Raw genomic sequence first — 72,089 nt, 5'->3', positions numbered from 1 at the left:
TCCCTGATCCCCTATCTTGACACTAAGGTCCCAACCAGGTCCCACCTGTGCTCCTAAAACTCATGGGCCTCGCTCACGGGTCTCACCAGACCATATTACTGAGCAACCTTGCTCTCAGGTCTCACCTATACTGCTATTCTCATATGGGCATCGCCCACGGGTCTCACCCAACTATATCCTGGAGCGGTCTCTCCCAAGGTCTCACCTCTCAAGGGCTATACAGACAAACTCCCTATCATTCTCATCCACTACCCATTCCGCCAACAAAGCTACTACGGAATGCTACAGCTTGCCCGTAGTCTTACATCACCTTCTATCACTGTCTTCTTGTGAATGCTACGACTGCCCCGTAGTCTGACAACACTTCCCACCACTGACTGGTGGTGAATGCTACGGCTGCCCCGTAGTCTGACAACACTTCCCACCACTGACTGCTTGTGAATGCTACGGCTGCCATGTAGTCTTACAACACTTTCCACTACTGACTGCTAGTGAATGCTAAGGCTGCCACGTAGTCTTACAACACTTTCCACTACTGACTGCTACTGAATGTTACGGCTACCCCGTAGTCTTACAACACTTTCCACTACTGACTGCTAGTGAATGCTACGGCTGCCCCGTAGTCTTACAACACTTTCGACCACTGACTGCTAATGTGAAAGCACCCCATGCTATCAGTTCTCAAGATATTCCTTCTGACTCACTCGAGCCCTACAGGCGATCCCCCATCCTGAATTTCCAACCACATACTAACCATCACCAGTACACGCATTGGCTGAGGGGGGGGGGGAGTTTCTCAAGCTCCCAACCCTGGACTTCTCAATCCATCAATGATGTACCACTTCTTTTTCCTTCTCGGAGGTCGCGCACTCATTCTTGATCTGCGTGCTCTTACCTTTGCCCGCTCGGAGGATTCTCCCCCACTTCGCTCCTACTTAACCCTTGCTGCTCAATGCTCGAAAAGAAATCCACATCCTCGCTACCATTCCTTAAACAACCTGCTGAGGAACCCCAAGCTTACCATAGCTAGGGATCTAACCAATCCATTTCTAAAAGCATACGGCTTTGAATTAGTGAGACATACCAAGTCCCTCCCAGGCATGCTACAGTTACTGCATCCTAAGCAACCTTCCCCAATAGAGCACATCCCTTAACTACCATTCAAATATCCAAGGTATGCAGATGGAATATAACTCGATCACGATCGAACTGCACAAAATAAAATACTCATACCGATAATGATGCAGAACCATAACAATATAATCATGCACAAATAAAAGAATTGAAAACGGAAATTGCATACCTGCAACGTCCGATGCTGCTCGCGCCTCCAAGGTAGTCATCTGAAAAGCCCTGCCTCCTACCGCAGGTGCCTCTGCATGGCCCTGATGGCCGTCTGTGATCCTCAAAGTTGCAGGGGCAGGTGCCATCACCCGTCCTGCTGAAAACAAACTGGGGCACTAGGCCTTCTTGTGGCCCCGCTGATTGCAGTGAAAACATATCAAGTCTGATCCCTGTGTCGTGGTAGTAGTAAAATCCTTGCTAAAATGACCAGTACGACCGCACTTGAAACAGCCAGACTCACCGCCGCTACCACTCCTGCACGCGCCCCCGTGCGCCCTGCCATACTTCCCGCATCGGCTGCGGTCCTGATAATCCCTCAATCTTGAATCCGATCCCTTGAGCCTTTTGTCCGAACTCGCGGCTACCTGAACCTCATCCGACTTCCTCTTCCGGATCTGCTCCAAATCAATTTCCCTCTCCCTGGCCCGAGAAATCATATCTTCCAGCGTCTTACAGCCGGACCTGCTCACGAACTCCCTGATGTCAGCCCTCAACATCTTGTGATATCGGGCCTTCTTCATCTCCTCATCTGCGACATACTGCGGTACAAGAAGAGTCCTCTCCCTGAACTTGGTGGTGATCTCCGCCACAGTCTTAGTGGTCTGCGTCTAATCCTGAAACTCCCGTACCAACTGCTGCACCCCAATAATTCGCGAAAACTCTGCCCTGAACCTGGCCGAGAAATCGCTCCAAGTCATCGCGTCCAACGCGGCATCATCCCCCAGAGCATGACCAATCTCTTCCCACCAATCCCTCGCTCTGTCCTTCAGAAGACAGGAAGCGAGTCTGACCTTGTCCTCCTCAGGACACCGGCTTGTATGGAGCGCGTTGGTAACATCAGCCAACCATCTGCTGCTATCGATGGGGTCCCTAGCCCCATGATAATCTGGTGCCCCGCCAGTCCTAAACTCTTGAAATGTCAAGGTACGCGCTCCCATCAAAGCCATTATCTCGGTACGGAAGGCTCCCAGCCTCTCATCCAAAATCACCAATATACCCTCCTTGACCGTGCCAAAGATCACAGGAGTCTGATCTAGAATACTGCGTGTAACCTCAGCGGATCTCAACTCCCTCATTCGCTCCTCGAGCTGCTCGGCCCCTGAACTCGAGCCTGGTCCTTCTCTAGCGCCTGATCCGCCCGCTGGTCTCTCTCACAACGTCACCATGCTGAAAAAAAAAATAATACATCCTCAATCAAAATACTGATTGCTGCTGCGAGACCCAAACACACCCTAACAGGTCTCTGGTCTTGTCTCAGCCTTTCCCGAATCGAGTACGAATCCTCTGCTTTCAGTAGTACGGGCCCATACTACCTTCCACATATATCCGTACTTTCCTCAGAAATTGCTTCGACTCCACCAGGTCCCTTATCCACTACTACTGCTCCCAGCACTATCTCATCCTAGGCATACCCTAGGGAAACCTCTGACTCAACTCAACCAGTCCTCAGCTGTTGAAGGTGTCCTTGTGATGCCAATTAGCCATTACCTGGATACCATCACATGTGAGGAGGCTCAGATAATCCTTCGAGTAAAAGACTCATCCCTACAATGGTTGGATTCAAACAAGAGCTGCGCAATAGGACCAAATCCATCACTCTAAGATTATTCAACCCTGATCACATGTGACGTGTCGTATCCACCTAATGGCTAACTCCCATCACTCAGAATCCGACAATGCACAAAGCAAGCAGCATTCAGACAAGGGAAAATCTAACCATAACATACTCAAGCAATCATATCCACATAGAAAGAATCTGAACTAGCATGCAACACAAACTCATAGACTCACACAAACTCATAAACTCAGGCATAACCTAAACAGGCTATCCTACTACTGTCTAATCAACACTATCATGTAGCTCAAAAGCACATATAACAGGCACATAAGGCATCATCCCTGGATCCTTAGTCCTAATCTAGCATGCTGTTCTATTAACTGATAATCATAACATAAACTTGTATGGGTATTTTGGGGTACCCTTGTCACTTATCAAAATTCTTTTCTTTTCGAATTCTTTTCGCTTTTCGAAAAACTGTTTCATTTCTAAAACTCTTTTTACAAAACTTGTCTTTTCATTTTGAAAACTTTTATCCCAATCCCTTAGTTTGAGTTCAGACACACCCGAGGGTATGTCTGAATCCCTCAACCCAAGGCTCTGATACCAACTTGTAATGTCCCAAAATTCAAGACTAAAAATTTTCTTTTAATAAAACATTACTTAAAGCAAAATCATCAATCCAAACATAATCAGAGTATTAACTTCCAATACACATGTTCGTTATCAGAGTAAAACATTCTCAGGCTGTCTAATCTATGGTGTGTGCCATGCGATCACCCCGAGCTCTTCACTCCGCTACCATATGTACCTGAAACCAAAGCTAAAAATCATAAGCACGAAGCTTAGTGAGTTCCCCACCCTACCACATACCATGGATAACCACATACTGCACATATTGGGCCACGCCCGCTATCCTAGGCCTCGCCCCTACCTCGGGCCTCGCCCGATACAACGGCCCCGCCGCTCCAGGCCCCGCCTGGTTTCGAGCCCCGCTTGGATACAGATCTGTTTCACTTAGGCCTCGCCTGTCATAGGGCCTCGCCCACCAACAATTAATAACACATAAACATATCACAACACATAAGCTAAACACATACGAACTGATCATGTCCTAAGGCCTCGCCTATCCTGGGCCTCGCCCCTGACCTGTTACTGATGAGTCATGGAACCCCGTCCATGCTCCTACTGATTGTGAGATAGGGGCCCAGCCCACACTCACTCCTTTCCTAACTCGGTCATCGCCCCTGATCTGCTGCTAATGAGATGTGGAACACCATCCACAATCTGCTACTGGTGAGTTACGGGACCTTGCCCACACTCACCTCCCTACCAGGCATATACAAGCATCACACAGACAACAAGTTTAAACTATCACATAAAACATTCCTTGGGCACCCGCCCACTACCACTGGACCTCGTCCTGAATATCATACTAGCATATTGTGCCTAGGGCTAACCCCCGAGTTCTCTACTCATAACTACATGGGTCGGCATTGTGGCTGTAGACCCTTTCACACAAAAGGGAAACTCACCTGCACTGGCTGAACTTGCTGATGATGCCACTAGCTGCTGCCCGGCAACTCTCTGAACTCCTACTCCGCTCGCTCCTCAAGCTACCAATATCAATGAAACACTGAGTCTAACCGACTCTTGAAAGACAATCAAGTCAACTCTAATCAAAGAAGGTCCTGGTCAAGATCAACCTTCCAGGTCAACCCTACTCGCCGAGTTACCCTACCGACTCACTGATTTCATATGTTCAGAGTCCTTCCATTCACGACTCGACTCGCTGAGTCAGTCCATGATTCGCCGAGTCTACTAATTCCTGAGTCCTGACCTGTCCAACTCAACGAGTCTCCACACGACTCACCGATTCGAGTCTCAACTCAAAGGGTTTGGGGTTTTCGCGACCTGACTTGCCGAGTCCAAGGACAGACTCACCGAGTGCAAGACAACCTTCAACAGACTCGCCGAGTTCTTCTTCCAACTCGCCGAGTTCATGCCCAAATTCATCCGGCTCGACGAGCTGTTCATCCCACTCGTCGAGTTCCTCCAAATCTTCATGCTACTCGCCGAGTCCACTCAAAGGACTCGTTGAGTCCATTCAGATCTTCATACATGCAGAGGAATTTTGAGTCATGCATGGACTCCAAACTGTATATCTACCCTTCCCAAGCCTATTCCTCACGTAAAGTTGTAAACTTTACATGTAGAGAAGGAGATCTATGCAAAGTACACCATAAACTAGGGTTTAAGGAAAAGACGCTCCATAATCAACTCAAGGACAGATACTTTATGCTTCTCAAGGCCATAATATGCTTAGATCCGAAGTAGGAACTTCAGATCTGGCTTCTAACTCAAATGGATAGCTTCTCATGGCTAAAAAGCCCCCAAAACTCACAACCATAATAGATCTAAAGGAGGGAAACGAATTAATACCTTCAATAACTCAGAAAGTTTCCCCAATCTTCAGATCTAAGGCCAATCCTTGAAGCTTCAATGATTCCCCTTCTTCTTCTTCCTTCAAATCACTCAAAAATGGCTTGGAAGCTTGAATGAGAAATAATAGGGCTTAGGGTTCGATGTTCTGGGTGAAAGAGGCTGTAAAGGAACCCTAGGGGAGAGAATGAGACGTTTAAATAGGCTCTAAGTCCCGAATTTAGGGTTTTCCTTGCACAGACCAGACTCGCCGAGTCTCCTTGGCTGACTCGCCGAGTCGGTCACTTACTCCTCGACCCGGATCCCGCTCGGACTCGCTGAGTCGTCCCTTAAAATTAGGGTTTTCTTTCCTTTCTTGGCCTTCTAGACTTTGGGTGTTACATATAATCAAACGGTTTGACTTTTACGTTTGATTTTGGCTTTTAGTTGTGCTTTTTAATTGATTTTTAGGTCTACGAGGGAGTTGAAATCATGAAAGAGAGTCGTAAGGATATGTTAAGACAAAATTTCAACATTTTCAATTATATCCCTGGAGAAACCCTCGAAACTAAGTTGCAACGATTTACTACACTTACTACTGAGATGAATATAGCTGGGATCTTCTTGTCCAAATATGAGATAAACAAAAAGCTGTTGAATTCACTTCTGAAATTGTGGGATATGAACTTGGCTATCATCAAGAAGACAAAAGATCTCAATCATCTTAGTCTTGTTGATGTAATTGAAGAACTTGATGCTTTGAAGTGTAGAAAAATAATGAGTTCTAAAAACATTCCAGTCACCGAAGTTACATATACTCTAATTTGCGAAACTACGATCAAATTTCTTCAGGAATAAATTGATTTATTAAAAAGAAAAGTTGAGGACCTGAGATATGAAGGATATCAACTCAGGAAATGACAAAATAAGTGTGAAAACTACGACTATATTAAGAGACAACTACGACTAATTTGCGAAACCAAAGACTTTAGGAAGCTTCACGAAGAGTATAGCAATAAGTGTGAAAACTACGACTATACTAAGAGACAACTTGTTGCTTTAACTGAAGAACATGACACTTTGAAAGTTAAGTGTGGAAAAACAGACATTACTTTCAAAATTTATACTGCGTCAAGTCAGACAGTCGAGCCATTATTTGAAACCCAATTAAAATTAAAAGATAATCAAAACAAGGGTCTAGGGTATGATAGTGTTCCTTCACCTTTCAATCATAACTACACATCCATCCCTATGACACAAAAAGAAATTGACAAGGAGGCACATCTTCAATATGGAAAACCATCTACATTTGTTTCGGGAGGTATTCGGGTTGAAGATTCTAATGTTTCTACTTCATGTGCAGGTAAAGTAGAAGAAGATGAGAACAAGAGGAACACTACTGAATAAACCAATGACTCCTTGAACTTAGAATTTGTTGCTTCGAATTCTATTACTCCTAACAAACTTGCCATTGAGAAATACATGCCTCCAATTCCAGCGCAACAGAGTGCCTATTGCAAGTGTGCATCTGGGAACAATAAGAGACGAGGCAATGATACGCCACCAGGGGCAGGAAGAAACAACTTCACAGTGAAGACAAAGACATGTTTTCACTGTGGAACACATAGACACATTGCCCGAAACTGTCCAAATCGCACATACGTTCCCTACTGCGCACAAGGATGGCAAAACGCGCCAAGTGGGAGATACTTCAAAAGAAATCTTTCCAGTTCACGTTCAGACAATGGTGACTGGAACGTGCAGAAGGCCAAGAATCAAACCCACAAGGAAAAGAATCTGAATCCCAATGGCAAGAAGGAAATGCCTACCAAGAAGCCAAATCCAAGAGATGCTCTAGTGAAACAAAGACCAGCTAAGTCAAAGTCATCTCGAAGATCGGCTTCAAGTTCCAAATCAAGTGCTGAGGCGCCCATCGGATCGAAAAAGTAATGGGTTAAACGAACTACCAATGGGTACCAAAGGCTCAATCTCCTAAATCTCCTAATGATTCTAATATTTCTACATCTTCTGTTTGTGATAAACAGGACATATCATGGGAGAAAGTATTGTGTATGGATGACAAAGGTCGACCCAGTTTCAAAATGGACTGGGTTCCAAAGACCAACTAATCCCAATCTGTGTTAGAGCAACTATGGAGGCATATCAACAAACATCGGTTTGTTGGTAGTGGTTGCTCCTGGCATATGATAGGGGACATTTCTCAAATATACAACACTCATAGATTTATTCGAGATTTTGTGTCCTTTGCGGGAAAGGAAAGAAGGGAAGAAAGGAAGGGATCACATGGGGTTAGTGCTTAATGATGTAAAGAATTTTCGGATCCGTTCTGAGACCTTCTGCATGCAAGTTTAATCGGTGAATTATGATTTGCATTTTCTTCTCTATACTCCTGAGTTTTTTTTCTTAAGTTTATTCGTTAAGACTAATTTTTGTTTTAGGATAGTTTAAATTTGCGCATTTACTTTCGTTTCTCTCCTATGCACAAATTTAGGCGGAGAAATAAAAAAAATTAGAAAATTTTAATTTAAAAAAAAATCCAAAAACATTAGAAAATCAGAAAATCAAAAATATGGTGTTAATGGAATGTGCTTGCAGGAGATGTTTTGGGAAGTGATATAATCATGTGATAACAGGCAATCTGAATCTATGCACGGGACTGAATCTGAATTGTCTAGGCTCTGTGTTCGATGCGTTGGTAGGCACGAAAGATTTAAAATGGACTTGACTAGGCATAGATGAACAGTAGGGAGTGTACGGAAAAGAGAGAAACTTGAGAGAATTTTTGTGTGTGTGAATCTTTTGTATCCGGATCTTCATTCTAATCAATTCATACATAGATTCATACTATTCTTCTTCTCTTTCTCTTCTATTTGATCTGACATCATTCGTTTGATTGGGATTCCACACCATCAAACGGATCTGATTGATACACAGGCAAATTAGGGACTTACAATTGGTATCAGAGCTTGGTTGTATCAGTCAATTTTGTCAGATTCGGAGAATTATTTGATCTTATTTTCGAAAAATTATTGCATTTTTGGATAGATCTCTGAAAAATAAGGGGGGGTTTGTTCTTCGTGTTTATCATAAAAAATGGTTTTTAATCGAGTTTTGGAGCTTCAAAGTCGAAAAATCGTTGTTTTTTGTCGTAATCAGCGAGGAGTTTGCGGCTGGCGGCTAGGGTCCTGAAGAGCTTGCGGCCAGTGTTGGTGGTCCGAGGAGTTCGCGGTCAGAGGTTACGGTCCGAGGCCTCGCACGTTTACGGCCCGAGCTTACGGCTCGGAGTTTACTGCTCAGCATCGTTTCCGGTTCAGCAGCCTCGCACTCAGCAGCTCGCTTCCTCGCTTCGAACCCACGACCTCCAGCTCGTATCCCTTTATCGCCTTATCCAACTCAACTAGCTGAATCTTTGTTCCTTTCCTTCCAAATTTAAACTATAACCCATCTTTCTCACAACAAGTTTTCCTATTTTGACACTTTAAACCCATCTCCCCCTTGGTTTATAGCTTTCTTTTCTTAATTGACCCAACAAACTCCTCCTAAAAAGTAGCCGGCTTTTCTTGTCAATCTTCAATGGGAGCTTTGGCTTCAGTTTTAATCTTCGAATTCCTCACAACTTCAAGATGTACTTGATGAATCTTCAATTAATGACTTCATCTTGAGCACTTGAACTTTTCTTCAAGATTTGACTCTAAATGCACATTGGGTGAGGAGGCTTGATGTACGTATTCTTGAAAGATAGCGCTTTCAGCTTGAGAATTTTCAGAGAGAACATCAGAGAGAACAAATCTTCTGGATCACTTCAGCAAGTTTAAGATAGCAGCAGACTAATTGAGGAGGCTTTAGTGCAATCTGTCACATAGTCTTCAAGTGCAGCTTCACCTTGCTTCTGGAGTTGACAAATTAAATGTTGAAAGAATAATCTTCATTTCTTGCTCCTTCGAATGAGAATTCTTCGATGCTCACGGATGAAGCCTTGGCTTAGAGATCTTCAACACAAACTCCATGAGTCTTATCTGTACCTGAAATCACTTTTCAAGACAATACAAAACTAAAAGAAAACTTAAAACAGAAACAAAATAGAAATAACACTATTTTTGGTTTTTTAATTTTCGGATTTTTCTTTGATTTTTGAATTTTTCAGATTTTTTATTATTTTTATTATTTCTCAATTCTCCCCCTAATATTTAAATTAGAAGAACACTATGAACAAACTTAACAAAAACAAAAATAATAGCTAACTTTAAGAGTGATTTTAGATCAAAGTTTTTAGACAGCCTTCATCCGTTTATCAGTACCTCTCCCTTCATGAATATATCTAGTCAATCACCGGTATTGTGGTCCTGTTAAACACGAGAGATTGCGACAAAATTAGGACATACTATAAGTGACAAGACAATGTGATCCTAAGTTCCTAGATAATATTCCTTAAGGACCATTCAGCTGACGATGACTAAAGATATTTTTGTCCACCTAAATTGAGCAGCGAGATCTACAGACAAATTGTATGTGTTCACTTTTAATTGTACGAGAACGTGTTTCCCGCTTCCTGGCATGCTCCAGCCATCAAGGACTTCCAGAATACTCTTTACACTGGGTGAGCAGACAATTATTAAGAGAGAAGATAGATTTAGAATGTATATGCTATACATCCAGGTCGAATCTCTTCCAATCACGCAAAGGATGAAACATATGACTAACTAAAGTTTTAGAGGGATTGAGCAGAGAATGGTGCATATACTGTGTACCGGGTCGGATTTTGAGTCACGTAGAGGAGACAGTATATGGCTAACAGATAGAGAGAATTGCATAGATAGAAGATGTAGAGAAATAGAGTTGCATATGTTACAGTCCAAGTCGGATCTCCCGATCACGCAGAGGAGGCAACATATGACTAATAGACAGAGAGAAAGAAAATAACCTTCTACAGACCTAGTTTATCGGAATTCCCCAGTCACACCATCCTACCAGAATTAAGGACAGAATCCACACATCGAGGAAAAGTGAATCCACGGTTCTAGATACGGGTTATTTAATGTAACCAGTAGATTCCCGTGTATATCTCCCTGCTGAACCTATCCGAGCGTCGTATTGTCAGGCTAAATGGGTCTATCTAGGTCAAGATTTTTCAAGTCTCTAGATTCCTTAAGTTCATCTATACCTAGTCAAGTCCATTTTAAATCTTTCGTGCCTACCAACGCATCGAACACAGAGCCTAGACAATTTAGATTATGTCCCTTACATAGATTCAGATTGCCTGTTATCACATGATTATATCACTTCCCAAAACATCTCTTGCAAGCGCATTCCATTAACACCATATTTTTGATTTTATGATTTTCTAATGTTTTTGGATTTTTTTTTAAATTAAAATTTTCTAATTTTTTTTCTTTTTATTTCTCCCCCTAAATTTGTGCATAGGAGAGAAACATAAGTAAATGGGCAAATTTAAACTATCCTAAAACAAAAATTAGTCTTAGCGAATCAGCTTAAGAAAAAAAACTCAAGAGTATAGAGAAGAAAATTAAAACTGTAAGTCACCGATTGAATTTGCATCCAAAAGGTTTGAGAACAGCATGCGTAATCTTAGAACAGATCTGAAAATTCTTCATGTCATTAAGCACTAACCCCATGAGTGATCTCTTCCTTTCTTCCTTTCCCGCAAAGGGCACATACTCTCAAACAATGTTTTGAGTGTTGTACAGTTGAGAGATGTCCCTATCATGTGCCTGGAACAACCACTACCAACAAACAAAAGTCTGATGATATGCCTCCAAATCTAACAAAATTGACTGATACAACTTGGCTCTAATACCAATTGTAAGTCCCTAATTTGCTTGAGTATCAATCAAATCCGTTTGATGGTGCGGAATCCCAATCAAACGAATTGAAGAGAATGAGAAGAAGAAGATGATGAATCTTGTATGTATTGATATGAATGAAGATCCGGATACAAAAGATTCACACACACTCGTTTTTCTCTCTCTAGGCCGTAAACTCCTTGTGTTTTCATCAATCTCTACTCCTCACCCCTAACACCTATATATATATATATATATATATATATATATATATATATATACAATGGAACATGGGCTTTGGGGACATGGGCCGTAAATGGGTTTACGGCCGTAAACAGGTTTACAACCGTAAACCCATTTACGACCCATGTCCACAAAGCCCATGTTCCATTGTATATATATAGGTGTTAGGGGTCGGGAGTAGAGATTGATGAAAACACAAGGAGTTTACGGCCTAGAGAGAGAAAAACAAGTGTGTGTGAATCGTTTGTATCCGGATCTTCATTCATATCAATACATACAAGATTCATCATCTTCTTCTTCTCAGTTTCTTCTATTTGATCTGACATCATACGTTTGATTGGGATTCTGCCCCATCAAACAGATTTGATTGATACTCAAGCAAATTGGGGACTTATCGCTTTCTTTTCTTAATTGACCCAACAAGCTCCCTCTAAAAAGTAGCTGGCTTTTCTTATTAATCTTCAGTTGGAGATTTGGCTTCAGGTTTAATCTTCGATGACATCACGGCTTCAAGATGAACTTGATGAATCTTCAATAACTGACTTCATCTTGAGCAGTTGGGAATTTCTTCAGAAATTTTCATTGAACGCACGTTGGGTGAGGAGGCTTCTTGTACTGATTCTTGAAAGAGTGCGCTTTCAGCTTGAGAATCTTCAGAGAGAACATCAGAGAGAAATAATCTTCTGGATCTCTTCAGCAGGTTTAAGATAGTAGCAGTGTGACAACCCAAAAATTTCCGTTAGTTTTAACGTCGAAGTTAACTTCGAAGTTAACGACGAAAATTAACGTTGAAATGAGTTACGTCAAAAATTAACCAAATTTATCCCGATAATATTTTTGACCAGAATTAAACGCGTTGGAATATTTTAAATAATATGCATCAAGCGAACAAAAATTTAGGTGGAATAATTTTAAAATGTTGTCGTGTTTAACGGTTGACGTGAAAAACCCGTTCGCGGTTGGTGTCAGGAAACCCCAGCCAGGCCACAAGTTCCACCATATATATGGGAGGAGTGGATTTCACTCCCACCTTTTTCCCCACCTTAGGCTCTCTCTCTCTACATTCTCTCTCTACAAACGGGTTTTTGTCAAAAATTGCCCCTCCAAGCCTCAAATCGGTAAGTAAACCTTCCTAGCTTGTTATCTAACATATCTAGCTTACAAATTCGTGGTTTAAACATTTAAAAACCCCAAGAACATGTGTTTACGGTCTTGGGAGCATCCCAAAACCGTAAACCCCTTGAATGTGGGTTTTAATGCGCAAAAACCCTTCCAAACCACTTCTCATGCTTAGCAATGACTTACAGGCTTACCTGAAAGGACTTAGAACACCAAACTCAGACCAAATAGGGAGTAAACATGAGTTTATGGTCTAAGAACATCCTTAGACCATAAACCCATATACATGGACCATAAACACATGTCTAAGTGTTAAACTACCCCTCAAACACCTCTAAGGGCTTCCATGAACTTCCTTGAATGCGTAGAACCTTATTTTCCTTCATGATATGCACAAAAGCATACAAAAACACTTGAGTTTATGGTCCAAGAAGGTTCTTAGACCGTAAACACCTATTCTTATACCATAAACACCCCTAAAGGGTGTTAAAGTGCCCTTAACACTTTGTATGGATTGGAATTGGACCTAGAACTTCGTATGCTTAACCTACAACCACCAACACATAGGATTCATGAACTAACATGAGTTTACTACCATAAACTCATGTGTTTAAGGTAGTAAACTCCCCAAGATCATCTCCTTACACCGTAGACACCTTTCCAAGGTGTTTAAGTGCCCTAAACACCTTCCTATGGTCCTAAAAGTGACTAGAACCTTACATGCATGAGTTAGAACCACCAAACAACAAAAGAAAAGGACCAACATGAGTTTACTACCGTAAAATCATGTGTTTACAGTTGTAAACTCCTCAAGGAGTAGTCTTAGGCCGTAAACTCCCTAATGGCCCATTTTGAAGCCTTAAACCCTTCATAAGCCCTAGAATTGAACCTAGCCTAATACAACAAGTGTTATAAGACCTTAATGCATCAAAGAACACACCATCCATGATTTTACGGCCGTAAACTCATGGGGACAAGGTCTTAGGGATGTAAACTCAATAAAGAGTTTACTCTTGAAGAGTAAACTCCCTATCTAGGCCATACACACCCTTAGATGTTACCCGGGACACTTCTAGCACTTGTAGCAAAGTGTTTTTATGTCATAAGACATCCTTACCTGCTTAATTAGTTATTAAATGACTAATTAGATACTTAAATGTATCATTACATGTTAAATAGGATTCGTGTGTGTGGTCAAGTCCTCACTTGCACTTAGCATCCTACATCGGCACCTTCACCCAATCTACTTACAACAGGTGAGTTTATACCCCTGAATTAACCTTTTAAATGTTTTTACATGCTTTTATGGGGGGGGGAATACAAGTTAAACATGCCAGTTATCATATCAATCACATGTGATTGATAACCAGCATGCACAAGGATTTATTACACTGTTAACTGTTTTACCAAGTATGATACTGTAAATGGTTTTCTAAAAACGTCTTTACTTGTTCAAAGCTTTCCTCAAATTGACTCTCGCGCTGAATGTTTTATCAAAGTTATAATCAAAACGTGTTAATGAAAGGTTTTCAAAGGATTTCTAAAGGTTTCCAAACTTATTTTACAAAAGAATACCAAGTCGTGATTTTCTTAAAGCATAAAGGTTTTCCAAAGTTTTCCTCCATGTTTTTATACTCCTACTTGGTTAAGATACTACTGCTTCACTTCTGCTTAGTTAATGCTCCTACCTCGCGAAACGTTTCCACTTTGTGATACGCTTATACTTATTAACGCTTCCACTTTGTGATACGCTCATACTTGTTGACGCTTCCACTTCGTGATACGCTTATACTTATTAACGCTTCAACTTCGTGATACGCTTATACTTATTAACGCTTCCATTTCGTGATACGCTTATACTTTTTTAACGCTTCTACTTCGTGAAACACTACCACTTTGTTAACGCTTCTACTTTGTGAAACACTTCCACTTTGTTAACGCTTCTACTTCGTGAAACACTTCCACTTCGTGAAACACTTCCACTTTGTTAACGCTTCTACTTTGTGAAACATTTCCACCTTGTTAACGCTTCTACTTAGATAAATGTATTCCTATACTTGTATAGTTATATAAATAATTTTTAAAGGGCTTAGGAAGGGTAGTCCGCCCTATTTCCTTTTCTTCGTTGAGATGTGGTCTGGTGGGATCGGATATCCGTCCGAAGGTCGTTTGATCATTAATTATATATTATGTATACATGTATAGACATATGGGTTTACATCGATCGGTTCAGTTATGAGTCTCTACTGTTAGTCCAACACTTACATCAGAATTATCTGTCCGGGATACATCTTTAGGACATAGCCTTCTCCGTTGTCTAGTTGGTAACCAGAGTCTCTTGTAGGGAGAGCGGACATTGTGTGTATAGATCTATACGGGATTGACACCGCCGCACCTTGACTACTAGCTACAGTCCATGGCCTACCAAGCCAAGGGGTGACAAATCTCACATTATTTTTGACGCTTGCAGGGCGTCAAGTACTCTATTGTCGATTAGTATGGTTACGAGCATGTTTACCTTATAATTCATAGACCTAAGGTAACGACGTTTAACACTATATGCTGGAAACACACACCTAGAATTACACTGTTTTTAGACCTTGCTAGCTGTATCTTTCATTTGATACTGTCTGGGGTCTGTATTCACTATTTTAGACCTTGTTAGCCGTATCTTTCATTTGATACTGTCTGGGGTCTCTATCCATTGTTTTTAGACCTTACTACCTTTATCTTTCATTTGATATTGTCTGGGGTCTGTATCCACTGGTTTGGACCTTGCTAGCTGTATCTTTCATTTGATACCGTCTGGGGTCTATGTCTCTCTTTTGTTAGACTGAGTCAGGTGTGTCGTTCATTCGATACTCTCCTGGAGTCTATGATCTCTTTTTCCTTAGCCAGCAGTCTTCACTGCTGGGGTATATGTTATTTTCCCTGATATTCTCCTAATTTCTTTAAAAATCAAACACCGTATTTTGGTAATGATAGTGTTTAAGGGAAAAATACTTTTTACAACATAACTCTGACGGGTCTTGGTAGAAGACTACTTTTATTTATGAAAATATAGGATTTTCTGGAAAGGACTCTAATATACTGTTGATTCTAAACTACTACTTTTATAATGTTATTTTGAACTTACACAAATGACACTAAATACTTATGAACTCACCAGCATTTATAAAAATGCTGATACATGCTTTCAAAATAACTTGTATTCTCAAGTCAGCTATAGATAGGTACATCTCAGGCGCTTATGGTGAAGACAATATAGTACTAAGTCGCACCTATACTATTACTTGTAATACTTTGATGATTCCATGTAATGTAAACCATGTAAAACTATTACTGTTAATGCAATGATTGCTGTACTTTGATTACTATACTGCATATGTTGTGATACTTGACATGACGTCATCCACCCCAGAACGTTTCCGCCATTCCGGTTTTGGGGTGTGACAGTTTGGTATCAGAGCATTGTTTATAGTGAGCTAAGTATATCAATTCATAAAAGATATACAACCTATAAATACATAGGGATAAAACACTCTGACCAAGAATTATACTTTAAAATATAACCATATTTTACCAAAGTATAAGAATATCCAGAATCTAAACACTTGAACAAAAGTATCACAAGAAGAACGAGAATAAAAGTCTTCGGATGTTGAGCATTACCGTCAAACCTAGGCAGTTACGTAATCGTAAGTTGGAATAAATGTAACCTGATCAACTACATTTATTCGAGATGCGATGAACGTGTGCTTGGGAGTGATAGTCGTGTTGCAACGAGTCTGAAACTTACCAACTAGGAATGCTAGAGCCAAACATAAAGTTTAAAAATACTATGGGAGTATTTTGGAATACTAAAAGACTCACATTAATTCCAGAATCATATTCAGAAGTTAAGAAACAAACAAGAAATTAAAGTACCATAAAGGTATTTTAGGATACATAGATAACCTTGTGTGAAGAACTAAAAAGATCCTTATTGATATACCTACAATTACAAAGGGTATACTTCCAAGGTTATATAAAATATGGATCCCATAGGCTAAGAATGTGTGGTTTCGCTCTACTTCCTTTTCCTCGTTGGGATGTGGATATAGAGTAGTATCACATACTCGAAGGCCTATCGGATCTAAGCTATATATGATTTGTATACCCTATGTAATCGTAGCAGGACTCGATAAGGATCACTCAGTGAAATGTTAATAATCTCTTAGGATTCTTTAGACATTTCCATTCTCACACAAACCCTGTAGAAAACCCTATCCACGTCAGTACTCGACATGAGAGTTGATTCAAACCCACAAGAGGTTCATTGAGAAGATTTCCAGTTCAGAAATAAATGAACTAAATCGAGACTATTGAAATCACCAAGTGCCTATATCTTTTTAAGGACATCGGTGAGAAATTCGCCTAAACTTCCGAGATTTCCAGTCATCCATCCTGAAGTGATGACACTCAGAGTCAGGATCGGAAGTAAGGCAGAATAGAAATTCAATATGTCTTCACAAGAAAAGAACCCTAGGTAACTACCCGAAGGAAATCAACGCCGGTCCTAGTCAGGGATACGAGGTATACAGAGGGAGCCAGTGCATGGAACCCGAGAAATGTCTCTTCCTTGTGTTCTTCGCGCTAGTACACCCATAAAATAATACAATATAGTGAGTTAGTGATTTCACTACTCACGTTATGTGTTAGGTAAATCTCCTTTTTCCCGTTGCAAGTAATACGATTAGAACGGATCCCCACACCTCTATTGAGGATGTTTAGCCATAAGTCTTCAGGAGCCTTTCTTTCTGCGGTCTTCGTTCCGAACTGTTCTCAAATCTTTCCAAGTCGGAGAGTGAAACCTTTCCCAGTATAAAGGTAACTTAGTAGGAACGACTCCCATCTTATGGCTTTTTCCGACACTCATACTCCTACCTTGAATACCCGGACTACATCATAGGGATGTAGGTCGACACTCAGACAACCAATAACCCAAGCACGGGAAAAATTTATCCCTAATACAGTAAGGATAGATATGTACAGGGTTAACCATCGTCTCTCATCAGCTTGTGTTCCTTTCCGTGTAGGAAAAACCATGCCTCTGAAGAAGCGTAACCCATCCACTGGCAAGGAACCGACTCTCCTACTTGATGAAGCTACGTTCCAGGCTGCAGTCTCGGCAGCCATTGCAGCTGTCATGGCTCAACTGAATGCTAACAACGCCAATGTTAGCAAGAGCCCTATCGGGAATTCCGATCCTAGTAATGGACAGCAGCAGCCAACCTCTGTATACCCAACCACCGCAGAACCTCAACCAAATCCACTGAAGAGAAAGATCGACATCGAGGAGGGAAGTACCTCGGCTCAAGGACCTTCTGAAGGGCAACGAGATGAGACAGGCAATACCCCTGCCAGCCCCTCCATCCCGACTTCAAGTAGACCATACCTATGAAACCTTCCCCACTGTAGCAAGTACAGCTACCATCACCTTGGTATATGTCGGGAACTCTTTTGTGCAAGGTGCAACATGAAGGGGCATACTACTCGCGTCTGCAGAACCCCGGTTGATTTTATTACATCAACCACAAATGTGACGATCAATCCAGTTTGCCGTCTATGTGGTGAGATTGGACACTTCAAAAGGGACTACCCAACCGAAGGAAACAACAAGGACACAGGAGGAGTCTGACCCTACCTGCTTAGAGAGAAGCATCAAAGAACCCGGTAGATTTTGGTACGTCTCTCAGTCTCAGATAACTAACCGAAAACATTAAAAGACTAATTCTAAATGTAATTATTTCCCCATTAAGGCGAAAGTTGCAGCACTGTTATAAAATTTAAAATTTCATCAGGTAAAACTATAATGGCTAGATATATACGTCACAGCCATGTATAATTCAGATGGATAGACCTAGAGTGAGCGAATGCCGCCTCATTTCATGTTCCTTGTTTGGTTGTGGATTTAAGGCGGAGTCACTCAACCAACAGTCCTCCCCACCTTAATTATACATGACTAGTATATGTTTGGCGATTATAGAAATGCCTCGTGAGAAATCCATTCATGAAAAGGTACTCTACTCAGAAATACTTAGGGCCCTCTATAGTTCCGCGTCGACTCTATCGGTCCAAGTATCCGTGACAGTGATACACGGGACGAAACTCGAGACACCTAGAACTGGTGTGCCTGTTCGACACATGACCCTAACGACCCTCATTCTATATCATGTCGAAATGTGCCAACTTCGACGCCTCTATCAATTATGGTTCGACTTTGTGCAACCATGTGTAAATCCTTTGTGCTGTGTACAAAGAACTTTCTCCGTAGCCATTTCGGCAAATAAAGGTTCTTCCGAACCTAAACATAATAAAGTTAATAAAACCTAATGCGATCCGCCAGTCATCCCTCTTATCTCGAACCGTCCGAAGTACCCAGGAGAAGGGTATCGCGTGCTGTTAACCAACCCCTCTTAGACAGATTGGAACTGAAGCGAAAGGCACCGCAGGCATTCCAGAAGACGATAACCACCTGAAGCAGACACCGTAGAAACCCAGAAAGACCCTTCGCACCTCGCAATCCGGTTCGTGAATCAAGAGGATAGAACTCATGGGACTGACCACTATAACTGAGTATATGCATAAGAGTGGTATATAATTGAGATCAAAAAGATTTAAGATGTGTGCTTCCTCCCTACTCCCTGTTCCTCGTTGGGTTGTGGGTCTGGGGTGGAGTCGTACAACTGAACAACCTGCCAACCTCAATTATATACGGCTTGCATACACCAAGTATTAGTGGTTAAGCCAAGTATGAGCTCTACCACGAACCTCATAGCAAAACCCATCATCCTATTCCATAGAATAGGAGCTGGAGTCAAGAGAACCACGGCGGGTTGAGCCAACTAGTAGCTAACACCCTCGGTTGGTAAGGAAATCCGAGTCGTAAGAGTCAAGGACATTGACTACGACCATCCACTCACGCTTAATCCCATGAATTAAGCATCTCCGTGGATATCCCGGAAATCCAGAACCTGTGATAAGTTAAACTCTGAGAAGAGTGGATGAGGAGATTGAAGTTCCGAGTGATGGAACCCTATACTTACTAGATTTGACCTAGACCGAGAAAACTCAGAACCTTCGGGAGAGTAGTTGCAGAAGATGTTCGCACTACTCAGGCACTTCGTCCACCCCGTTACCGACGTGTAGTGCCTAGAACCCTCCGCCCCCTTACATGGAGGAAGTCACCGTCACCCTGTAGACGATAGATCGCATTCTCCGACGCGAACACTAGAATACCAAGAACCACAGGATAACCTCCACAACCAAGAATACCTGAATAAAGTGCGAGAGTAGGTTGCGTTAAGCCTTATAACCCAGATCCGGAAGAGATTATAGACTTGACACAGGTCTAGGTGTTAGTCGATGGGTTATACAAGAGCACGCACTTTCCGCACTAAAATAAACCAACGCATTGGAGAATAGGACATGTCGTAGAGATTCATTGGACTACTAGGTGTTCCACGAATACTATCTCACACAAAAATAGTAGAACCACCTCCTGAGATAGTCCAACACTCGTCTGGTGAAACCCTATCTCCCCGACCCTGAGGGTTCCTGTTAGAAATACCTCAAGAATCAAAAGTACAAGTTCATTTTGCACAAAATTGAGATAGACACTCTGCAACAAAAAAATACCCGTAGACACGCAATCCATCCGATGATCTAGAAAACCTCGGAGAGCCAATCAACAGGAACACGAATCCAAGGACAACCCGAAATTTTAAGAACCAATCCGAAGGACTACACTTCCAGTATGGGAGAGAACAATTGGAACTTCGGAATGGCGATCACGCCAGTGATGATCTCGCCATAGAAATACACTATGTTCTAAGTACTGAAAAGCTCTACCCTTCCAAGAGCTTAGGACCATCCGAGATTCTTTACGGAGATTGGTCCAACCCTCGTCATACCACTACTACTTTCGGAAATACCACAAGCTACACCTAGATCAATCCACTTCTTAGACTTGATAAGTGTTTGCCCGAGGTCACTCTTTATATCCCACTCGTCCTGATAGAAACCATTGGGAACCCTAACTTCGTAGACGAACCAGTAGGATTCGCTAACTGCATGAGACGGAATCCGCATCCCGTAAGTGAAGGTTTGTTAGAACGCCAAGCAAAGGCCAAAGTTCACTTGGGAGTGCGAGGACCAACCGAATAGGGAGTATCCTCCTACCTTACTTGGTCATTCATACCTATTTCCTTGCCTAAACCTGAATTTCGGGACAAAATTCCCTCTAACGGGGGGATGATGTGACAACCCAAAAATTTCCATTAGTTTTAACGTCGAAGTTAACGACGAAAATTAACGTCGAAATTAGTTACGTCAAAAATTAGCCAAATTTATCCCGAAAATATTTTTAACCAGAATTAAACCCGTTGGAATATTTTAAATAATATTCGTCAAGCGAACAAAAATTTAGGTGGAATAATTTTAAAATGTTGTCGTGTTTAACGGTTGACGTGAAAAACCCGTTCGCGGTTGGTGTCAGGAGAACCCTAGCCAGGCCACAAGCTCCACCCTATATAAGAGAGGAGTGGATTTCACTCCCACCTTTTTCCCCGCCTTAGGCTCTCTCTCTCTACTTTCTCTCTCTACAAACGGGTTTTTGTCAAAATTCGCCCCTCTGAGCCTCATATCGGTAAGTAAACCTTCCTAGCTTGTTATCTAACATATCTAGCTTACAAATTCGTGGTTTAAACATTCAAAAACCCCAAGAACATGTGTTTACGGTCTTGGGAGCATCCCAAAACCGTAAACCCCTTGAATGTGGGTTTTAATGCTCAAAAACCCTTCCAAACCACTTCTCATGCTTAGCAATGACTTAGAGGCTTACCCGAAAGGACTTAGAACACCAAAATCGGACCAAATGGGGAGCAAACATGAGTTTACGGTCTAAGAGCATCCTTAGACCGTAAACCCACCCATATACATGGACCATAAACACATGTCTAAGTGTTAAACTACCCTTCAAACACCTCTAAGGGCTTCCATGAATTTCCTTGAGTGCATAGAACCTTATTTTCCTTCATGATATGCACCAAAGCATAAAAAAACATGTCGCACTTAATTTTACGGTCCAAGAAGGTTCTTAGACCATAAACACCTATTCTTAGACCATAAACACCCCCGAAGGGTGTTAAAGTGCCCTTAACACTTTGTATGGCTTGGAATTGGACCTAGAACTTCGTATGCTTAACCTACAACCACCAAAACATAGGATTCATGTACTAACGTGAGTTTAATGCCATAAACTCATGTGTTTAAGGTAGTAAAAACCCCAAGAGCATCTCCTTAGACACCTTCCTATGCTCCTAAAAGTGACTAGAACCTTACATGCATGAGTTAGAACCACCAAACAACAAAAGAAATGGACCAACATGAGTTTACTACCATAAACTCATGTGTTTACGGTCGTAAACTCCTCAAGGAGTAGTATTAGGCCGTAAACTCCCTAATGGCCCATTTTGAAGCCTTAAACCCTTTTTAAGCCCTAGAATTGAACCTAGCCTAATACCACAAGTGTTATAAGACCTTAATGCATCAAAGAACACACCATCCGTGAGTTTATGGCCGTAAACTCATGGGGACAAGGTCTTAGGGCCGTAAACTCAATAAAGAGTTTACTCTTGAAGAGTAAACTCCGTATCTAGGCCATACACACCCTTAAATGTTACCCGGGACACTTCTAGCACTTGTAGCAAAGTGTTTTTATGTCATAAGACATCCTTACCTGCTTAATTAGTTATTAAATGACTAATTAGATACTTAAATGTATCATTACATGTTAAATAGGATTCGTGTGTGTGGTCAAGTCCTCACTTGCACTTAGCATCCTACATCGGCACCTTCACCCAATCTACTTACAACAGGTGAGTTTATACCCCTGAATTAACCTTTTAAATGTTTCTACATGCTTTTATGGGGGGGGAATACAATTTAAACATGCCAGTTATCATATCAATCACATGTGATTGATAACCAGCATGCACAAGGATTTATTACACTGTTAACTGTTTTACCAAGTATGATACTGTAAATGGTTTTCTAAAAACGTCTTTACTTGTTCAAAGCTTTCCTCAAATTGACTCTCGCGCTGAATGTTTTATCAAAGTTATAATCAAAACGTTTTTATGAAAGGTTTTCAAAGGATTTCTAAAGGTTTCCAAACTTATTTTACAAAAGCATACCAAGTCGTGATTTTCTTAAAGCATAAAGGTTTTCAAAGTTTTCCTCCATGTTTTTATACTCCTGCTTGCTTAAGATACTACTGCTTCACTTCTGCTTGAAACGTTTCCACTTCGTGATACGCTTAAACTTATTAACGCTTCCACTTCGTGATACGCTTATACTTGTTAACGCTTCCACTTCATGATACGCTTATACTTATTAACGCTTCCACTTCGTGATACGCTTATACTTATTAATGCTTCTACTTCGTGATACGCTTATACTTTGTTAACGCTTCTACTTCGTGAAACACTTCCACTTTGTTAACCCTTCTACTTCGTGAAACATTTCCACTTTGTTAACGCTTCTACTTCATGAAACACTTCACTTTGTTAACGCTTCTACTTCGTGAAACGCTTCCACCTTGTTAACGCTTCTACTTAGATAAATGTATGCCTATACTTGTATAGTTGTATAAATAATGTTTAAAGGACTTAGGAAGGCTAGTCCGCCCTATTTCCTTTTCTTTGTTGAGATGTGGTCTGGTGGGATCGGATATCCGTCCGAAGGTCGTTTGATCATTAATTATATATTATGTATACATGTATAGACATATGGGTTTACATCGATCGGTTCAGTTACTGTTAGTCCAGCACTTACATCAGAATTCACTGTTCGGGATACATCTTCAGGACACGGCCTTCTCCGTTGTCTAGTTGGTAACCAGAGTCTCTTGTAGGGAGAGCGGACATTGTGTGTATAGATCTATATGGGATTGACACCCCCGCACCCTGACTGCTAGCTACAGTCCACGGCCTACCAAGCCAAGGGGTGACAAATGTCACATTATTTTTGATGCTTGCAGGGCGTCAAGTACTCTAGTGTCGATTAGTATGGTTACGAGTATATCCATGTTTACCTTATAATTCATGGCTTTAAGGTAACGACGTTTAACACTGTATGTTGGAAATACACACCTAGAATTACACTGTTTTTAGACCTTGCTAGCTATATCTTTCATTTGATATTGTCTGGGGTCTGTATTCACTATTTTAGACCTTTTTAGCCGTATCTTTCATTTGATACTGTCCGGGGTCTGTATCCACTGTTTTTAGACCTTACTAGCTGTATCTTTAATTTGATACTAAATGGGGTCTGTATCCAATGTTTTTGACCTTGCTAGCTGTATCTTCCATTTGATACCGTCTGGGGTCCGTGTCTCTCTTTTGTTAGACTGAGCCAGGCGTGTCGTTCATTCCATACTCTCCTGGAGTCTATGATCTCTTTTTCCTTAGTCAGCAGTCTTCACTGCTGGGGTATATGTTATTTTCCCTGATATTCTCCTAATTTCTTTAAAAATCAAACACCGTATTTTGGTAATGATAGTGTTTAAGGGAAAAATACTTTTTACAACATAACTCTGACGGGTCTTGGTAGAAGACTACTTTTATTGAAGAAAATCTAGGATTTTCTGGAAACGACTCTAATACACTGTTGATTCTACACTACTACTTTTATAATGTTATTTTGAACTTACACAAATGACACTAAATACTTATGAACTCACCAGCATTTATAAAAATGTTGATACTCGCTTTCAAATTAACTTGTATTCTCAGGTCAGCAATAGACAGGTACATCTCAGGCGCTTATGGTGAAGACAATATAGTACCACGCTGCACCTATACTATTACTTGTATTACTTTGATGATTCCATGTAATGTAAACCATGTAAAACTATTACTATTAATGCAATGATTTTTGTACTTTGATTACTATACTGCATATGTTGTGATACTTGACATGACGTCATCCACCCCAGAACGTTTCCGCCGTTCCGGTTTTGGGGTGTGACAAGCAGACTGATTGAAGAGGCTTCAATGCAATCCGTCACATAACCTTCAATTTCAGCTGCACCTTGCTTCTGGGGTTAAAAGATTGAATTTTAATGAATAATCTTCATTTCTTGCTCCTTCGAATGAGAATTGTTCGATTCTCACGGACGAAGCCTTTGGCTCAGAAATCTTCAACACAAACTCCATGAGTTTCATCTTCACATGAAATCACTTTTCAAGACAAAACAAAACTAAAAAAAAACTTAGCACACAAACTAAAACAGAAACAAAAATATTTTTGGATTTTTTATTTTTCTGAACAAGAAATAAAACAGAAATAACACTATTTTTGGATTTTTATTTTTTCTGATTTTTCTTTGATTTTTGAATTTCTCTGATTTTTTTTTTATTTTTCATTGTTTTTTAATTCTCCCCCTTATATTCAAATTAGAAGAACACTATAAACAAACTTAACAAAAACAAAAATAATAGCTAACTTTAAAAGTGATTTGGGATCAAAGTTGTTGGACAGTCTTATTCCACTTGTTGGTACCCTTATCTTCACATCTTCGTCTGATCGATCGTCAGTATTGTGGTCCACTTAAACACGAAAAATTTGTGACAATTTTGGACAATTTACCAATGACATGATACATGCATATATCTAACTGTAACTTTATTATCATGATTGGCCCTAATTCTTAAATAAATTTTTCTTAAGACCATTTAACTGACTACAACCAGGGAGATTGTTGTTGACCTAAATCGAGCAGCGAGATCTACAGAAAGTCTGTATGTGTTCAATTTTAAGTGTACTAGAACATGTTTCCCGCTTCTTGATATGCCCCAGCCATCAAGAACTTCCAGAGTACTCCTTACACCGGGTGAGCAGACAATCATTCAGAGAGAGGATAGATTCTGAATTCTATTACTTATTGTTTTAGAGGGACTGAGAAGTAGAAGGTTGCATATGTTGTGTTCCTGGTCGGATAGGAAGTCACGCAAAGGAGACAACATATGGCTAACAGTTAACAGGAATTTCATATATATAACATGCAGAGAAATAGAGTTGCATATGTTACAGTCCAGGTCGGATCTCCCGATCATGCAGAGGAGGCAACATATGACTAACAGACAGAAAGAAAGAAAACAATTTTCTACAGACCTAATTTATCGGAATCTACCAGTCGCCCCATCCAAACGGAATTAAGGACAAAATCCGCACATCGAGGAAAAGTGAATCCACAGTTCTAGATACGGGTTATTTAATGTGATCGGTAGAGTCCCATGTATATCTCTCTGCTCAACCTATCCGAGCGTCGTATTGTCAGACTAAACAGATCTAACTAGGTCAATGTTTGTCAAGTCCTTGAATTTCTTAAGTTTTAACTCCTCCTAGTCAAGTCCATTTAAAATCTTTCGTGCCTACCAACGCATCGAATACAGAGCGTAGACAATTCAACTTAGGTACGTTATGTCGATTCAGATTTCCCGTTATCACTTGCTAATTTTATGTCCCAAAACATCTCATGCAAACACATTCCATTAACACCATATTTTGATTTTCTGATTTTCTAATTTTTTGTATTTTTTAAATTTTAAATTTTCTAATTTTTGTTTTTTGTTTTTTGTTTTTCCCCCTAAATTTGTGCATAAGAGAGAAACGAAAGTAAATGCCTAAATTTAAACTATCCTAAAACAAAAATTAGTCTTTAAAGCGAATCAGCTTAAGAAAAACTCAGGAATATAGAGAAGAAAATTCAAACCGTAAGTCACCGATTGAATTTGCATCCAGAAGGTCTGAGAACAACACACATAATCTCATAACAGATCCAAAAATTCTTCACATCGTTAAGCACTAACCCCATGAGTGATCTCTTCCTTTCTTGCCATCCCGCAAAGGACACATACTCTCAAATAATGTTCTGAGTGTTGTACAGCTGAGAAATGTCCCCTATCATGTGCCTGGAACAACCACTACCAACAAACCGAAGTCTGATGATATGCCTCCATATCTGCTCCGACACAGAGCGGGATTAATTGGTCTTTGAAACCCAGTCCATTTTGAAACTGGGTCGACCTTTGTCATCAATGCAAGATACTCTCTCCCATGACATATCCTGCTTATCACAAACAGAAGATGTAGAAATATTAGAATCTTAATTGAGTCGGGAGATTGAACCTTTGGTACCCATTTGTAGTCAGGTTTAACCCATTTCTTGTTGGATCAGATGGGTGCCTTGGCACTTGCTTTTGATATGGATATCGGCCGTTGAGATGACTTTGACCTAACCGGTCTTTGTTTCACTAGAGCATCGCTTGAACTAGACTTCTGGGCCAGCATTCCCTTCTTGTTCTTGGAAGTTGGATGATTGGCCTTGGGAGTTGGATGCTTAGCCTTCATGACATTCCAGTCTGCATTGTCTGAACGTGACCTTGAGGGGTTTCTTTTGAAAAATCTCCATCTAGGCGCGTTCTGCCAGCCTTGTGCATAGTAAGGAACGTATGCGCGAGTTGGACAGTTTCAGGCAATGTGTCCAGGTGTTCCACAGTGAAAACATGTCTTTTTCTTCACTGTGAAGTTGTTTCTTCCTGCCCCTGGTGGCGTATCCTTTCCTTGACTCTTATTGTTCCCACATGCACATTTGCAACAAGCACTCTGTTGTGCTGGAATTGGAGGCCTGTATTTCTCAACGGCAGGTTGATTAGAAGCAGCCGAGTTCGCAGCAACAAATTCAGAGCTCAAGGAGATGTTGGTTTGTTCAATGGTTTTCTCCTTATTCTCATCTTCGGTTACTTTTCCTGCACACGAAGTAGAACCATAAGTATTTTCAACATTAATAAATCCTCCTGAAACAAAACCAGATGGCTTGCCATAAACCATGAATGGTTCGTTGGCAATCTCCTCTTTAGACAAAGGTTGATACTTATATGTATGATTAAAAGGAGGAGGTACATTATCGTATCCTAAACCCTTTTGATGGTTTTGTTTGAACTGCAGGCAATGGTCAATCATATTGGAAACTACCTCGCTTGATACATCAAACTTTTTAAAATCAACATTCGCAGTTTCAAATTTCCCTTCTAATGTATCAAGCTCAGTAAGTAACTCATCATTCTGACTCTTTATATAGTCATAATTTTCACATTTATTACTATAGTCTTCCTGAAGTTTCCTAAAGTCCTTACTTTTTGCTTCTAATTCAGCCTTTAGGGGTTTCTGTCCTTTCCTGAGCTGATTTGATTGTTGGGTTAATTAAGAAAAGAAAGCAATAAACCTAGGGGAACATTGTTGGGTCAAAATATGGTTTATACTTTGCTTTTCTGGGCAGTTATATTTTTATGTAATATTTTATTAGCTTACAGTCTTGTTTACGGCTAGGTGGGGTTTACGGTTGAGTTTACGGCCGTAAACCCATTTACGGCCCATGTTCAGTTAGCCCATGTTTCCTAGTATATATATAGGTGTTAGGGTGAGGAGTAGAGATTGATGAAAACACAAGGAGTTTACGGCCTAGAGAGAGAAAAACGAGTGTGTGTGAATCTTTTGTATCCGGATCTTCATTCATATCAATACATACAAGATTCATCATCTTCTTTTTCTCATTCTCTTCTATTTGATCTGACATCATCCATTTGATTGGGATTCCGCACCATCAAACAGATTTGATTGATACTCAGGAAAATTAGGGACTTACAATGACTTTTTGATAGAAGATTATTTAGGAAAAATAATCTTAACAATAGTTATAATGGATGTGAGCATCATTCCATACATATAAAGAATGCTAAAATCTAACTTCGTATGAAGAAGTTACGCTTCTTCGAAGTTTCTCGATTAAACAAGCATGCGTATCATAAAAAGTAATTTTTTGATAAATTACTTTTTAGCCTTAGTCATCTAAATGAAAGTCATAGTAGTTGTTAAACCGAGAGCGTGCATATAGAGAACGCCCAAATCTGACTTCATTGGAGGTCGTTATGATTTTTTGAAGTTTCAGAATAGCAGTATATAACTCATAAATCGAATTCTAGATTGATCGACTTTTAGCTAAAAAGATCTAAATAAGAATTGAAGATCTCATTAATAGGAGTTCAACGGTGAAAAGATAATCAAAAACGGAGTACGTATGTAGAAGTTATGAATTTTACACGGTCATTAACAATGTAATCTTCTCACACTATTAAATTTAAGATCAGTCGAGTTAGCCAATGGGGTCAAAGGGAAAGTTGTAGTAATCGGAAATACCTACGCATGGATATAAAGAATGTCAAATACGGAGCTCATATGCAAAAGTTATGATTTTTGAAGATGTATAGTTTTACCTACGCATGCTGACGACGTGAGAGGTATGTCTCACGACATGAGAGGCCCCCGGGCAGCCTATAAATAAAGCCAAATTTCACTCATTTCTTCACACCTTTCCTTTCCATTCCATTCTCTCCCAAACCCCCAAGGTCCCAAGGCCATTCTCTATCACTTCCTAAGGGTTAGTAGCGGAGCTCCGAAGCATTAAAAAGCCCCGAGAAATAGAGGTTTTGGTTTAGAAGTTGTTGGTGCATGTAAATGCTCCACAAATAATGAGTGATAGTTAGGTTATATTTTCCCTTTATTTGTACTGTTGGTGTAAATACTCTCCCTCCTATGTAAAGGGAGAGTTGGTCATTTATTTCCTAAGTTAGCTAGCTCATTTCTTTTCTAAGTTAGTGATTACTTTTCTACAATATAATCCTAGAGAGTGAAAGTGGTGGGTTCTCCCACCCATGGAGAGTTTCTCTCCCACCAAGTTCTTCATGCAATATTATGAATATTCTCTCTTTGTTCTTCGTCTTTTCTTATGAACTCATAATATGTTCTTCGTGTTCATACTTACAAAAACACAATTAATCTCGAGATATCCTTCTTCTGCACTCACCGTTCGTTAGAAAAACGGGTCTCTACATTTGGTATCAGAGCCGTACCTTGAAGATCTCACGATTAGTTCAACGGAACGACTCCCGTTCGGTGATTATCTTGTAATTTTTCCGTGTTTCTGCAAGAAAGAAAAATCATGTTGCAAACCGGAATTTTTTTTTATGATGTTCTTTCTTATTTCTATCATTTGGGTGATTCTATCTCAACAAAATAAAAATGTTGCTGCTGCTGATCATTCTATTATTGCTAAAAAATGATGTTCTTCATGCTCTTATTGTTTTTCTGTTGTAGATATGAAGAAAAATGGGAAGAGAAATTAATTTTTGTGGTCTCTTAAAAGGTTGAAGATTTGCTCCAGGCATTTTATTTATGCCTTGGAAATGAGAAGACACAATTATGGGCTTATTTTCATTGAAGTGGTGCTCCTTTTTTTACCCAACAGCTTGAAATCTTCTTAAGGTATGAAGACTTTTCCTCCTCATTTACTCTTGCTGTGCTCTTTAATTGAAGAAATTTGGACAAAAATTGTGTTTGTGAAAAGCATATTGTCCTTTTTTCTCTTTTGGGTAAAGAGTAATTCACTCTTATTTTCCTTCCCAAGCAAAAAACCATGTGGCTATGACAAATCTCATCACCTTTTCTCCCTAAAACCCCCCTGCACACTCCTCTTTTTGCCTTCACAAGACCCTCCTTTGACTTAGAATGCTTTATAAAAATATAGACTTCATTTCACTTAGGTTAATCTAAGCCAGAGGCAGACCTACGTCAAGATAACCCCCTTTGAAAAACTTTGGTAGTGTTCTTGAATCTGAATCCACATAATGACTCAGAGCACATGGAGCCATCTCCTTATTTTTTGGTAAAAAATAATAATGGCGGACTAGCTGATATTTATATCTGTTAATGAAAGAGCCCAATGCACCAAAAATGCATGTTGGGTCTTTGTAACAGTTCAGATCATTTTGATAATAATAAGTTTGATCTGTTTTACCGAAAAAGTCTACGGTTCGAGTCTGTATAGCCCTAGAGCCCTATAAAATAAAAATGAATATTAAAAAAAATTGTATCATTTTTCATTTGAATTTCCTCGTTATTGTTTTAACTGGCTGATTGCTTTATCAAAAGACAATCATTACTATAAGCCCATTCAAGGGGATCGTTTAAAGTAGAATATCAAACTAAAAGCAAAAACACATTTCATTTCAATGGACCCAATCGATCTTTTTCCAGTTGTGGATAAACAAACCAACTTTTGTTCTATACTCTTCGTAGGAAAATTCATCTGCAATTTTCATCTTTTCCTGTCCAAAATCAACGAGTTAATTATAGTACCCTTCGTTTGGTATACCCAATTCTATGGAATTTTGTATCATGACACGAGTCTGGTTAAAAACTCCAACCTAACCCAACCCCAATCAAATCTAATAGTAATTTACGTTGGTGTTGTGCGCTATTTGTGCACAATATAAAGTTTGAAAAGCGAATATCTTTGCTAAAACGTAAAATATGCTTTCCTTTGTATACCTTACTTAGACCTAGTCTTCTCTTTCAATATTCAATGAATAGAAAATCCTCCATCGGGATTGGATTCTAATAAAAGGAATATAATAAGACCCATATATTCTAAATCTTGAGATGAAAATTCCTAGACATTCTCTTACATCTTACTACTTGTTCTATTATAAACCACTAATAAAAAGAGACAAATGGACATATTCATAAAAAAAATGAGAATTATATTTAGAATCCCTTTTCTTTAGAGAGAATACTCGGCAAGATTGATATGAAAACAAGAGAATTTGGATAAGAGCAATAGTTAGTTGATCCGGCAGAACAACTCAAAAGATAAAGAAGTATCGTTAATTTCTTCATGCTCGTTCCAAGTTCAAAGTACCAATTGCACAAATAATAATCCACTTCATTACATGATTTCTTTTTCATATAGATAGATATAGGATCTATTGGGCAATTACTTAAAAGTACATTTTGTGCTACAGCCCTTCCTATCTTATAGAAAAGGATCCCATGATCCTGGACCAATCTTACTTGTGATCGCAAATCCCAAATTTGTCTATGAAGAGCGGATCTAATTCTATTAGTATCTATAATTGATTTATTCTGTGTAATACTAATCGATAGGGCCTCATTGGTAAGTGCTACAAGATCTCGTGCATTGGAACCCATGGTTATGGACGCGAATCCATTAGTATGGAACATTTTCTTATCCAAATGAAATCCCCTAGTATATGAAAGAGTGAAAAAGTGCTTTCGTTGTTGTGGAATAAGAAGCCTACGTATCTTAATGCACGTATTTAATTTATTCGGAGCTATTAGAGCGGGATCCACTTTTTGGGGAATATGAGTCGAAGCAATAACAAGAATATTTCTAGTTTCATAATCCCTGGAGAGAAGGTTCACTAATAGACCTGGGGACAAGTAATTCGACTCATTCACATCCAGATCATGAATGTTTGGAATCCATATTATGCAAGGAGACATTGCTTTTGCTAATTCGAATTGAAAGGTGATATAAAGTAGGTCTTCATCTTCAGGCATCATATCCATAGTTAGCGCATTCATGCTAGTTAGCAGTTCCAGCTCCATATCAAGGATATCGTCACAAGCATCAATATTGTCACTAGCATCACTATCGTCACTAGCAACAACATCAATATTATCAAAACCTTGAGACTTGTTATCCAGGGACTTGTTCAGAAATACCATAATGAAAGGAAAATATGAGTTTTTCGCTAGGTATTTGACCATATAAGATCTTCCAGTTCCTATAGAACCTATTAGTAAAGTACCCCTAGAGAGGGATAAGGCTAAGCAGAGCGAAAAGGGTTTTCCATGAGATGGGAAATGCAAATTATTAGCCCCACACGAAGTTTGTGAATAAGTGATTGTCTGATAATGAGCAAGGAATATCCGTCTTTCTACTAAAGAGGATGTATTGAACTCATAATTCATTAGATACTTTTTATGAACGTCAACTAAGTATCGTAAGTAAATTGCTCCCGGTTGTTCAATCATTTGATAACCAGAGTCATTCTTTGAGAAATGATCACTATGAGTCAGACTCAATAAAATTTGATCAATCCTTTTTCTGTCGTTAAGGTGGAGAACTGAACCAAGAATTCTCTTTTTTCATCATCAATCGAATCGTTGTTTGCAACCCAGGATTCTATTTTATCATCAATCCAGTCCCCGTTCACGTTTTTTCTTTTTCTTATCAATGAATAGATCTCTTTACTTGTATGACTTAGATGTCTCGTATTTCTCGAAAAAGTGATTCGATTGATGGGATTTGATATGATACTTATGAGATCGATGATATCGATGAGATTTATATTCAAATATTTATTCTTAGAGCGTATTGATTTGACCCTATAAGCGGGACCACCACCCAATAGCATGTTGCCACCTAGAGAATCTCCTAATTGTTTCAAAGCAACTAGAAATAGATTCTTTAACAAGAAAGAATTCGGTTCAGATGTAGAATACCTATCCAGAAGTTTTCGCAACTCAATCATAGATGATGGAATCTTCAAAGATTTGACCTTTTCGAACTCTGTCTATAACTCACTAGAGGCCCCGAAAACAAAGAGAAGACGTGTACAAGTGAGATATGCAGCAACAAGAAGAAGGAAAAGGATTGCATAGAGGAACCCCCGAACATTTGTCAGATGTATCGATATCAATGGTGACTCATTATTTCGATGAATCATTTCTTTGGACAAAAGAAGATTATGCAAACACTTACTCGAAATCTCACTTATTAGATTCCTTTGTGGATGACATAATTTTTTCTGAAGAATTCGCCATGATATATTTGATCCATGCATAATATCATGAAAAATGGATACAAATTTTTGACTGCTACTTAGTATCGGCAATAAGTCTGAAAAAGTATCTAAAAATAAAAACTTTAGATATCTGTACCCTGTCGAAGTAAGGAACCATGGCATATATGTTTGGAATAGATTCCATTTTGAGAGAGTTGAATAAGCATTATCTCGTTGAAAAGTTCTATACATCTGCCCTTTCTTAACGCATTTCTTTAGACAAAGACTCCGTTTTTTCCTCTTTTCGGATGGTAAATATTTCTCATAACATGGAGTGTGAATCAAACCCATGTTTGAATTGAAATTGAGATACTGATACAAGTTCTTCCCTTCTGAATCAGATAGATTCATATCTGAAAGAGGTTGACAATAAGTTCATTCAAAATTGACTATTTGTCCCTCTGTTAGAGGTGTTCCAGAAATGTCTGCGATCGAGTAAATAACTCTACGAACGAATGGATTGGATCGACTTGGAAAATGGAAAGATTTGTACAAGTTATACGTTTCCTCACCACTTCGTGGAAAAGCCTTAGGTATGAATATGTTAGATACCTGTGACTCGATTACTGAAATAGTATGTCTCCCCCAAAAAGCATGTTTTTTTACCGACGCACAAAGAAAATATTTTTTTGCGAATGAACAAGATATTGAGGAATTGTCCATACGTAAAATCATAATTATTGATATGAGCCTTTTCCACATAAAAGGGGAATCTTTTGTGATAATAGAAGCAGAAATGATGTGGATTATTCAATAATCAAAGTTGATTTGCTTTATAAAAAGAAGATCTCAATGAACTTCTATGAAATGATTTCACGGGATTCAACCAATTGTATTGATCGTGGAATATCACTGAGAAATAGGAATCCGTGTTATCAAAGGATTTCCTGCGATTATTTCTAGTATGGAATGAGTCAATCATCCAATTTGGTATCTTATTGAACAAAAATGGTGGTATTGTTCCTCCATTGATCAAGAATTTAGATTTTTGGCAAGTCTCATGATCATCCAATAAGAAGGGTTTCAATTTTATCAAATGAACGATTTGAAGACCTATTGATTCTAAAAATTGTGGATCATTCGGACCTTTCAATTCATAGATGTAGATCTCAGACCTATGAATGGGGATATTTCCGAAACTGACAAACAAAAAAGGAAGTGAGTTAGACAAAAAAGAAGCTATTTGGACAAAAAGAATCGAAGTGGCTTATACAAATCTTTTTTGTCGATAACCTCAGACCAATTAATCGAATATTGATTAATACGTAATCGATCGAACACTACTTGAAAACGGATCTTCTGCTCAGAAACAATATGTTCCTGGAAATTCTTGCTCCCAGTGGACCATTTGTATCTATATGCATCAGGATCCCGATTCATGGATTTCTTGGTTCGAGAAAAAAAATAAGAGGATCAAACCATCTCTTCTGACTCTTTTTCAAATTCGATAAATGTTGGTTCATCATATATTTCATTAGAGTTCTATGATTCAGAGTATCCTTTCCTATTTGATCCCTTTGAATTCCATATTTGAAGATGCGATCGGATCTATTCATTAAAAAAAATCGATTGAATACATTTCTTATGTACCTATGGGTGCTATGTTGGATTTGAATCAGATTTCGGATCAATCTATATTGATTGGCTGGCTCCATTATGTTGTTGCTAGCAAATACCATTATTTTTGGTTTTGGCTCTTCCAAATCATTCCCGCAGGAGATCCGTACCCTTTATTTTTTTGATCCTTCGATAAAAAGATTCATTCTCCTCATAAAAAATAGGAAGTAGAACCAATAAAACCAATAAAGATGTCGTTCTCCATTCATACCTAGAGTTGAATACCCCATTCAAGAGTTTTTTTTGGATCCAATCTCTTATGATACACCAGATCCGGCTCGGTTATTGATAGAGTGAATAAATCTTTCAGTTCTTGAAATCTCTCTTCTAATTCAAAATCGTGGTGTATCGTGTATCCTCCCCTGTTCCGGTCATGGAATAGATGAAATAAATCAAAAAATGGATTTTTGTTCAAGAATGAAATCTTGTTGGAACTGTCCATATCCGGTTCATCCTTCGGAACCATATCACATCCCGAATTTGATGAAATAGGATGAATTGACACGGTATTTTGTAACTACGTAATTATGTTGAATAGATTAACCATTTCTTTATTTTTTGATCGCCTGAGACAAGAAAGATCTTGTTGTTTCTTCAATAATTTATGATCTCTTGTGGACCTCTCAGTAGGATTCGAACCCAGACGAAATTCTGACCATCTGTCAGAGAAAAAAGAACGAACGGATCTTGTAGGATTCCCAAGAAATTCTTCGATTTCTTCAGGAAGCAGATGATTAATCATCTGCTTCTCACGTTCCGTGAATAGCCGGGACATTGAGGAATATCCAGAAAGGCGTTTCGGGAATTGGTTTGATTCTATCTTTGTTCCTTCCGTTTGAAGAAAGGAAGGATCCCAAAGAATCGATCTTTCTTTCAGTTGTTGAATCTCTCTTTGATTGATCAATGTGTGATATTCCGAATCCTCATTACTAATGGAATCAAAATGATCTCTGGATTGATCAGAAGATCCTTTCAATTGGCTAGAATCCCTTACTTGAACGAAACTAGATCTTGTTGAATCATATTGAATATTTGACGATACATTTCGTACCTTGCGAAAAAACTGATCCTTGTTTACCAACCACACATTGTCTAACCAAATCAAATTCTCTCTCGATACGTTCTTCATAAGATCCGATTCGGGCGGATTCTACCCCCAACTAACGAAGAGATGTTGGTGGAATTGCCACATATGAAACTGAGCACAATTTTGCAAAGAAATAGCCGACTTGTTTCTCGAGAAGAGATGGGAAACATGCTCAATATCATTTGATTTAATAGTTGACCCAGCTCCTTGTTGTTTGAAAAAACCCTACACTTCAATTGATATTTTTTCACGAAAAGCAGACATGAGATAACAAATCCAGTGTTTCACTAAGATTTCGAATAGTGGTCCCGAATTCAAGTGGATTCTATTTGGCCTCTTCCTCAGAGAAAGACGATCAAACAATTCCCAATCATGGTCCTTGCGGATCGGATCATCCCTATAATATACAAAGAAAAACTCCAGATATTTGAGATCTTTCTCTTTGAATAAGATCTCAAATACAGCGACGGTTTCATTAGATATCTTACAACTAGAATCCCTCTTTTTCGATCCAGTCCCTGCACCACCGCGAACCCTAGTTAGATTCAGGCATGCTACACTTTTTAGTGATTAGGAGAACCCAAGTACTCTCTTTCGGATTCAAGAAAGAACTCTCATAGACCTTTTTTCCTTTTGGAAGATACAGGGGCGAAACAATCAACCTATTGATATTGGAAGACCCAACGGATTCTTCCAATGTATCATTTCTGGGTCCAATGGAATTCATAGGTATAGGAAGAAGCCCTATCAAATAGAGATTTTTTCTTTCGACTATATTTCTATTGTTAATACGATATATAAGGACCGCTACTCCAAAGAGTATTACACCCTTGATCGTGAAATATCGATTGCTTGTTGAACCCTATGAATTGTGTGAAAGTAGTGTTGGATTAGTGTCTAAGTACATAACTATTTTGGTATGTACTTGACCCGATGGTGCATGGTCCTTTTGGGTTACCTTCACCAAAGCAACTTGATAGGATGAATTATGGAGAGAAAGGATTAAATATGATTTATTAATATATTATAAGAATAATATATTAAAGGATAAATCATGTTGTTTAATTAATATTAGTCAAGAATTAATAAGAATTAAGTTTGTGACTAAAAGAGATTAATTAAACTTAAGGGACTGGAATTGTAGTTATAAGATAATTTCAATTGGGCTATGGATTACCTTATAAAATAAGGTTGGACGAATTCTATGGGGAAACCCATTAAAAATCGTCCAAGGCTTGTTAAGGAAGGATTCCATGGGTTGCTTAGGGCTTAAGCATCCAAATTAGGGTTTCCTTGTTAGATAACCCTAATAGCCTCTCTATTTAAAGGACCCTTATGGCTCAAAAACGTGGTGAACTTGTTGATTAGGGTTTCCACACGTTTTTGGCAGCCTTCTTCTCTTCTCTTCTTCATCCTCTTGCTCTTGGTGTTGGTGAACCATTAGAGGAGTGACATTTGTGACTCTAAGCTTTCTAAAGTCATTACAAGGAGGATTTGAGATTGTTATTGCTACATAACAATCAAGGTAAGATCTAAACCCCATTCTTATGTTAATATGATTAATTGTATTCTAGATCTAGGGTTTAAAGTCTTGGATGAATTGCATGTACAATAGAGAAACCTAGATCCAAGCATTAGGGTTTGTATAAGCACATAGGATGTTCTTATGGACAAAACCCATCAGTGGTATCAGAGCCTTGATTGGTTTCTATTGTATTGATGCCTTATGTGTTTGTTCAAGCTGCAAAATCGAATTTTAACCCACCTGCCTGATGAACTCGGCGAGTCCCATTGTGGACTCGACGAGTAGGCCCCTACTCGGCGAGTTCGAGCGTCAGAAAGAGGGGATTTCGGGATTTCTTACTGTTTTACTCATGGATACTTGCCTTATCTGTTTTAGGCCATTAAAATCCGATTTTATACATATTTATGAGTATATCCTTGATTAAACAAAAGATAATTACCAATTAATTAGATAATAACTTCTTTATATGATTAAAGTTGATTATTTGTATTAATTGGGTAACTTATTTTGCAAGAAATTGAAATTAGGTCAAATATAGATAATGATAAAATTAATTGTTTAATTTATATTATTTTTTATTTGTTCCTTGTGTTATGAAAAGTTTCAATTTTCCGCTTTAGGTTTTATAGTTTAAATTTGAACTCACAAGTTTTGTTTTGAAATTTTAATAGTTGAAACCCTAATGTTTTGAAATGTTTCAAAACTTGCCCTCAAGTTTTGGAATTTAAAAGTTGATTAGAGGTTTAATTTAGGAATGTTAAATTCTAAAAACCTAGTATTGTTTTTGAAAAGTTCAAATCATACCCTTATGGTTTTATTAATTAATTAAGGTGTATAATTAAAAGAGATTTAATAAATCCATAAAGTTTTGGTTCACAATTTAATTGAATTAAAAGTATAATTGTTAATATTGACCACCTAGTATTTTAAAAGTTTATAATACACCCTATACTATATATAACATTAGAAGTCTAACATTATATATATGTATGAGTAAAAGTCAGTCTTACCGTTAGTAGGCCTCATTCACGAAGCTGGTCTATAAGGGGTGTTTAAGGAAATTGCCTATAAAATGGCGATTGAATGGGTATCCACTCTTACCCACCGCACTCTTGACTAGTGGAGGGTCGTTAGCCGAACGGGTAGGATAGGACATAACCTTCCATTATAAGTATAATGAAGTACAAAAGTAACTAATTGTTTTACAAATTCCCAATCTTAGTTACTTTAGGCAAAAGTGAATTGATGTAATTCCATGAAATTACACTTTGTACCCTTGCAAAGATGTTAGTGGAGCGTGTGTGGTTTACCGGCACACTAAATGGTTCTAAGCAAAGGTAGCAAAGGGTGACTCAATATTTGTCATAGTTCGGTGGAGCGTGTGTGGTTTACCGGCACATCAAATAGGTGACTGTAACATGTGGGGGCACCATGTAAGTTTGCATGGTTATTCACACCCGCTTTGTGATCCTCGGTATCCCAGTCACAAACGAGAGGGGCTTATCGAGATTTAAACATGCCATTGAAAAGTTCAATGAATCTCAAAGGGTCTAAGAGTTTTCATAGATTTAAAACTTAAATTTCTTTTTCGTTTTTCATGGTGGAAATTGGTAAATCGTCATTTCCCTACCTTCAAATATTCTGCAACTAGATTACGGCATCCCTTTTCTAGGTTGTAGCGTATTGTGTTGGGTCCTAGCCTTAATATCTCATTTGGGTGATTTATTAAGGACTCAATCAATCAACTAACTTGAATTTGTTTTCTCCCGTCAAAGTATGACAACTATGGTGTTCCCAAATCCCGTGGAACAAGCTTTCCACATGAAAATGATATTCCACGATTCGATCCAGGAACAAGAGATCATGTTTCACTTCCTCCACCTCCTCCAATTATTCTCCTAACCCACAAGTTTGAAGGCTTGAAATGTTCAAGCTCACTCAAGCCCTTTTGGCAAGTAAACACGAAGAAGGAAAGTCGGTGTGTGCACACGTCCTAGAGATGAAGTCACACATTGATACGTTAAGAATGTTAGGATCCGTTGTCTGTGAGGAGCTGGCTGTTGACTGGATTCTTAAGAAAGTACTATATGTTGAACCAGAACGTGACCCTTATAGATCTCACCTACATGCTTATTGCTGCTGAATCAACAATGATTTGGCGCACTGGAAAAGCAAAGATGATTGGTGAATCTGCCTTCTAGACTTCCATGGATATAGGCAATGGAAACGAAAGGCATGCCATGATCGAAAAGTTTGATCATAAGAGAAAGGCAAAGTCTGAAGTAGTTCCATGTGCTATTCCAAAAGAGTCAATTTGCTTTTATTGCCAAGAGAAGGGGCATTGGAGACGAAGCTTCCTTATTTACCTAAGAGATCTAAGAGATGGGAGAGTCAAAACATATGGCTCTACTTTAGGTAAAATTCATTGACTAACTCTTTTAAGCTCCTATTCTATATTCTTAATACATAATGTGATAAGATTACAATTGACGTTTTGTAGGATCGAAGAAAAGAGAGAAAGTTTAAGGGAAGAAGTGATCAGAATCCAACCGTGAAAAATGGATTTCGGTCGCATTACTTGAAGATTAGATTCTTGAGCTACTACTTAGAGTTAGAATTAGATTGCTATGAAATATGTATTAGCATAGTTTTTCAATGAATTGCATTGTAAGGACAAATTTTTCCGCAATAAAATAAAAATTTTATTTTATATTATTTATTTATCCTTGCAATGGAGTGTATAAAAAATTGATGTTTTGAAAGTTTCTATTATTAGCAATAATGGATTTGATTCTTAATTATGTGGAAATGTCGAGAATTTACAAAATAGGGAGAATTTCTCATCACCCAAGTTTCAATTGGATAGAAACTTGGAATCATGCAACTTGGTTGCATGATGAATGAGAAATTTCATATTTGGAAATTAGACTAATTCGTTGACAAAGTGTCAAGTGAAGGACTAGGAGATCGAGTACACAAAGTTGTGTGTTGATCAAGTCGACCACAAGAGTAACAAAGATATTCTTCAAGATTTACTAAAGGTTTAGTAAATATGATTATACTTATAAGATTAAGTGTAATTCTGAATTGATTGAAAAGGTTTAAATCAATAGCAGAACGAATAAGAAGAATCAAGTAGGCAGAAAGATAAAAGTTTCTCTATTGTAAGAAGAAGGGAGAGTACCTTTTATTATGTTTTATGATAAGTCTTAATGATTAAGAACCATATCTCAATTGATCCTCTAAGTGAGTATTAGTACAATTGTATGCCTGAAAAGAGGAATCGAGAATTGAAGAAATAGTTAAATCAAGAAGTCAATCATACTTTGTTCCAGAAACAAGTCTTAGAGTTAAGATTGTGACATTGAATGAAAAGTCTTAAGAAGGTTTATGACATTCATAAAATGTGGAAAGTTGTGATGTCTTGGATAAGACAAAGACCAACTAGGACCAATTTTATGAAATGTTTTGTCTTGGTAAAAGCTACACTAACTCTTGAATATTTGTTTGTCAAGAAATGTTTATTGACAAAAGAATCTTATATGTCAAGGAGTCAGTGGGAGTCTTAATGATCTCGAAAAGTTTCAAGAACTAATCAAGAATAAACCTTATAGATCATCACTAGCACACGAGTTGAGGTTTACAACTTATCGTGTTGACACCATGTTGTTTCTGTGTCATTCCAATCGAGTTAATTATGCATGTGAGTTCTATGAGTTCTCATTTGACCGGATAAAAGGAAAGCAACTTGATCAATTGAAAGTAAATTGATAGGAAAGGGTGAGTTGCTTAACTACTTGGAAGACATGGTGGGCATTTGTGTTATCATAAGGCAAGAAATCAAGATTGAGAAGGTTCGGTCCATATGAGTTTGAGTTTGTCGTAGACTTTGGTTTTGACAAATTCACATGGATAGGAACACATACACCATTAAAATCTAAATGTCCTAAGATTCCCTCCTTCATGAAAGTGACTGTGAGGAAATGCTTTCACTAAGAGAGATTTTACGAAGATAGTGATTGTGAAAATTGGATTCTCGAATTCGATTATGGTTACGGTATCCCTTTCCATGATTCGAATTGTGAGATTTGGTAATTAGTCTGAATTGTTTAGACACACATATGAGATATCTAAGGGAAAGGTGTATAAGCTTAGATAAAGGATTATCAAAGCATTAGGTATTAGAAACATGAATTTAAGAAATTCAATAGGTATTGTTTTTCTGAAAGTTAAGTTGTTTCTGAATACATGTCAAAGCTAGTGGGAGCATAAGTGTTATGTTTATAATAATCATCGTGATAGTGGGAGCATAAATGTTATGCTTGTATGATTATTAAGGCAAGTATTGCAAGTTAGCAATATTAATTATAGAAAATAAGATTCATACTTTGCAAAGTCGTAAGGGTTGAATAGTTGTTTTTCTATAATTAAGGGAGAGAATATTATGCTTTATTTCAAATCTAAAGGCTTAGGTTGTGGTATGTTAATAAATTTAGTCAAGGATACATAGTGCATTCTTAAATTTCGATTATGATAACAACATTCCTATTCATAGTTCGAATTGTGAGAACATAGCACATAAAATATTATGGCAGAAGATTGAAAAAGTATCAGATCTTTATGTAAGACATTATGCATCGTGTCCCATACACTTCGGGTATAGGATCGATTGCAAATGCTATAATATTTGACCATTCTAAAATTTTCCAAATGTCTAGCACATTAAGAAGGAAAAAGGACAAGAATCGGTCTTGACTAAGATAATTAAACAACTATCAAAGGACGATCCAAAGTTCGATGAAGATTGGTCGCTTGTGAGAAGTTGGAAGTATGATATTGGATGGACTATATCGACATTATTATGAATAGAAAAGATTCTATTAAAAATGAGTTGTCATGTGGAAAATATGGAAATGTTTCCATATTGGGAGTTGGATATTGAAAGTCTATGTCTAGATTAGAAATTTTATGCAAAAGGATGTTCAAAGGAATGTCCTTTGACTGAGAGACATCACGTCTATGGAATTGTGTTGTAACAATCATAGAGAACTTTGTAATTTCATTGGCAATAGTCATTGTGACTTTTGTGCTGTGACAATACGAAAGGATCATTGTATAAAATGTTAGAATCTAGCATATTATATAAGCAACAAGAATTTGATATTCTTACACTTGTAAAAAGGATTGGGAGTTGTAAAATCAGTATGATTGGAAATGTGTTTATTTGATCTATTTTACAAAGTAAGAACCATTGGTAAACATTGTGTGCGTGCTAAAGAGCATGGTACAAGTGTTGTAATAATTCAAGTAAGAAGTTGATTACCCGAAACAACAAATAATGAGTAATCAATATGGTGATAAATAAAAAGGTGTTTTATTTATACTCAAAGGTTTGAGGCCATATGGGATTAGTATTATTCTTGTGTTTCACTTTGCATGTTTTGACTTCTTGAATAATTTAATTGGTTTAGAACAGTCAAATTATTCGAACGGGCCACAGTCGTTCATATGTAGGAAGTAGGTATGAATGAAGACTGTCGTGAATTCGTATGTGGATTGTCTAAAGAGTATTAGACATAAGCAAATGTTTGTTGCAACGTTCATGAATGCTTATGAATATGATTTGAGCATTGGATTAAACCCACGCTCACTTGGATCACTTCATGGATTTTATCACGAGTGATTGGTGAGACGATAATATCTTATATTCTTGAAACCGAGATGTGTGAGTTGTATCTTGCGAATCGGTTGCACATTGATAATATGCAAATGCACCAGTAACTTGCTGTTATAAAACATATTGTTGTGTGTGATTCGGTAAGTGAGTGCAAACGAGCATTGAATCAAAGTTTATCCGTTCCTTTTATCCAAAGTAGGATAAAAGCGATATCTTTGGGCCCCTCGATGATTTAGTGATGGCACCTAAGCGCTTGGCCAAGCCGGGACTGATTTGATGTGATCAATTGTAGTCTGTTGTCAGTTGTCATAAATTGGAAGTCGGGAAATAGTATAGAGAGAATGATTAGAATTCATGTCTTATATATGTACGATATTTAGAATGGAGGAATATATGATCCCTTATCTAAAGGACACACGTATCTGATAAGATCATAATTGACAGCGGCTTTGGAAAGCTACGATTGCAGATCAGGATCTGAAGTCATACGCATAATAGTTATTAGACTTATCCAGGTGGGAAACTATTGGATTAGTGTCTAAGTCCATAACTATTTTGGTATGTACTTGACCCGATGGTGCATGGTCCTTTTGGGTTGCCTTCACCAAAGCAACTTGATAGGATGAATTTTGGAGAGAAAGGATTAAATATGATTTATTAATATATTATGAGAATAATATATTAAAGAAGAAATCATATTGTTTAATTAATATTAGTCAAGAATTAATAAGAATTAAGTTTGTGACTAAAAGAGATTAATTAAACTTAAGGGACTGTATTGTAATTATAAGACAATTACAATTGGGCTATGGATTACCTTATAAAATAAGGTTGGACGAATTCTATGGGGAAACCCATTTCCAAGGCTTGTTAAGGAAGGAGTCCATGGGTTGCTTAGGGCTTAAGCATCCAAATTAGGGTTTTCTTGTAAGATAACCCTAATAGCCTTTCTATTTAAAGGACCCTTATGGCTCAAAAACATGGTGAACTTGTTAATTAGGGTTTCCACACGTTTTTGGCAGCCTTCTTCTCTTCTCTTCTTCATCCTCTTGCTCTTGGTGTTTGTGAACCATTAGAGGAGTGACATTTGTGACTCTAAGCTTTCTAAAGTCATTACAAGGAGGATTTGAGATTGTTATTGCTACATAACAATCAAGGTAAGATCTAAACCCCATTCTTATGTTAATATGATTAATTGTATTCTAGATCTAGGATTTAAAGTCTTGGAGGAATTGCATGTACAATAGAGAAACCTAGATCCAAGCATTAGGGTTTGTATGAGTACATAGGATATTCTTATGGCCAAAACCCATTGTAACAACCCGAAATTTCATATCATTACTTGTAACCCTTTTCGTAATCCATTTCGATCAATCAATCGTCGTTTCCAAATTCGTTTCCGATTTAGCCATTTAATTAAGTCATTAAATTGTAATTATCTAAAATGACTTAATGGGCGTCCTAGTGCAATTAGAACTTATTCTAACACCCTGTATTAGTAATCTGAACATTTACAAAATCAGCCGTATCGGGTTACGGCAACTTGGTCGGGTGCGACCAAAAGCCCCGTCTAATGCCGGTATCAGGTAGAATTCCACCGTGTCCAAATCTCGAACACTATTTGAAGTGTTCTAAACTTCCATTTGAAGCTTTTGCTTCATCTCACTACTCTCTCTAACCTCTCTCCTCAACCAAAGATTCAATGTCCAAAACATTGAATTAAGGCTCCAAATCTTTGAGGTAACATCCCAAACTTGTTGTTTAACCTCTTAGGCCTTCAAATTCGTGTTTAATCTATCAATTTGGACCTGGAACATGTGTTTATGGCCAAGGAGCATGTTTGGGCCGTAAACACCTAAAACATGGGTTTTTGAGCAATTTAACCCCTCCAAACCAACATTTGGACTTAGATACGACCTTATGGCTTACAAATCCGGACTTAGAACACCCTAAACATGAATTTTGAGGAGAAAATAAGAGTTTACGTCCAAGGAACAAGCTTGGGCCGTAAACTCCTCATACATCGGGAGTAAACTCATTTAAACATGTTTAAAAGCCATATAACTCCACCAATAGCCTTGGAATAAATCCTAGAATCATCTAAAAATGGGGACCTTAAACATGACAAACACCCTCCATTTAGGAGTTTACGTCCAAAGCTTCCCAAGAAATAGTTCCAGGGTCGTAAACTCATAAAAATGTGTCTAATGATGCCCAAAAGTCATACCAAGACTTGGAAAAATAGTTGGAATCACATGTGATTGTCCTAGCCTCACCAAATGAATTAAGTTTTGAACATGGAGGGAGTTTATGGCTGTAAACTCCATGTTTACTGCCGTGAACTCCCATAAATGATATTCATGCAATTTCAATCCATTCCTAGGCTTTAGAAAAATCCATTCCATCATTTCCTATGAGTAATCAAGCCATTTAGCACTCCAAAATACCCAAACATGAGTTCACGGACGTGAACTCATGTGTGTATGTTGTATGTGGCCGAAAAATCCCTAAGGATTTTACTCTTGAAGAGTAAACTCAATTCTCAAGTCCCATGCATCATTACACGTCCGTATATGTCACCCGGGTCACTCCAAACACTTGTTTTGAAGTGTTTTAGCTCATTGGAGTGTAATATTCCATCTAATTAGTATTTTTAAATCTAATTAGATACATTTGGATATTACTTCATATTACATAGGAACCTCGCATGTAATCAAGCCCCGAACCAACGTTTAGTGTCCGAAACAGTTACGTCTTCTTGTCTGGTGAGTTTTTACCCCTACCCTTTTTCAATGGTTTTTCAATGTTTTCAGGGGGGAATACAAGCAAAGTACAAGGGATTACTTGTACTTAAAACTTGTTTTACATGTTTCTGTTTCAAAACTTATATGCTTTTAATACTGATAATCACAACCGATAACTGTTTGAAACTTGCAGGGTAATCATATACATTATTTGTGAAATTAGTTATAAGCTGTTATGTTTATTATTTCACAAATGTTTTCCACATTTTTTTTATCAGTTAAAAAGCATAACTTTAGAGCCTTTGAACATAAAGCTTTATACACTGTTTTGTCCTCGGTAACACTCCACAGAGATACGCGAGTGGAGGATTATCGTATTATTACTAGTAAATTTGTTAGTCCTATATAATTGGAGACACGTCCTCGGTGAACAATCCACAGAGATACGCGAGTGGAGGACCGCCCCCATAACCAGAATCTCTTAGATAAGGAGCATGACTTGAGTGTATAGATCTATACGGGGCTGACTACCCCACACCTGGCTGCTAGCTACAGCCGAACCGAAATGGTTCAAGGGTGACGAAAGTCATAAGGTGATGTGGACTACTTATTGCCATATGTAGTCTATTTTATGGTTATGGAACTCGCAATTAGGATAATAGAGATTTACATAATAGTAATAATAAATAAAGTAATTAATTTTCTTTGTAAATATTAGTTTTATATACGTGTTAAAACTAATACATTTCACAAGATAACCAGCTTTTCAGAATACATCTTTCACATTTGGTAACCAACATTCAGGAAAATATGGGATTTTCCTGGGAACATTTGTACATAACCAGAAAAGTGTAACAAACCAGATAACTTACATTTCATAAGAGTAAACATGTTTTCAGTGTACAATTTTACGTTACGTTTTGGGAATCAATAACCAACCTTTTAAGAAAATATGGGATTTTCTTGGTGTCTGTAACATTTTCAGAAAACGGAAAGGAAACTTGTACATTTTTCACAAAACAAAATCGCTTATGAACTCACCAGCGTTATGCTGATTTTCAAACTGCTTGTATTCTCAGGTCAGCGTTAGACAGGTACCCGAAGAGCCTTTTGTTCGAAGACGGTGTGCACAGAAGAATTGTCTCATTTTGTTTATATATACTATGTATCACAACTGTACAACTTACTTTTGAAACAAATGTAAACTTTTCTATATGCAATGTAATGGTTGTTTTACTTTACTTACTATGTGCATTGGATTTGATACTCAACATGGAGTCAACCCCGGAAACGTTTCCGCCTTCGGTTTTCGGGGTGTGACACCCACTAAGTAGGATACTTCAAATTCGGGAGTCAAAAAGTTTTATAAAACGTTCTTCGTGGAAAAAATGTGAATGAAAGATCCCACTGAATTGAATTGGGTCCAGGAATCTAAGAAATAGTGAGAGTTCTTGATCTCTCTCAATATCTCTCTCAATTCTAAAATCTAGGACTTGAATTCATGTCCTGTCATTAAATTCCACCAGATTTATTAGAACTAAAGGAATTCCATTTAAGCATCGCATTGCTTTAGTTGAAAGATTCCACTGGAATTGGAATCTGGTCATTCACTATGACCCGCTAAGCATCCATGGCTGAATGGTTAAAGCACCCAACTCATAATTGGCGAATTCGTAGGTTCAATTCCTACTAGATGCATGCCAATGGGACCCTCCAATAAGTCTATTGGAATTAGATCGGTATCAATGAAATATCATCATCCATACATAACAAATTGATGTGGTATATTCATATCATACTATATGAACAGTTAGAATTAGTAGTCTTATTGAGACTAGAACTCATAGGGAATCAAATCGATTTATGGATAGAATCATGTATGCAGTATTTACAAACAAAAGTATTCAGTTATTGGGGACAATCAATATACTTCTAATGTCGAATCAGGATCAACTAGGACAGAAATAAAGCATTGGGTCGAACTCTTCTTTGGTGTCAAGGTAATCGCGATGAATAGTCATCGACTTCGGGGAAAGGCTAAAAGAATGGGACCCATTATGGGATAGACAATGCATTACAGATGTATGATCATTACGCTTCAACCGGGTTATTCTATTCCACCTCTTAGAAAGAAAAGAACTTAAATCAAAATACTTAATAGCATGGTGATACATCTATACAAAACTTTTACCCCGAGCACACGCAATGGAGCCGTAGACAGTAAAGTGAAATCCAATCCACGAAATAATTTGATCTATGGACAACATCATTATGGTAAAGTTCGTAATGCCAGAGGAATCATTACCGCACGGCATAGAGGGGGAGGTCATAAGCGTCTATACCATAAAATAAATTTTCGACGGAATGAAAAAGACATATATGGTAGAATCGTAACCATAGAATACGACCCGAATCAAAATGCATACATTTGTCTCATACACCATAGGGATGGTGAGAAGAGATATATTTTACATCCCAGGGGGGCTATAATTAGAGATACCATTGTTTCTGGTATAGAAGTTCCTATAAAAATGGGAAATGCCCTACCTTTGAGTGCGGTTTGAACTATTGATTTACGTAATTGGAAGTAACCAATTAGGTTTACGACGAAACCTAGAAATCGATCACTGATCCAATTTGAGTACCTCTACAAGATAGACCTCAACAGAAAACTGAAGAGTAATGGCAGCAAGTGATTGAGTTCAGGAGTTCCTCATATAAAATTATTGACTCTAGAGATATAGTAATATGGAGAAGACAAAATTGTTTCAAGCACCGACAGAACTGGAAGCGCCCCTTCTTTCAAAGAAAAGAGGATAGATTATTCACATTTATTTGATGGTCAGAGGCGAATTGAAAGCTAAGCAGTGGTAATTCTAAAGATTCCCGGGGGAAAAAATAGAGATGTCTCCTACGTTACCCATAATATGTGGAAGTATCAACGTAATTTAATAGAGTCATCCGGTCTGAATGCTACATTAAGAACATAAACCAGGTGATGGAACGGGAAGACTTAGGATGTAGAAGATCATAACACGAGTGATTCGGCAGATTTTGATTCCTATATATCCACCCATGTGGTACTTCATTATACCATATATATAAGATCCATCTGTATAGATATCACCATCTACATCCAGAAAGCCGTATGCTTTGGAAGAAGCTTGTACAGTTTGGGAAAGGGGTTTGATTGATAAAAAAGAAAAATCTACTTCAACCGATATGCCCTTAGGCATGGCCATACATAACATAGATATCACACTTGGAAAGGGTGGACAATTAGCTAGAGCAGCGGGTGCTATAGCGAAACTGATTGCAAAAGAAGGGAAATTTGCCACATTAAAATTACCTTCTGGGGAGGTCTGTTCCAAAAACTGCTCAGCAACAGTCAGACATGTCGGGAATGTTGGGGTGAACCAGAAAAGTTTGGGTAGAGCCGGATCTAAGCGTTGGCTAGGTAAGCACCCTGTAGTAAGAGGAGTAGTTATGAACCATGTAGACCATCCACATGGGGATGGTGAAGGGAGGGCCCCAATTGGTAGAAAACAACCCACATCCCCTTGGGGTTATCCTGCACTTGGAAAAAGAAGTAGAAAAAGGAATAAATATAGTGATAATTGATTCTTCGTCGTCGTAGTAAATAGGAGAGAAAATAGAATTTCTTTCTTCGTCTTTACAAAACAAAAAAATAGGAGGAAGCTGTGACACGTTCACTAAAAAAATCCGTTCGTAGAGAATAATTTATTAAAAAAAATAAATAAGCTTAACACAAAAGTAGAAAAAGAAATAATAATAAACTGGTCCCGGACATCTACCATTATACCCATAATGGTCGGCCATACTATTGTTATCCATAATGGAAAGGAACATTTACCTATTTATATAACAGATCGTATGGTAGGACACAAATTGGGAGAATTTGCACCTACTTTAAATTTCCGAGGCCATGCAAAAAGCGATAATAGATCGCATCGTTAAAAAACGTTTGTTTATGTATAATAATATATATAGATATTTATCATTGATTAGTAGGAGGCGAACTTTATGTGAAATAAGAGAACAACAGAAGTATACACTTTAGGTCAACATATATCTATCTACAATCATCCCCTATGCCCCAATTCGATCTGATTCAGGGCAGGAGCAGGCCGTGTATTATCTCAGCAGGGTCTTCCCTAAGAAGAATTATTCGCCGATCGAGAAGATGTGCTTATCGCTCTACTTTGCAGCAACCAAGCTCCGACACTACTTCCTTTCCACAACAGTGTTGGTAATTGCTCGAACGGACCTGATTAAGTATATGCTGACCAGACCCGTGTTGAAGGGGAGAATTGGGAAGTGGATCCTAGGGCTATCCGAGTTCACTTTTCGGTACGTTCCTGTCTGCTCACAAAGCGTGAATCGTAATTGATCAAATTCGTGGGCGTTCCTACGAAGAAACACTTATGATATTAGAACTCATGCCTTATCGAGCCTATTATCCAATTTTTAAATTAGTTTATTCTGCAGTAGCAAATGCTAGTTTCAATATGGGTTCGAATGAAGTAAATTTAGTCATTAGTAAAGATGAAGTCAATGAAGGTACTATTCTGAAAAGATTAAAACCTCGCGCTCGAGGGCGTAGTTTTGCGATACAAAAACCTACCTGCAATATAACTATTATAATGAAAGATATATCCTTAGATGAATATATAGATACCGACTCTATTACATGGTCACAAAAACCTAAGTTGAAAAAAAAAGCATACAACTATGTCGTATTATGATATGTATAGTAAGGGGGGAACATGGGACAAAAAATAAATCCAATTGGTTTCAGACTTCATACAACCCAAGGTCATCATTCCCTTTGGTTCGCACAACCAAAAAATTATTCTGATGGTCTGCAAGAAGATAAAAAATAAGAACTTATATCAAGAATTATGTACAAAAAAAAATGAAAACATCTTCTAGTGTCGAGGGAATTGCACGTATAGAGATTCAAAAAAGAATCAACCTGATCCAAATCATAATCTATATGGGATCTCCAAAAATCTTAATTGAAAGCCGACACCGAGGAATCAAAGAATTACAGATGAATTTACAAAAAGAATTTTATTCTATAAATAGAAAACTTAACATTGCTATCACATGAATTGAAAAGCCTTATGGCATCCCTAATATTCTTGCAGAATTTATAGCGGGCCAATTAAAAAATAGAGTTTCTTTTCGCAAAGAAATGAAAAAGGCTATAGAATTAATTTGAATTCATTTTATTCGCGAGGAGCTGGATAAGAAGAAACTCTCACGTCCAGTTCTGTAGTAGAGATGGAATTCAAAATAAACCATCAACTATAACCCCAAAAGAACCAGATTCCGTAAACAATATAGAGGAAGAATGAAAGGAATATCTTATCGAGGTAATGCCATTTGTTTTGGGAAATACGCTCTTCAGGCACTTGAACCCGCTTGGATCACCTCTAGAAAAATAGAAGCAGGTCGACGAGCAATGACACGAAATGCACGTCGCAGTGGAAAAATATGGGTCTGTATATTTCCAGATAAACCAGTTACAGTAAGACCCGCATAAACACGTATGGGTTCAGGTAAAGGCTCTCCCGAATATTGGGTAGCTGTTGTTAAACCAGGTCGAATACTTTATGAAATGGATGGAGTAACAGAAAATATAGCCAGAAGGGCTATTTCAATAGCAGCGTCCAAAATGCCTATACGAGCTCAATTCATCATTTCGGGATAAAAAAGAAATAGGCCTTGGGTAAAAAAAATAGTGGGTGCGTGTTTCTTTTTTTGGAAAAACAATATTTCTTTTTTTCTTCGACCTTTGTATTGTAAAAAACAGATAAAAAAATGATATGATTCAACCACAGACCCATTTGAATGTAGCAGGTAACAGCGGGGCTCGAGAATTGATGTGTATTCAAATCATAGGAGCTAGCAATCGCCGATATGCTCATATTGGGGATGTTATTGTTGCTGTGATCAAAGACGCAGTTCCAAACATGCCTCTAGAAAGATCAGAAGTGGTCAGAGCTGTAATTGTCCGTACTTGTAAAGAACTTAAACGTGACAACGGTATGATAATACGATATGATGACAATGCCGCTGTTGTGATTGATCAAGAAGGAAATCCAAAAGGAACGCGAGTTTTTGGTGCGATTTCCCGAGAATTGAGACAGTTCAATTTTACTAAAATAGTTTCATTAGCCCCTGAGGTATTATAGGTATTATAAAATCAGAGCACGATATGGTTATAGTAGGGTATTTAAAAAAAAGAAATATATTAAGATTCATTTAGTAGATTTTGCGTCACGTATATACCTTTCAAAATTAATATTCATAAACAAATACGTAAAAAAAAAAAAAAGGTTGATTATTTCCAAATTTGGAGGCACCAATAATTTTAATTAATCATGGGTAGTGATACTATTGCTGACATAATAACCTCTATACGAAATGCCGATATGAATAGAAAAAGCGTGGTTCGAGTAGCATCAACTAATATCAGCCAAAGTATTGTTAAATTACTTTTACGAGAGGGTTTTATCGAAAACGTGAGAAAATATCAAGAAAACAACAAATCTTTTTTGGTTTTAACCCTACGACATAGACGGAATAGGAAAAGGACTTATAAAAATCTTTTAAATTTAAAACGGCCTGGTCTACGAATCTATTCTAACTATCAAAGAATTCCTAGAATTTTAGGTGGGATGGGGATTGTAATTCTTTCTACCTCTCAGGGTATAATGGTATAATGACAGACCGAGAGGCTCCACTAGAAAGAATAGGCGGAGAAATTTTGTGTTATATATGGTAATCCTTCTAATATCCGAATTCAATACGAAACTTCTTATTTGTGAAAAAGAAAAGAGAAGGGGTGGGTTGTCTAATAGGGTTCTTCCTCCACTAGTTGATACTTCAATGGGGTTTTACCTGTAATGAAAGAACAAAAATGGATTCATGAAGGTTTAATTACTGAATCGCTTCCCAACGGCATGTTCTGGGTTCGTTTAGATAATGAAGATATGATTCTAGGTTATGTTTCAGGAAAGATCCGACGTAGTTTTATACGTATAGTGCCAGGAGATAGAGTCAAAATTGAAGTAAGTCGTTATGATTCAACCAGAGGTCGTATAATTTATCTCGTATAATTTATCGACTCCGAAACAAAGATTCAAAAGATTAGGTGTTTTTGCAACTTCACTATTTATTTCGTAAGAATACGATTCAAAATAGAAAATTTCAAGACACTTATTTTCTTCCAAAAAGTAAATTCAAAATTAAAGTAAGGAGTGGGAAATATGAAAAGAAGAGCTTCTGTTCGTAAAATTTGTGAAAAATGTCGACTAATCTGTCGTCGGGGACGAATTAGAGTAATTTGTTCCAACCCAAGACATAAACAAAGACAAGGATAATCAGCCTTGTTAAAGACCCGATATAAAAATAAGAAGGGGATCTGTTTTGACATCAAATGGATATATCCAAATATCTCTGACTCAAATTTAGGAGATGATAAAATATGGCAAAAGCTATACCGAAAAAAGGGTCACGTGGACATATTGGTTCACGTAAGAGTACACGTAAAATACCAAAGGGTGTTATTCATATTCAAGCAAGTTTCAATAATACCATTGTGACTGTTACAAATGTACGGGGGCGAGTGGTTTCTTGGTCCTCTCCCGGTACTTCAGGCTTCCGAGGTACAAAAAGAGGGACGCCATTTGCTGCTCAAACCGCATCAGAACATGCTATTCGTACAGTAGTAGATCAAGGTATGCAACGAGCAGAAGTCATGATTAAAGGTCCTAGTCTCGGAAGAGACGCAACATTACGAGCTATTCGCAGAAGTGGTATACTATTAACTTTCGTACGGGATGTAACCCCTATGCCACATAATGGCTGTAGACCTCCGAAAAAAAGACGTGTGTAGAAATAAAAATTGAAGATATTTCAATAGCAAGAGAAACAAAGGAAGAGAAACAAGAGAAATAAATGATTCAATAATCTGATCAAATAATATTATTATGGTTCGAGAGAAAATAACAGTATCTACTCGGACACTACAGTGGAAGTGTGTTGAATCAGCAGCAGACAGTAAGCATCTTCTTTATGGGCGCTTTATTCTGTCTTTGCTTATGAAAGGTCAAGCAGACACAATAGGCATTGCTATGCGAAGAGCTTTGCTTGGAGAAATCGAAGGAACATGTATCACACGCGCAAAATCTGAGAAAATATCACACCAATATTCTACCATAATGGGTATTCAAGAATCAGTACATGAAATTTTAATGAATTTAAAAGAAATCGTATTGAGAAGTAATCTCTATGGAACTTGTGAGGCGTCTATTTATGTCACGGGCCCCAGATATGTAACTGCTCAAGATATCATCTTACCGCCTTATGTAGAAATCCTCGATAATACACATCATATAGCTAGCTTGACGGAACCCATTGAGTTGGTTATTGGATTACAGATAGAGAAGAATCGTGAATATCTTATAAAAGCGCCAAATACCTTTCAAGATGGAAGTTATCCTATAGATCATGTATTCATGCCGGTTTGAAATGCGAATCATAGTATTCATTCTTATGAAAATGGTAAGAAAGAGATAATATTTCTCGAAATATGGACAAATGGAAGTTTAACTCCTAAAGAAGCACTTTATGAAGCCTAGGGTCAAATCAATACGCTCTAAGAAGAAATATTTGAATATAAATCTCATCGATATCATCGATCTCATAAGTATCATACCAAATCCCATCAATCGAATCACTTTTTCGAGAAATACAAGACATCTAAGTCATACAAGTAAAGAGATCTATTCATTGATAAGAAAAAGAAAAAACGTGAACGGGGACTGGATTGATGATAAAATAGAATCCTGGGTTGCAAACATAGATTCGATTGATGAAGAAAAAAGAGAATTCTTGGTTCAGTTCTCCACCTTAACGACTGAAAAAAGGATTGATCAAATTTTATTGAGTCTGACTCATAGTGATCATTTCTCAAAGAATGACTCTAGTTATCAAATGATTGAACAACCGGGAGCAATTTACTTACGATACTTAGTTGACATTCATAAACCCTTATTAAAATATGAATAAATGGCCTTTGCGGTACAATTTTTCATGAAAATAGATCATTTTTCGTCACCTGTTCAGCCCCTTCCAGACCCCCGAACCGCAACCAAAAACTGCCTACCGGAGTCCCTTAAGAAGCCTCTCAGCAGCCCCTCTTATGCTTTGATCCGAGGTCCTCTCAGCTCCCTATCTGCAGCCGAGAGACTGCAGCCCTTCCCTTCCGTTCCCTGTTGACCGCAATCTGCTGACCAAAGTCGCCCCTTGCGGATTCCCCTCGGATCGCAGCCTCGGACCGAGGCCCTCGCACCGCAGTAAGCACCGTACGCAATCACCTTCTTTGCCCCGCAGTTCGGACCGCAGGCTTCCTTCTCGGTTCAAACCGCAACCTACCCTGACTGATGACCCTTCCATAACGTGCCTACTGCAGTCATGCATTCCATGCGTCCACACCCAAGCCAACCCATCCGCGACCAACTCCCACCGCAAACACCTCCCACCTTATCGAACCTCTCTCACCCGCAGCCTCTGCCTCCGGCTCCCCTCCTCCTTCCTTCGACCAGACCTTCCCTCCTGCCCTCTTCTCCTCCTCCTCCTCCTCCCCTCCTCCTTTCATCCTTCTTTTTTCTCCCCTCCCCTTTTTTTCCTCCTTTTTTTTAAACTTTTTTTTTCTTCTAGACTTTATTTTTAATTCAGATTTTTTTTCTACATTAATATTTTTAATTAATTTTTTTCAGCCTTTTTTTATTTAACCAATTATTTTTTTTTCCACGAATTTTTTTACTTAGCCATTCTTTTTATTATAACCAATTTTTTTATTAAAACCAATTATTATTTTTAACACCAATTTTTGCCACAACCTACCCATGGATTGTCACATTGGTTACTTCATGCCGGTTATTATTATTGGAAGAATATTCCTACCGTAGTCGGACTTCATATTATCTTTGTCACGCTTGCACCGCAACGGCGATTGATCCCCAAAGTTGTTTCGCATTCTTTACATTATGGGATTTTATGACTTGTTGCTTATGATTTTTGGTTGACGAATCATGTATCTTGAGCATGTGGACTTTATTCTCTATTGAAGACCACTTCAAGTGTTCCGGCGCCACAATTTGGATATTTGGATATATTTTTGGCACAACAGATTTTCTCAGCACAGTTTCAGCAACTGTCACCCGCTTTCTCATGACCGCAAGAGTATTCATTTTACTCTTTCTCGTTTCTTATCGAGACCCTTTATACATATAGGGAGAGCTTCTCTTACCTCTTGGTATCCAACACTCTCCATCCGATGATTTGTTGATTTTTGATAATCCGGTCATTGGTTATCAAAAATAGGGAGAGAATATCATCCGGATTTGGTTATTATTGTTTGAGTTTGGATTTTGGAAGACTTCTGAAGACGATTATTTATTTAGTGATGCGATGTGGCACTTATTTTTGGTCTTCACGGATCAAATTTTTGGCATTACTCGATGTTTTCCGATTCAGATTATTTATTATTTGGACTCTACCACAGGATGATTTTGTGTTCGCATCTAGTTCAGATTTTATGGTTTCACGAGTTTGGATTTGTGATATGTTGAAGATGAAGATTATTTTGGCGATGTGATGCAACACTTATTTTTGTTCCTTGGATCAAATTTTCGGCATTGCTAGACCATGTTTTTGGACTCACATTATTTTTATCCGGACTTCGTTTTATCGATGCTTCACATTTTTAGCAGGTTATTCTTTGAAGAATTTCGGTGTATTATGATTCGAGAACTCGAGATGTTTTTTAGACTTTTGAAGACGAAGTGTTTCTTTTATTGGATCTTCCACTTGCTCATGGTGACCTCCTTCTTCGGGTGATTATGACTGGTTTGAAGATTTGGATCTTATCTTTTCTGCTTCATTGGTTGTGCTTCGAAGCCGAAGACCTTAATTGTTAGAGATTCATGGCCAATTTCAGACTTCACAGACACTTCATAGTTTCAAAGAAATTTCAGCACTTGATTTCATTTTATCACCACACTTGCTAGTCGGATTACTGTATTATAGCCTTGTATCACTTATTGTATCTCTCATCATTTGTAAGCATTTAGGGAGAGAATGTTGGTGCATGTAAATGCTCCACAAATAATGAGTGATAGTTAGGTTATATTTTCCCTTTATTTGTATTGTTTGTGTAAATACTCTCCCTCCTATGTAAAGGGAGAGTTGGTCATTTATTTCCTAAGTTAGCTAGCTCATTTCTTTTCTAAGTTAGTGATTACTTTTCTACAATGTAATCCTAGAGAGAGAAAGTGGTGGGTTCTCCCACCCAGGGAGAGTTTCTCTCCTACCAAGTTCTTCATGCAATATTATGAATATTCTCTCTTTGTTCTTGGTCTTTTCTTATGAACTCATAATATGTTCTTCGTGTTCATACTTACAAAAACACGATTAATCTCGAGATATCCTTCTTCCGCAATCACCGTTCGTTAGAAAAATGGGTCTCTACAGAAGTTCTGCTCAAGCAGAGTCCGGTTTCTCGCTAAACCACATGTAAGTTAAGTTATGCTTACCATACTTTAAGTATAACTTATGTTTAAGTTTATTATCGTTATTATGAAACTATAAAAAGATTTATTAGTGATTCCAATTCATTATACTGATTGATCTACTAATGCCAGAGGTGTCTAGAATGGTCACGGGGGCTTGATTGTTGGATTTCAAAAAAGCTATACGCCGAGATGATCCTGCCTCCCAACTGTCATGCATGGTTGATCCTTACTTGATAGATCTTGATGTATAAATTAGATATAATGATGAATCTAGACTAATAATTAGTCACAATAAATAATAGACTAATACTTAGTGATAACAATACTAGGTTGTGTCAAAGGAAAAGATAGTTGCTAGAAGCGAAGTGCTGTTCGAATTTCGAATCATCACTTCAACAAGTGAGTGCATAGATAGTTTCACCTTACACATAGATATGAAGTATCTAGATAATTACATGCTTATGTGCCCTTAGAATATTGTGTTTTAGATTAGATATTATGAGATGGTGTTTAACTAATTTAATCATATAAGTATTATATATTTATTATGTGATGAGTACTAATAGGTGATGGTAGATAGGAGATGATAGATAAGTGATGGTAGGTAGGTGATGATAAATAGGAGATGTCTAAGAAATGCCCTGAAATTGACTTGCGATGTTGCAATGTCGTCATCTACCAAAGTATAGATGGTGACCACCGACTAATCTAAACAAGTCATGTGGAATCACCGACATGATCATAACCTGTTGGTGATGACTTATGAGTTCAGATGATGTAGTAACTACGCATTAATGTGATGATACTCTAACCCTTACTAGACATGTATTCGAGGAGTAATCCCTTGTTGGATATTATTCCTTTTATATATCAGCTCAGATACCGATTGTTGGAAATATAAAAATCTGATCACTGCGACAAAAGGCTCGGTTACCGGTCACTGTGTGATAGATATATAAGTTTAAGATATAAGATGTAAATATATATAAAGAATAATAATTGCGGAACAAGTATAAATATGAAAGCTATAAATGACTGAAAGCTATAATAATATAAATGACTATATTTAAATGACGTAAAGCTATAAATAATATAAATGACTGTATTTAAATGACATAAAGCTATAATAAAATATATATATATATATATATATATATATATATATATATATATATATATATATATATATATAAGTATATAAATATATATCAAGTAGGTTCGTCAATAAATTGACTGAACTGGACTCGTGGAACGACTGGTCGATATTTGTTCTCTGGGAAGGACCGGTCGATATTGGGACTCTTGGAACGACTGGTCGATATTTGTTCAAAGATCAATCCGGTATTTGATAAGTAGTAAAAAGTTCATTTTCATGTAAAATGGATTGTTTACAAAACAGTGCAAAGTACACGAGTCATGTATTTGTATACGGGTATCGGGTGTTTTGAGGAGATTTGATGAGGTTGGAGTGGGTATTTGGAGGGTGTTAGGAGGTGGAATAAGGTTGTAATTTTGGTGGTGTAAGGCAGCAAAGATGGTGAAGTTGAAGGAGCTTTGGGTGGTGATGGATGTAGATTTTCGGAGTAAATCTCTCTGGATAGCCAATTCTCTCTCGCGTCTCTTTGGGGTTTCCCGTGGTCAAAATCGTCCACGAAAATTTCTAGATGTAGGTAATGTCCTGAAGAATTGATGGTGAAAATCTCCCTAGTAGTATTTTGGCTGTGTTGTTCTCGCTTTTTTGTTTTCTAACATGAAGATTCTGAACTCAAAAACAGAAATCTCTCTGGATAGCCAATTCTCTCTCGCGTCTCTTTGGGGTTTCCCGTGGTCAAAATCGTCCACGAAAATTTCTAGATGTAGGTAAGGTCCTGAAGAATTGATGGTGAAAATCTCCCTAGTCTTTTTGTGCTTGTACCGAGCCCAGTTGTCTTCGTTTCTGACTTGAAGATTCTGCTGTCGAAAAACAGCAAGTGGTGATGGTTGTGGTTATTTGAAAGGGTTTTTTTGGAGGAGGTTTAAGGATGGTATTTGGAGGGTGTTAGGAGAGTATTTTGAGGTTGTTTGGAGGTTGGAATGAGGTTGATATAAGGTGGTGAAAGTTTATGAAGATGATGATGTTTGATGGGTTGAAGATGAACACCTTGAGTTTGAATGAAGAAGATGAAGATAGTTGATGATGTTCTTCATTTTTGGTTGTTGTTGATCTTGATGTTCTTGGTTATCTCCAGGGATGAAGATTGAGAGGGTGTGGTTTTACAAAGGAAAATTCACTATAACATATGAATCTCTCTTAGTCTCTTATATTCTCACTAACACTAAACACACACTACATACACATGTATATATATGAGAAACAAATATCTAGTAGTAGTACACTTGAGTGTAAGTTGAAAGATGCAAGTTGATGTAGAGCTAGGAGCAAAGAACGTGGGAAGGTTTTAGGCTTCTTCATCCTTGACTTTTCTTGACTTCCTCCTTTGTTTGACTTATTCAACACATATACATATCTATATATATATAATACATATATATATAACACATACATATATATAATACATATATATACATACGTATATATATATATATATATATATATATATATATATATATATATATATATATTGGTGAAACTTTTTAGTCACAGCTAATTTTCTCGTCTATGCGCGTGCTTTCGTATTTTCCGTTTTATCACGCATTCATGCAACCTGAAATAACTGATAATATTTGTTAGATTGTATAAAAACAGTTCATCTTATTTCAGTTATGGTCACATACAAGGTTACATAAGAACATTTTTCAACAATTTCCCCCTATGTGATCATTGCTGAAATAAGGACAGGTATGATATAATCATATTGACAGTTTAACTTTTGAAGATTCGAGATAAAAGATTTGTCAATAGATAAGATATATATAAAACCATAGCAATTGATTTGAAAGTTTGTGACTTGTTTAACATATCTTATGTAAAAGATTTTCAGAAATTTGTTTCCGAATCAAAGTCTCAGGTTCGGTTATCAAAGGGTAGCCATATATGTATCTAAAGAAATTTCTTAAGATTTTATAGCATTATTAATGACGACAAGTGGTTTAACAGGTCGATTCAGATGAACGCTCATAGGTATAGCTCACACTTCACTTGGGTGTTTAGTTGTTCTGGCAGCAGAACAAGTTAATGATCACTAAAAATGAGTGATATCTCTCTCTAACGACTCACACTCATATTGGAGGTGTTCAACTATGCTTTTCTTGAAAGGTCACTTAGTCTCATTATTAGATAATCAATCACATAAGACTGGTTTCGGCATTACTCAGCGGGTTTCTTCATTCATGCCATTAACTTTCTCTCTCTCTCCGTCGGGAAATACATGTAGAGGGGTTTAGCAATTTTCATAGTGCAGTTTGCAACTAAGAACTTTCATTGATGAAGGCTACAGTATCCCGGGAAATCCTTTGTTGTTGCAGCTTTTTCTTTGATGGTATCCTTTTTGTTGATCAATATCCTTTTTGTTGTAAAAGGATATTTTGTTTTAGCATCGAGAATTTGCTACATTTGAGAAAATTGGGATTTTTGAGAGTATCTATCTTGCGGGATTAAGATATCCCTTTTTGTGAAAAATGGTTAAAAACAGATCACGAGATCTTTTGATGTTTGCTTTGAAATAACCATTTGATTGAACTTTGTTTGAAAATACCAAATGTAGAGTTTTTTTTTGTTTTGTTTGGTATTTCTTCGGTGAATGATTTGGCTTTCTTGTTGATTCCTTTTTATCTTGTTTCGTCTTTTCTTGTTGATGGATCACGGGATCTCAAGACATCATTTTTGGTTGGCTTATATCTAGGTAGGGATTAGTGGCATAAAAGACAGTTTGTCTAGTATGTATGAAATGAATGTATCGTCCCTGGTCATTTTGATATCTAAGCAAAAATGAGACCGTGACAAGGTATAATCGGATATACCTTATAAGCAATAGTGACACACCTAAGCTCACAAGAAATGAATTCCACAATGATTCAGATTGATGAGGCACAAATTCTCACATGGGTTTTTGTTTTCATCTGAACCTCCTAACCTTATGTCCCTTTTTGAAATCATCAATAATGAAATAAAATTGAAGGAAATAAAGTTATGTACATTATGAAAAGTAGGAGATTTGAACCTTCACTCCAATTGAGAATCAATATGACTTAATATCTTCATCGAGCATAAGCATCTGAAAATTAAGTCAAAAGACGATTAATCACAAGGTTCTATAAAAGCTTATTATGGCAAGTCTTTTATAATATTTTTGAAGATTTGTTTTTCTGAATGTTTTTGGAAATATTGGTTATTTCAATGTTTTTGGTTTTTTTGAAAAGAAAGCAGTTTTCAAATGTTTTTGAATTTTCTTTTTGAATGAAAGTAAACACACTTTTGTACAAACAAAAAGTAAGAGTTTAAGGATGGATGTTATCTGGATTTAACATTCCTAGACGGCCTAGGAAGTATTGAAACTTCGTTTCATCGAGAGCCTTAGTGAAGACATCGGCAATTTGATCTTCGGAGTTGATGAAGTGTAGTTCGATATGACCCTTTTGAATGTTGTCTTTGATAAAGTGATATCGAATGTCGATGTGCTTTGTCATGGAATGGTGAACGGGATTGTGAGAAATGGCAATTGCACTAGTTGAGTCACAAAATATGGGAATTTGTGAGATTTTGAAGCCATAGTCACGCAGTTGAGTTTGCATCCATATGACTTGTGAACAACAGCTGGCGGCAGCGACATATTCAGCTTCTGCTGTTGATGTGGATACACACGTCTGTTTCTTTGAAGTCCAACTCACTAGTCTACCTCCTAGGAATTGACAGCTACCAGATGTACTCTTCCTATCTAGCTTGCATCCTCCGTAGTCTGAGTCGGTGAAAGCGTTCAGCTGAAAATCGGATTTAGCTGGATACCAAAGGCCAAGTTTGGGAGTGCCTTTAAGGTATTTGAAGATGCGTTTCACAGCAACTACATGGGATTCCATAGGATTTGCTTGGTATCTAGCACAAACACATGTAGAAAACATGATGTCAGGTCTGCTGGCAATGAGGTACAAGAGTGATCCGATCATTCCACGATATCTTTTCTGGTCAACGGGTTTGCCATTTAAGTCTGCATCAATTTTGTATCCAAAAGCCATTGGGGTTTTTGCGGTATTGGATTTTTCCATTGAAAAACGAGTGAGTAGGTTTTTGACATAATTCTCTTGGTTGATGAAAATGCCATCAGTTGACTGTTTGATTTGAAGTCCGAGAAAAGTAGTCATCTCCCCAATCATGCTCATTTCAAATTTGCTCTTCATTAGATCTGCAAACTTAACACTTAAAGATTCATCAGTAGAACCGAAAATAATGTCATCAACATATATTTGTACGATTAACAGATGTTTATTAAAGATTTTACGAAAGAGTGTTTGATCAATTGAACCTCTTTTAAAACCTGATTCTTCGAGAAAGGTTGACAACGTGGCATACCAAGCTCGAGGTGCTTGTTTCAAGCCGTAGACAGCTTTCTGCAATTTAAAGCTGTGATCTGGAAATTTGGGATCTTCGAAACCTGGTGGTTGTTGGATGTATACTTCGCGATCTATCTCTCCATGTAGGAATGCACATTTAACATCCATTTGGAATACTTTGAAATTCTTATGTGCAGCATATGCAAGAAAGATGCGAATTGCTTCAATTCGGGCAACTGGAGCATATGTTTCATCGTAGTCGATTCCCTCTTGTTGTGAATATCCTTTGACTACAAGACGTGCCTTGTTTCGACAAATGATTCCTTGATCGTCAGTCTTGTTTCTGTATACCCATCTTGAACCTATAACAGTAACATCGGGTGGAGTAGGAACAAGATTCCATACGTCGTTTCTTTCAAATTCTGCTAGCTCTTCTTGCATAGCTTTTACCCAATCTGGATCTTTTATAGCAGAATGTATGGTTTTGGGTTCGGTCGTGGATAAGAAGGCTCCAAATAAACATTCATTTGTGGATGCGCCTCTAGTCTGAATGCCTATGTTGGGATCTCCGATGATTTGGTCTGTTGGATGATTTCTGGTCCACTTTATTAAGCGATTCTCTTCCGCTATAATAATTGGAGTTTCAGTATCCCATTGTTCTTCTCCGGGCGTTTCATCTTGGAATAGGTTTGAAGGTTCCCCCATAAATGATGCATCGGGATTGTTTTGGCTATTTGGGGTTCGGGTGTTTAAAGGAGGATTTGGTGTTTGTTCCAAAGAGGAAGTATGTGTTGGTGGTTCCCCCTCGAATTGATTTGCATCATTTTGGTTTGTTTGTGGAATTACTTCACTGGGTGTTCCTGTAGGGTCAATTAAAGTAGTTAGAAGTTCAGAATTGTAAGCGGTTTTTGGTTGTTCAAAAAGCAAATCAAGATCGATTTCAATGTCTATGTCAGGAGAAGGTGTTTGTTGAATTGGATTTTGAAAAATATTTTCAATCATTTTTGAACCAAAATGTTCACGATCCAATTTCCTAACATAAAATTCATCGAAATGAACATCGGTACTTTCTTCAATTACTCTAGTACGTTTATTCAGTACTCGATAAGCAGCTGAAGAAAAAGAGTAACCAAGGAAAATTCCTTCGTCCGACCTTGATTCAAATTTTGAAAGGTGATCTTTATTATTCTTTACGAAGCATCGACAACCGAAAATATGGAAAAATTTGATGTTTGGTTTTCGGTTGTTAATGACTTCATATGGTGTTTTATGAAGATGTTTATGGATTAAGGAACGATTTTGAGTATAGCAAGCTGTGGCTATTGCTTCTGCCTAGAAGTATTGTGGCAGATCAGCGAAGATAAGCATTGATCTTGCAGCTTCACATAGAGTTCGGTTCCTTCTTTCGACAACACCGTTCTGTTGTGGAGTGTATGGGGCTGAGAAGTTGTGTTCAATTCCTTTGTCTTTGAGAAATGAATCTAGAGTATTGTTTTTGAACTCTAAACCATTATCACTTCGGATTCTTCGAACAGGTCGTTTCAACTTCAGCTCGATTTGTTTGATGAAGTTGATCATCTCTTCAGGTGCTTCTGATTTTAGTCTTAAGAAAAAGACCCAAGTAAAGCGCGAGAAACCATCAACGACAACAAGAATGTACTTCTTCCCTTGAATGGTTTGGGTTTTGGCAGGGCCACAAAGGTCTATGTGCAACAACTCTAGTGGTTCGGACACACTAGATTCTGAGATGCTTTTGTGAGTGGATTTGGAAAGTTTTCCTTTTTCACATGCGGCACAAAGAGTTTCGTTATCAAGCTTCAGAAGTGGTAGCCCTCGAACAAGATCATCGCCGATTAATTTGTTGATGTACCCAAAGTTTAGATGGGAAAGGCGGCGGTGCCATAACCAACTAATATCTGCTGGGGCTTTAGATAGCAGACATATATCGGGTTTACCATAGATAAGATCCATGTCAAGTGGATACATATTTCCGGCACGGTCAGAATCAACTATAACATCTTTGGTTTTGGCGTCCATGATTAAGCTTCGTTGTTTGGTGAAAAGAACTTCAAGATTGTTATCACACAGTTGAGAAACACTGATGAGGTTGTGTTTCAGGTCATCGACGAAGGCAACTTTCTTTATGGTAAAATTACCATTTGTTATGTTTCCATAACCTTTGATTTTTGCTTTCATGTTGTTGCCGAAGGTAACATCTTGATTGGTTTGTATAGGTTTGAAGTCACGTAAGTAGTTCCGGTTTCCTGTCATATGCTTGGAGCAGCCACTATCAATATACCATGTATCATCATTGGGTTCTCCAGCATTAAGTACCTACAATCAGACAGAAACTTTAGGTACCCAAATCTGAATGGGTCCTGGTTTGTCAGTTGTTATTTTGGGTGCTTTTCTTAATGAATTTCTTTTATCATTTGACTTCACATTATTGTAATGGTTTGGTTTATAACGATGGAATGGTTGAGGTTTGATTTGATCTATCAATTTTACCCAAAATGCGATTTGTTTTTGAAAACCTGTGGGTTGATAAGATCTGTGATTTGGTGAAAGATATCCTAGATGTGAAGGTTTGTTTGAAAAGTTTTCTTCATATCTGGGATGTGATGGGCGGTTTTGAAAAGCTTTTTGAGGATGATGGTTTGAAACTTTCGGATGTGATGGTTTTTGAAAGTTCCTTGAATGATTAAAAGTAATATCTTGAAAGCGGTTTTCAAAAGGTTTTTGAAAAGATTTTGGTTTTTGTTTGGAAACCTGTTTATGAGGTATGACGTTTGGTTTCTTTGGTTGTTTTTCAAAAAGGTTTGGTTTGATTAGTGGGGTTTTGGTGACTTGAATGGATTTTTTGCTTGTTTGTTGTTTCTTGGAGTATTTTTGTCCCAAACTAGTTTTTCCAACAATTGATGAAGTCATTGTAGGAAAAGCAGTTGGTATAGAAGTACTACCATCCTTATAAGAGGAATTTTCTCCATTCAAAAAGTTTTTGAGTTTAGTGGTTCCATCAGTATTTTTGATTTGGTGAGTTAAAGAACTTGCAGAGTCTGTTTCAGAATTTACAACTCTTTTGAAAGACTTTTTGGAAACACTGAAAGCAGTATCATCTGGACTACAGTTGATAACTGTTTCGTCATCTGAATCTTCCTCATTAACAGATGTGAAAAGATTATGTAGAGTAGATTCAGAGTTTTCACAATTCGTCATGTTTTTCTGTTTTGCTTGTTCAATTTCAAAGGATTCTCTTCCAATTCCTGGTCTATAATTCGTATCAATTTTGCCAGTTCCCAAGGTGTTTGCCTTGGTGAAAATATCATCACTTAGTTTTCTGGCAACTTTGATAGAATCCATATTCCATATCAGTCTTTTATTCTCGGTTTCAAGAGAATTGATTTGTTTTAAAGAATCAGTCAGCTTTTCATTTAAAACATTGTATTTGTCAGTTGATTCTTGAAAGTCTTGTTTCAACTGAAGGATTTCCATTTCTAAAACATCTTTTATTTCAGAAGAAATGACTGACTGATTTTTTAGTTCCAAATCCCTTTTCTGAATTAGGGACTGATTTAATTGTTCCAAGACGTGATTATAATCTTCTGATTTTCTTTCAACGTCTCTTTCCAATTTGCTTTTCGTTCTTGTTGATTCTCCAAATTTGAGTTGCAAGGTTTGTAACTCAGATTTGCAAATATCATAATTGACCATTGTGTCATGATATGTTTTGAGATCAACTTCCAGACTAGTCTCAATTTTGGTTATGTGGGACTCAAAAATTGTTTTGGAAAAACCAAGTTCAGAGATCATAGACCATACCTGTTCTATGACGTTTGGAGCTCTTGAAGGTATTTCAACACCAGCTACGAAGCAGAAGTTTGATTGTGTTGGTTCGTGTTCAGCTTCGTCATCAGAAGTTGGCCAGTATTCCACACTTGGTTCATGGATTGCCATCAATGCTCTTTGCTTTTCTTGGTTTTCCAGTTTCTTCAATTCATCGGCTCTTTGAGCATAGTATGCTGAGTCTTTGATTTTGGTTTTGTTTTTGGCTCGACATTCTCTGGCATAGTGATTTGTTCCTTTGCAGTTGTGACAAATGATCACTTCTTCATCACTATCATCCTTTTGACTTTTAATCGGAAGTCTTTCAGGTGTTTGAGTTTGGGCTTGTTGGGAAGGTTGAGAATGGTTTTGTTGGAATCTAAAATTTTGGTTGTTTTGAAAACCATTGTTTTGATTGTTGTAACCTTGATTTTGGAAACCTCTATTTTGATTTTGAAAACTATTGTTTGGATTGTGATTATGACCTGAGTTGGGATCGTTTTGAAATCCCTGGTTTTGAAAACCTTGGTTTGAGTTATTTTGGAAAGAAGGTCTTTGAGAATTTTGTCCAAAGTAAGGTCTAGGTTGAAAACCTGAGTTGTTTTGACCAAAAGATGGTCTTGGTTGAAAACTTGAGTTATTTTGTCCAAAAGATGGTCTTGGTTGAAAATTTGGTCTAAAATTTGATTGACCATGATTTGGGATAAATCTTTGGAGATTTGTGTTTGCAACCAACGCACACAGTTGTTGATAATCTGCTTCATCATTTGAATCAGACTGGAAGGCTTGGTTTTGAAAAGATGTAGTCTGATTAAAATGATTAAAGTTTTGATCATTGAAAGGTGTTTGGTTTTGAGAAGTTGTGGACACAAGTGCAAGTGGTCCTCCAAAAGCTGCAATGGTTGGTGGGTCAATCGAGGATTCATACGATTGAAGTTCTCCATACAAATTGTACAAAGATTCGGTATGAATAGCTGGATTTCCCTGAATAATGAGTTTAACCATTTTCCAGCTTTCGAACAGATTGTTTAAAAACTTGAGATTTATCTCGTGTTGTGTCTTTTTGATACCCAAATTGTTCATTTTAACCATAATCAAATTGAACCTATCATGAGCATCATGGATGGTTTCTGATGAAAGCATTTTGAAATTATCAAATTCATTCAAAACAGATGTTCTTTTGTTTCCGATGATTCTTTTATTTCCACAAAAACGATTTTTCAAATTCTCCCAAATTTGATTTGCGGTTAACAGTATAATGTCATCCATTTGACTTAGAATACTGTGAGGTATTCCAGAAACAAGTTCCTTTTTGGCTTGGAGTTCCAACTTTTTTGTAATTTCAACTTGAGTGGCTTGATTTGTAGCAAGAGTAGCCATATTTTCTGGAGTAACATATGTTCCTTCTACACACTTCCAGACATCTTCATTTATAGCATTAAGATGAAGATTCATACGGCCAACCCACGAATTATACTCTTCAGGAATAAGTATGGGTGCCCGTGAACCAGATCCTAAGCTATTTGCAATGGAGACAGAGTTCATGTTGGAGTAATTTGCCAAAGACATTTTTTTTGAAAGGATTTTGAACAAGTGATATTAAAATGAAATTTTTAAAGAAAAGCTTATGGAAGGTTTATAAACGCTATAACCAAAAGTTTTTCGACAAAAATTTCAAGGTAAATCACACAAGCTCTGATACCAATTGTTGGATATTATTCCTTTTATATATCAGCTCAGATACCGATTGTTGGAAATATAAAAATCTGATCACTGCGACAAAAGGCTCGGTTACCGGTCACTGTGTGATAGATATATAAGTTTAAGATATAAGATGTAAATATATATAAAGAATAATAATTGCGGAACAAGTATAAATATGAAAGCTATAAATGACTGAAAGCTATAATAATATAAATGACTATATTTAAATGACGTAAAGCTATAAATAATATAAATGACTGTATTTAAATGACATAAAGCTATAATAATATATATATATATATATAAGTATATAAATATATATCAAGTAGGTTCGTCAATAAATTGACTGAACTGGACTCGTGGAACGACTGGTCGATATTTGTTCTCTTGGAAGGACCGGTCGATATTGGGACTCTTGGAACGACTGGTCGATATTTGTTCAAAGATCAATCCGGTATTTGATAAGTAGTAAAAAGTTCATTTTCATGTAAAATGGATTGTTTACAAAACAGTGCAAAGTACACGAGTCATGTATTTGTATACGGGTATCGGGTGTTTTGAGGAGATTTGATGAGGTTGGAGTGGGTATTTGGAGGGTGTTAGGAGGTGGAATAAGGTTGTAATTTTGGTGGTGTAAGGCAGCAAAGATGGTGAAGTTGAAGGAGCTTTGGGTGGTGATGGATGTAGATTTTCGGAGTAAATCTCTCTGGATAGCCAATTCTCTCTCGCGTCTCTTTGGGGTTTCCCGTGGTCAAAATCGTCCACGAAAATTTCTAGACGTAGGTAATGTCCTGAAGAATTGATGGTGAAAATCTCCCTAGTAGTATTTTGGCTGTGTTGTTCTCGCTTTTTTGTTTTCTAACATGAAGATTCTGAACTCAAAAACAGAAATCTCTCTGGATAGCCAATTCTCTCTCGCGTCTCTTTGGGGTTTCCCGTGGTCAAAATCGTCCACGAAAATTTCTAGATGTAGGTAAGGTCCTGAAGAATTGATGGTGAAAATCTCCCTAGTCTTTTTGTGCTTGTACCGAGCCCAGTTGTCTTCGTTTCTGACTTGAAGATTCTGCTGTCGAAAAACAGCAAGTGGTGATGGTTGTGGTTATTTGAAAGGGTTTTTTTGGAGGAGGTTTAAGGATGGTATTTGGAGGGTGTTAGGAGAGTATTTTGAGGTTGTTTGGAGGTTGGAATGAGGTTGATATAAGGTGGTGAAAGTTTATGAAGATGATGATGTTTGATGGGTTGAAGATGAACACCTTGAGTTTGAATGAAGAAGATGAAGATAGTTGATGATGTTCTTCATTTTTGGTTGTTGTTGATCTTGATGTTCTTGGTTATCTCCAGGGATGAAGATTGAGAGGGTGTGGTTTTACAAAGGAAAATTCACTATAACATATGAATCTCTCTTAGTCTCTTATATTCTCACTAACACTAAACACACACTACATACACATGTATATATATGAGAAACAAATATCTAGTAGTAGTACACTTGAGTGTAAGTTGAAAGATGCAAGTTGATGTAGAGCTAGGAGCAAAGAACGTGGGAAGGTTTTAGGCTTCTTCATCCTTGACTTTTCTTGACTTCCTCCTTTGTTTGACTTATTCAACACATATACATATCTATATATATAATACATATATATATATATATAACACATACATATATATAATACATATATATACATACGTATATATATATATATATATATATATATATATATATTGGTGAAACTTTTTAGTCACAGCTAATTTTCTCGTCTATGCGCGTGCTTTCGTATTTTCCGTTTTATCACGCATTCATGCAACCTGAAATAACTGATAATATTTGTTAGATTGTATAAAAACAGTTCATCTTATTTCAGTTATGGTCACATACAAGGTTACATAAGAACATTTTTCAACATCCCTGAATCATTACTTTCTATGCGATGTAGGCGATGATCGTTTAGAAATGTCTTTAGCAAAAAGTATATAAGGAAATGCGATGATAGGTAAATGCGACGTAGAACTTGTAACGCCCGTAGATCAGGGCTAGTCAATTTAGAGACGATAAACGTCAAAAATGACTTTTTGATAGAGGATTATTTAGAAGGAGTAATCTTAACTAAGTTATAGGATATGTTACAAGGATTCTGTACATATAATGAACGCCAATATCCGAGTTATAACGAAGAAGTTATGACTTGTTGAAGTTTCGCTACAAAATCGACACGACGCTGAATGACGTAAAAAGTGAATTTACGTTAGAGCGATACTTAGCCTTAGCGATCTAAACGAAAGTCGTAGAGTTCATTAAACAGTGAGCGTGCATAAAAAGAAGGTCCAAATCTGACTTCGTATGAGAAAGTTGTGATTTTTTGATGTTTGTTAAGTAATTAAAATTTAATTTGGATATTATCCGAATCCAAAGGAGTCACCGGACTGATCCTAGTTACGCCACGATCAACCACTGAGACCTCGCCACGTGGCCCTCCGATCCGAGTTACGCCCAGCGTAGCCGAAGGCTACGCCCAACGTAGATCCGAAGATCAGCCCCTATAAATGCCTTACGAGGGGCAGCCAATTCCTTTGCTTATTTTCTCTTCTCTCTCTCTCTCTCTCCCCCCCCGTTTTGCCTCGATTTTTGTGCAAGAAATACCCCGAAGCCCCGGTATCATTCCCGTGCACCAAAGAAAGTCCCGAAGCCCCGAGGATCCCGAGAAGTAAAATTTCCGAGCTGAAGCTCTGCCCGCGAGATGCCCGGTTCTTGTGAAGATCTCCCGGTTTCACCAAAGAATACTAATTCTACAAGCCGTAGCGCTGTCTGATCATCTTCTGATCAAGTGAGTGTATAGTCACTTTCATCTTACACATAGATATGAAGTATTTTATAAAATACATGTTATGTGTATATATAGTGTTGTTTATCTGTGTGAGTGTATATTCACTTTCATGTTACACATAGATATGAAGTATTTTATAAAATACGTGCTATGTGTATATATAGTTTTGTTTATATGTGTGAGTGTATAGTTACTTTCTTCTAACACATAAGTATAAAGTATTAGCTATGAAATACGTGCTATTTGTTATATATTATTTATCTATTTGAGATGGGCTTAGAATTGATGTTTTTATACGGGTGTTAAATGATTTAAACTGTGTTTGTATTTATATATACAAAAATGTTGGGTAGAACATTGGTAGATGGAATAGTTGGTGATGATGCGACTTCGTACCTTTTGAGTAAAGCCTTGGTGACGATGCGACTTCGTGCCTATTGAGTAAACCCTGGCGACTATGTGACTTAGTTCCTATCGAGTAAACCTTGGCGACGATCTGACTTCGTGCCTATTGATAAATCTTGGTGACGATGTGACTTCGTACCTATTGTATAAATCTTGGCGACTATGGAGTTAGCGTTTGTTGAGTAAACCTTGGTGACTATGGAGTTAGCACCTCTACCTATGGATTTAGTATCTGATAGATAAACTTTGGCAGCAATGGACTTCGTGCCAATT

At 37.7% G+C, this 72,089-nt stretch overlaps 4 protein-coding genes and 2 pseudogenes across 4 annotated transcripts; 4 read left to right on the top strand and 2 right to left on the bottom strand.

Moving 5' to 3' along the window:
• Positions 1–31,215: 31,215 nt before the first annotated feature.
• On the bottom strand, positions 31,216–47,483 carry LOC128126843 (protein Ycf2-like; annotated as a pseudogene).
• Positions 47,484–48,874: 1,391 nt separating this feature from the next.
• On the top strand, positions 48,875–50,002 carry LOC111895953 (50S ribosomal protein L2, chloroplastic-like; annotated as a pseudogene).
• Positions 50,003–51,822: 1,820 nt separating this feature from the next.
• LOC111895952 (50S ribosomal protein L14, chloroplastic) lies at positions 51,823–52,328 on the top strand. The gene has a single exon (XM_023892007.2). The coding sequence runs from the start codon at positions 51,823–51,825 to the stop codon at positions 52,189–52,191; it is 369 nt and encodes a 122-aa protein (XP_023747775.2). The 3' UTR covers positions 52,192–52,328.
• An 868-nt stretch (positions 52,329–53,196) lies between these two features.
• Positions 53,197–53,902, top strand: LOC122194722 (30S ribosomal protein S11, chloroplastic-like). Its single transcript, XM_042895820.2, has one exon. It carries the CDS (start codon positions 53,487–53,489, stop codon positions 53,895–53,897), a length of 411 nt encoding a protein of 136 aa, XP_042751754.2. The 5' UTR covers positions 53,197–53,486; the 3' UTR covers positions 53,898–53,902.
• An 89-nt stretch (positions 53,903–53,991) lies between these two features.
• Positions 53,992–54,642, top strand: LOC122194844 (DNA-directed RNA polymerase subunit alpha-like). Its single transcript, XM_042896117.2, is given in 1 exon segment — positions 53,992–54,642. A coding segment is annotated over 1 exon segment (651 nt).
• An 8,711-nt stretch (positions 54,643–63,353) lies between these two features.
• LOC128126842 (uncharacterized) lies at positions 63,354–68,454 on the bottom strand. Its single transcript, XM_052764979.1, has 7 exons — positions 67,975–68,454; positions 67,628–67,869; positions 66,883–67,264; positions 65,833–66,486; positions 64,572–65,397; positions 63,469–64,175; positions 63,354–63,425 (listed from the first exon to the last, which is right to left on the bottom strand). Exons 1-7 carry the CDS (start codon positions 68,452–68,454, stop codon positions 63,354–63,356), a joined length of 3,363 nt encoding a protein of 1,120 aa, XP_052620939.1.
• Between the last annotated feature and the right edge of the window lie 3,635 nt (positions 68,455–72,089).

This window comes from Lactuca sativa, chromosome 6, assembly GCF_002870075.4.
Source record: "Lactuca sativa cultivar Salinas chromosome 6, Lsat_Salinas_v11, whole genome shotgun sequence".
NCBI classification, from domain to species: Eukaryota; Viridiplantae; Streptophyta; class Magnoliopsida; order Asterales; family Asteraceae; genus Lactuca; species Lactuca sativa.
This window is presented reverse-complemented; position numbering and strand designations above follow the sequence as displayed.

Coding starts and splice junctions, on each gene's coding strand:
- LOC111895952 (XM_023892007.2), top strand. CDS start 51,823: ATGATTCAACCACAGACCCATTTGAATGTAGCAGGTAACAGCGGGGCT.
- LOC122194722 (XM_042895820.2), top strand. CDS start 53,487: ATGGCAAAAGCTATACCGAAAAAAGGGTCACGTGGACATATTGGTTCA.
- LOC128126842 (XM_052764979.1), bottom strand. CDS start 68,454: ATGTCTTTGGCAAATTACTCCAACATGAACTCTGTCTCCATTGCAAAT. Junction 67,870..67,974: donor ATAGGTTCAATTTGATTATG/GTTAAAATGAAC, acceptor CTCATTATTCAG/GGAAATCCAGCTATTCATAC. Junction 65,398..65,832: donor ACGTCATACCTCATAAACAG/GTTTCCAAACAA, acceptor GTCTGATTGTAG/GTACTTAATGCTGGAGAACC.